At 43.4% G+C, this 72,089-nt stretch overlaps 1 protein-coding gene and 1 long non-coding RNA gene across 2 annotated transcripts; both read left to right on the forward strand.

The window, feature by feature from the left end:
• The first annotated feature begins 6,989 nt into the window (after nt 1-6,989).
• On the forward strand, nt 6,990-34,192 carry LOC128408328 (uncharacterized). The gene is made up of 3 exons (XR_008329037.1): nt 6,990-7,147; nt 32,957-33,076; nt 33,953-34,192. It is a non-coding gene; the product is annotated as an uncharacterized LOC128408328 (long non-coding RNA).
• Nucleotides 34,193-47,289: 13,097 nt separating this feature from the next.
• Nucleotides 47,290-67,062, forward strand: DIO2 (iodothyronine deiodinase 2). The gene is made up of 2 exons (XM_053377885.1): nt 47,290-50,055; nt 65,644-67,062. Exons 1-2 carry the CDS (start codon nt 49,834-49,836, stop codon nt 66,214-66,216), a joined length of 795 nt encoding a protein of 264 aa, XP_053233860.1. The 5' UTR covers nt 47,290-49,833; the 3' UTR covers nt 66,217-67,062.
• The last annotated feature ends 5,027 nt before the right edge of the window (nt 67,063-72,089 follow it).

A 72,089-nucleotide genomic window follows, 5' to 3' on the forward strand; every position in this document is an offset into this window, starting at 1 on the left:
ATTTGGAATACAGAAAAGGGAGGCATGAGGAAGTCGAGGAAGAAAGGTTTAAGAAATTAGGATATGAAATAGTACTTGTTTTCCTTTTTTTTGTTTTATTTTTGTTATTGTTTGTTTATGTATTTGTTGTTGTTATGTATTACGTATTGTTTGTGTGATTATAAAATAAAAATATTATTTAAAAAAATAAATAAATAAAAGTGCTGAATGTTGGGTTCCTTTGGGGCGACCTGTTGATTGAGCATTCACCCTAATCTGCATGCACAAAGCTTATGTGGTTAGACCATGCCTGGTTTTTATCGAGCTTCCATTCTACAGTGGTACCTCGGGTTAAGTACTTAATTCGTTCCAGAGGTCCGTTCTTAACCTGAAACTGTTCTTAACCTGAAGCACCACTTTAGCTAATGGGGCCTCCCGCTGCCGCCGCACCGCCGGAGCACAATTTCTGTTCTCATCCTGAAGCAAAGTTCTTAACCTGAAGCACTATTTCTGGGTTAGCGGAGTCTGTAACCTGAAGCGTATGTAACCTGAGGTACCACTGTACTTTGTTTATGGGGTGGTTATACAACAATGGACATTATCCTGATTTGTTTGTGGAGTGTTTACACCTCGTCTTGTTGATCATTCATACATTGCACACTTTTCAATGCATTTCTCCGTTACTTTCCTAACCACAAAAGGTCTGTTTTGTGGTTTGTTGCACTAGGGTCACACAGCGCTTTAACCGACTTTAATTGGGTTATTGGAAGTTGCAGAATGTAAAAAAAAGTATATATTTCCTACAAAAGAGACACAAAACTTTTGATTCCTGAGAATGATAAGGCTATTGAATATTAAAAGTGCTGGAGAAGGCAGCAGTATTATTTTTTTTATCTTGTGTGTTTATGGGCATTCCCTTTCTACATGTTGCTTTCCTCCTTCAAACCTAAAGTTCTGGTATGTGCTTGAATCCCCCCTGTAAATTACTGACAGTCATGGGGCACTCTTGGAGAAAATTCCAGGTTTAAGACTGAGCAGTTCAACTGAAATTTCAGATAGTAGATTTTGATGTTCCTCAGCAGTATAGGACTGATATGAAATAACTCCTATGAGTCCCCATCTGGAGTCTGTCGTGATACAGCACAATCCACAAGTAAAAACTAGGCCAGTTAGGAGGATGAACTCAGTCACTTCCTTGCACTACGTGACGGGAGAAGCTCAATGCACAACTTGCAACTCTTTGACCTTAGTAAAGCATTTCTATTTCAGTCGATTTTATAAAAGTCTTCCTTGGAACCGAGCTGTAAAACACCTACATCAGATTCAAAGCCCTCAGATTATATCTTTCGCAGGACCAATGGCTCTAATTTTTATTCTAAGTGGCCTGGTTTCTTTACTGTACAGCTTTCAGAAAATGCTGGAGGTAAATCTCTTTATCCTGGCCTTTTACACCCTATTCCTGTGACTGTAATCTGTTTTAACTGTTTTTATTTTGGAATTTTATGTTTTTGTAACTCCTCTGAGACCTGCCAATAAAAGGTGGGTAATTATTGTTTATAATACAGTGGTACCTGTAGAATGGACCTCCAGAACTTAATTCGTTCTGGAGGTCCATTCTTAACCTGAAACTGTTCTTAACCTGAAGCACCACTTTAGCTAATGGGGCCTCCCGCTGCTGCCACTGCACAATTTCTTTTCTTATCCTAAAGCAAAGTTCTTAACCTGAGTTACTATTTCTCGGTTAGCAGAGTCTGTAACCTGAAGCGTCTGTAACCTGAAGCATCTGTAACCTGAGGTACCACTGTAATAATGAAAAAATTAAAATAGGTTGCTTTTTTAATTCATTGGTTAGCTTAAATTATTTGTAACATTTTAAATCAACTGAACAGGGATACTTGATTAATCGGTAACAATTTGTAATATAATAATAATAATAATAATAATAATAATAATAATAATAATGATGATGATTTGTTTGTTGCTTTATCTTGCCCAAGGCAGCCTAAAACAACTTACAAACAAGCAAACAAAACAACCCTACATAGATCTATTTTACACAAATTTATTTACACAGGGAAAGGACAGGTGATAATAATAATAATAATAATAATAATAATAATAATAATAATAATAATAATAATAATAATAATTTATACCCTGCCCACCTGGCTGGGTTTCCCCAGCCACTCTGGGTGGCTCACAACCACATATGAAAACAAGATACAGCATTAAACATTAAAAACTTCCCTAAACAGGGCAGCCTTCAGATGTCTTCTAAAAGTAAGATAGTTGCTTATTTCCTTGACATCTGATAAGAGGGCGTTCCACAGGGCAGACACCACTAATGTGGCCATGAGTACTTAGGAATGTGCACACATTATACAGATACCCCAAAGGACAGATAGAAGTGTGCATTGTGTATTATCTTAAGGCTGAGAACTTTACTTTTTAAGAAAGTGCTATTCAGAACAAAATGTTGATTACAAAACCCACGGGTTTTTGCCTTTCCCTCTCACACAGGGGGGACTTCCTCTCCACCCCTGTGGTGCCTGTCATGATGTATAAACACTCCACCTAAAAACCCGGCATTCTTTTTTCTTCTTCAAAATAATTGTTTTAGTCATATGCAGATTTATTAAACTAGTCCATTAAAACTCATTTGATGAATCAACTAGGATTTCTTTAACTGAGTGACAGCCCTAATTCTCCCCCTCCCCATGTTAATTGTGATCCCTCTGCTGACAACCCCAGTAAAAAACAACAAAAGACAACAACTCAAAACCATAGCAGACAGCGTACATTCCAGATGAACAACAAATTGTGCAATGCACCCAGGAGAATTTTGCAACATACTTGAAGAACCTGTTGTACAGATTGGAAAAATAATACAAATTTCCAATGACAGGCAGAACAAAAAATCCTCAATACTTATTTGATAAATTCTGTGTTATATGGCAAAATACATTCCAGACAGTTCTCTCTGAGAGTAGGATGGCTCATCAACTGATTCAGTTGGAGCTAAGAGTGGTTTTTTTGTTGCATCTGTGGTTCTTAAAATGTTCTATTATCTCAAGGTCTGAGTTACAAATTTTGAATCAGATGAAGTCTGGTTAATATCTCATCCCAAGGGATCAGGAATAACATTCACAGAATGGATCTTATTAGTTCACACATTAACCAGAAATGAAGAAAAAAGTACAATAGACTGGTCTACAAATGCAGAAAACTGAGGGTGGAGATGGGCATACTTCCAGATTGGAGCTCCTAGCACATCATTGCTGCTGTGATGGAAGCTACAAGTGGAATTGAAATTACTTCCCACATTTCCGGGGTGGGTGTGTATTATGTTCTTTTTGTATATACCACCATGTCCTGTCCTAGTGGATATGACATAGCCATGTGGGTGGCAAAGTGTCAATTTACTAGAGCAGTAATTTAAAGTCTTTTTTTTTTAATTTCTGTATTGGATTGCATGGGAAACCAGCCCCCCAAAAGCAGTGTTGAGGGGTAAAGCTCCCCTACCCCTGTCACAAGTGGCTTTAGCAAGATATCTGAGAAAGTCTACCCATCCTGGTTGCTTCAGACCTGTCAGTTGGAACACTTCTTTGCATCCACTATATATGTTGTTCTTCCAAGCATAACCTGTTAATTTGTGCATTAACCAAATCGTCCAAGTTTGCACTCAGTTCCTTACCTCCCTAGGTGTTTTATCCAGAGGGGACCCAAGAAACTGTTCATTGTGCTCTGTACTGTTGCTCTGTTGTTTTACTTTAAGTTCAGAGCATGAGCCATGCCAGAGGGGCAAAGAGGAAATGTTCCATCTTCACTGTCCCTCTGGCATGGCCATTTTACTTAGATCTTTAGCCAGTCAGGTCCTGTATCCACAGCAGTGACTAGAGGAGGAATGACTGCTGGGAGGAGCACAGGGAGAAGGAATGTTGTGGTGCACCTGTAGCAGCAAAACTAGACGCCTTCATCAACCCCACATGCAATAAAACATGTCTTTCCTGTATCTGTCTCTACAGACACAGCAGGTGCTGTATCTCTCCAACAGTTTGACTTTACCTCTGAAGGTGCACTCTTTCATTGTCTCCGGAGACAGGTAGATGCCAACAACATAGCTGTGCTCTCAGATCTTGGGAACGTGTTTCAGCCCCAGGGTTTTAGGATTCCATCACTGCAATAGCTTCTGCCCATGGAACCTTCACACAGCTAGCTTCTGAGATTGTTTGGTATAATTTAATTTTAATGTCCTAAATGAAGCAGACTGTAAATTACGAATTTTAAATTGTTGTTGAAAATCAAAACTATGCTTACAGTTCCCATCTTTACTATTGGCTTACTGTACCACACTGTTGGCTTAGTGTACAATGACTACACATCCACAATTTCCCCCATATTGCATCATTTTGACTTCTAAAACAAGGCCTAATTTAGTTGTGTCATGAATGTATTGTTGCACTTGGGTAAAGGTTGTCAAGCACCTTATAAAACTAATTTGAAAGCTGCAAGAGAAGAGCAAGTATACATATTGCATTCCCTGTGAATGGAAGCAGCTGTCTAAATCATATTTGGATTCAAATTTCACCATCCCATTATCAATTTCATAAATTGAAGCAAGCCACCTTAAATAAACATAACCTTTCACCGTTTATTAAATACACATGGATCCACAGATCCACAGTTAAACAACTGTAATTCAAAACATTAAAAATTAAATAATTCTCTGTGTTTGACAAGTTCTGTTATTTTATTATCAGAAGCATACAAAATGGTTGAAATATCTCCTGGTCGACAAGATACTTAAAACAGCATCATCTCTCCCTGCTGAGAGGATGAGTGGCAATTTAAGGAGCAGTTGTTAAAATATGATACCTCTCTTTAAAGTAGAAGTAGAAAGAATTGTGCACAAAAGCAGCAATGGCAAAACAACAAGAAGGCACACCCCCAAGTCTCTGATACCTGCAGTTCAGTTCTAGGTATATCACAACTGTCTGTGGCACATATTTTGAAGAGAAAGAAAGAGGACACTATGACGGCCATTCAAAGGAAATAAATGCAATTTGTCCCAAATTTTACCCCTGAAAAAGAGGATGTGTCCAGGAAAAAGAGGACACATGGCAACCCTGTCATGTGACATGACAGACAACCTAATTAACCATTTGTCAAAAGCGAACTAAATTGTGTCTTCGGTTTTCAGCTGGGTATAATTTGAGGGAGGTAAACTTTAAAAACAGACCTGAATTTGGGCTGCGCAGGAAATGTTCCAAATCTGTCAAGTCCTTGACATTAAAATTGTGAAAAGGTTCAATTTTGTTCACCGAACCTAGCTGTTATTAGCAAGAATAGAATGGTGGGAAAGAGTGGCAGATTGTCGAAGGTATGAGGTATGCAGCTCTCAATAACATTCTATTAACCTGTTTTTCCTTTCATTGGTCTGAAGTCTTTTGGGAACACCTACTGCTGGGTCCCCTTTCAGGAGACAATATGTACATTCTTGGGATTTGCAGGAGGTGTGTGTAGACAGTTTGTGTGTACAATGACCACATGAGGTGAGTGGAAGTAGGACCACACCTTTTGGCCCTGACCATTCACAAAGGTGCTCAGCATATCTTTGGGCTGGGGGTGGGGGAATCATCTGATAGGAGACTCTGTGAAAAGCAATGCCCTTGATTGCAGATACAATCTACGACCCTGTTTCAGAACTTATATGCATGAAGGAGGAACAGAGGGTGTAAACGCATGTTATCCTGACCCTCACTCTCCACTAGTACAGTGTGAACACCCCTGCCAGGACTGAGCCAGTCCAGAAGCCCCACTGGAATATTTGCCTGGAATGTAGGAACAGGACAGGCCTAGCACATGGTGTCACTGACAGATCACCCAAAGGCACTGACCTCCAACATTCCTCTGAAATGGAAGTATGTGGCTTGGTGGTGACCCACATGCTTTCATCCTGAAGGGCCTGGTCTCATGAGAGCAGCTTTACAAGTATGGAAGACTATGGGGAAAAGGTTTATCATAACCTCCCTGTTCTTTTGTTCAGCCAGAGAGTTCACAGCACTTTCTGTGTCCTCTCTCGGTGTACCTTGAAAGCTCTTCCTGTCATCTTGGTGCTCCTCCACCATGTTTGTCCATCTTTTTTTCATGCTTCCTCTCCCCACTCACTAAACATATTGAGCAACTGAGAGCCTAAGTACCTGTGACATTACTGTTTGATGTACCATAAAAAAACGCAAAGAGCAACCGCTAGAAGGAGGTGGCAATAATGGTCAGATTGCAGCGGGTGGGATGGGGGAGTTGGTGCCAAGGAAGGACTTTATCATAATGCAGGTAAAGGTAAAGGTAAAGGGACCCCTGACCATTAGATCAAATTGTGACCGACTCTGGGGTTGCGGCGCTCATCTCGCTTTACTGGCCGAGGGAGCCGGCTTCCAGCTTCCAGGTCATGTGGCCAGCATGACTAAGCCGCTTCTGGCGAACCAGAGCAGCGCACGGAAACGCCATTTACCTTCCCGCTGGAGCAGTACCTATTTTTCTACTTGCACTTTGACGTGCTTTTGAACTACTAGATTGGCAGGAGCAGGGACCGAGCAACGGGAGCTCACCCCGTTGTGGGGATTCGAACCGTGACCTTCTGATCGGCAAGTCCTAGGCTCTGTAGTTTAAAACACAGCGCCCTCCTAATGCAGGTAGTAGCTTCCAAAGCGTGGTTTTAATCAGGACTGCAGCAGGGGAGGAAAATGGTAAAATAATTATCCACCTCTCAACTTCCAATGGATACTATCTGTAGTTTTAAAAACATGCACATTAAATATAAGCACATATTTAATGGCACACTTGGTTTGTCTCTGATATGCCCAGTTTTTGTCCGAATGGAGGCAGGGCTTTCTTTCCTGTATGTTTCCCTTTCTGAAAAGCTATCTACTTTCAATAGCATTCCATCTCTAATGGCATGGCATGTCCCCCTGTGCTTTCCACTCTCTTGTTGTTCTGCATTGTATCTGCTTGTGCCCTTGAGCTCTCAACCCCCCTGAGTGAGGAATTCCATTCTCTGCCTTCCTCTATTTATTGCAAGGCACTCTGCACGTTGTTCTGGAACTCTATAAATGACAAAAATGCACATAAGAAACTCAACAGATGGGAGGAGATCATCCCAGGAAAGATGGTGAGTAAAATAAACTCTTCCCAGGGCATTGATTTGAGGCAAGCTAAAATAAAATAAAATAACAATAATTTTTAAAATGATGAGGTTCCCGGTAAGAGGCAGGTTAATAAATCTGCCGGGAACTTTTGTTTGAACGGTGAGTAAGCGAAGTCACTTGCTGAGGCAGGTTGGGTCTGGGATTTCATAGAATTTTTCTAAGAACTAAGGGTTTGCCTCCTGGGCAACAGGCGTGCTTGCCAGTCAAAGATCAGAATGTCACGAAAGTTTAATCTGCCATGCTTTACCTCCTGCCTCCCTTCCTATTCCTTTATTACTTCTGGTTAAAAAGAAGGAAATCATGTCTATTGACTGAGGGCTCATGGAATTTCTAGAACAAAGATTAGATTAGGCTGCTGAAATTTCAATGGCCAACATTTTTTTTTTAAAAAAGAACCCGAATGACATCAGCAAAGCTTGGGGGGGGACCCCATAATCTGCTACCGAGAACTTCCATTGGCTGCTGCAAGGTCTGTGTTATTTGACATGACGTATCTCGTTTGGTGGCTTTCCTTCCACACACTGCATCATCAGTCCCTTTCTTGGTATTGGAAATCCCTTCTTTGTGCCCAACAGCATTCTGGTTTAGCAATGCAGCGATCAGCAGTACATTTTACTCAGCTCCCAAGGGGGCAGGGACGAGGGCCAAGGGTATTCAGTGGGAGGAGAAAGAGACTGCAGCTGGGAAAGGGAGATGGAGTTGAGATGGAGGAGTTCAGGGAAAAGGTGAGCAGAAAGCAAGGTGGGTGTATTTTCTTTTCCCAACCACTGAATAATTAACATCACCCAAAACTCAAAATGTGGGAAATCAACGCAAAGAAACAAAGCACACATTGGTGTGGTGTTTAAAACAATGTATTACTTCAGGATCCCAAAGAAATCTCCAATAAATCCAGAGAGCTGCAGTAGGGAACATAGGAATCTGCCTTATGTCTTGCGCTACTGTCTACTAGGCCTGGGCGATATATCAATATATTGCCCAGGACCAGTATGATGGGCAGACCGTGATGGTGATTTCACTCAGCGGTATATCGCTAGCAAAACCACCACCGCTGGTGAGTCCCTCCAGCGCCCAGCACGCCGAGGGAGAAACAAGCTTCAGCCAGTCGCTGGAGGCAGAGGGACTCAGGAGCCATGGCGGTCTCACCAGCGATATACCAGTGATGGTGGAGTGAAACCACCATCGTGGTCTGCCCCTCATCCCAGCGCAGAGGGAGAAGAAGAGAAGAAGAAGAAGAGTTTGGATTTGATATCCCGCCTTTCACTCCCTTTAAGGAGTCTCAAAGCGGCTAACAATCTCCTTTCCCTTCCTCCCCCACAACAAACACTCTGTGAGGTGAGTGGGGCTGAAAGACTTCAAAGAAGTGTGACTGGCCCAAGGTCACCCAGCAGCTGCATGTGGAGGAGCGGAGACGCGAACCCACTTCACCAGATTACAAGACTACCGCTCTTAACCACTACACCACACTGGCTCTCAAGTTGTATACAGCTTGTTCCTCCCTCTGTTTCTTTAAACTGCTTGGCTGAGGAGCACACAGCTGCCCTCACCTCAGTCAAGCAATTTTACGGAGTCCCCGCCCCGCCATAGGCTCCGTTAAACTGCTCCCGATCCCCAGTTGAGGGAGCCCCAATCCTTCTCCTGCCAGCATGCAGGCGGGAGAAGGGTTCAGGCTCCCTCAGCTGGGGAGTGGGAGGTTTATATGCTCCCTGGCTGAGGTGCACAAATAAGCCCCCATCCCTTTGGTATGTGCATATGCATGCCAGTAGGATGGTGTTTTTGCTCAGTCGGGGGTTAAAGCCTTCACACTCCCCGGCTGAGAGGCCGTGCCAGTGAAGGCAAAGGGAGAACTGCTTTCTTTTATAAGTTCTGAATCTTCCAACATTCAACCTCATTGGATGGCCATGAATTCTAGTGTTATTATGTCACAGGGAGAAAAACCTTTCTCTATCCGCTGTCCCCATGCCATGCATAATTATATAAACTTCTGCCACCTCTTATTCACCCTTTCTCTAAACTAAAAAGTCCCCAAATATTGCAACCCTTGATCATTTTGTTTGCCCTTTTCCGAACATTTCCCAACTCCATAATACTTTCTGAGTAGGAGCTACTTTCTGAGTGAGAGTTATTTCCCTTGGTCTGATCCTATACTGCTTTGATACCATCGGCAAGAAAGGACCATACCATTTAGCAGATAATGTGGTTCTTTCTTGCAGATGTTTCTGGAGCACCATGAGGTCAGATGGTGGTTTAGTGTGTCTCGTTGCATATGTATTGGACCTGTGTGATGTGGTACATACAGTAAATGGTCACCAAACCACAAATACAGTTTGCTTCCTTAACCTTCCTTTCTGACTCATTTCCTAGAGAAACAATTGGTTGCTGACGGAAATATATTCCCCACATAACCACTGCTCCTGTGAACTAGAGAGGGGAAGTTGGCCGGTGGTGGTAGGAAGTGCAAGGAAATAATATTTCTGTTGAGAAATGTATGGGAATTCTTGGTTGGATTGGAAGCGGGTTTGAAATCTGAGCTGTAGGCTTCTTTCTATGGGCCAAATGACACTTCAGTTGGGTGGTTTGATCTCACTATGCTTTATTTTCATTAATGAAATGCAGTCACAGTAGGTTGCCAACTGGATCAGAACTGTCATTCCGGGGGGGGGGGAGTGTTTAACCCTTTCCTCCATGGTCATTTTCCCTATCAAAATCCTCCAACACTCAAGGTGCTTTTTGACAAACTGGAGAATGAATGAAATAATTTAGGTGCCTGGGTTCTCCTGGGCGAACTAAAACATGGGGAGGGGGGTTGTTGATTATGGAAATGAAATGCCAAGGTTTTCTTTCCCTCTCTACAACTACTCTGGTCAAATGGTTAGCCCCAAGCCACCTCAGCTGCTGCACGGCACTTTGCAAAAAGAAAACGATGGGAAATCCGGTGATGGGTCTCTCACAGGACATATATTTTGGACCTCCATTATGATAGAAACACTGTTTAATTGCATTAACAAAAACATTGGCTCATAAAAGAGCACTTGCTTGAGGACCTGCTTTCTGGGTTGGTACCTTCCTAACCACTTCTCTTAGTTCCCTCTCTTCTTCCACACAACTGCTTTCATCCTTTCACTTTCTGGTATCACTTGAGAGTCATGAGCAGTCAGCAGCTGGTTCTGAATTCACCAACCCCTCTGCCCCATGCAGTGATCAATTCTTCTGCCTTCAGGCTAGGGCAGGGGGGTTCTTGGCAACATGCCATTGAATGGACCACTCTCGAAGGGCATGTAGCCTGGCACTGACTGCTCTGCCTGGCAGGGGATCCCCAGGAGGGGCCCAAACTTGCCACTGCCACCCAGCCCCCTCGCCATCCCAGTACGCAAGAGTGATACTGCTGCTGGAAGGCCAGTGGTTTATCCAGTGCAGTGCCAAGCAACCTATTGAGTTAGTGCAAGGAGGTCTGCTTGCACAACAAAAAATCCCCCCTCTCCCTGCTGCTGTTGTGTGGTTTTCACAGATGATAAGTGAAGCTCACATCTCAAGTTTTCACCACTGTCTGGCGTGAATTGAAAATTTACCATCGGACAAACCCCAGCGTAAGCCTCTGTGCATCTCCACATCTCAGTGGGGAAGTTTCTGTCAGTAAGAGACTTTGGGCAGCTTGTCAGCTGTTACTGATCTTCTGTGTAAGAAACCATTGAAAAGCTTTGAAGGAAACCCAGAGTTCCTTGAAATGTCATTTGAAAACCATACCCCAGTGATAATAGCATGTGAATGACTTAAAAGAGGGCATTTTGGGTTGGCAAAAGTTGGCTTTAGCTGCACCTATCTGGGTTCTAATATCCCAGTGACTTTCATCTAAGAGGACACTAAACTGCCTTCCCAAGTTGTGCTCTTATGAGCAAGGCACTGTGAATACAAAATGCTTCCTTTATTTTCTGCTCAGTAGAGCTTCCTGTACAGTACAATGAGGTAGAGTTGTTTGCAATAAAGGACTGGTGTTGCATGTCGAGTCCTGTGCCCCGTTCCATTGCTGTCACACACACGTAACTTGCCACATCTCACTGCATTTCATTAACCGTGTTCCTGGAAGTCGTGGCCACTGTGTAAACAGTTAAGCTTTGAGAATACACTCCTTGGTGATGTAATCTGCTTATTTACAACATCTGTCCAGGCATCCCTTGATAACTCAGTTAAAATGGCAATGGTAGTTACATAAGTCAGTTCTGCTCATATACAGATTCTTGGATGATATCACAAAATGCACCAGCCTGTCTTGCAGGGCATAGAAACAGCTTGTACATTTCATAGACCTGCCTTCTTCTCCGGTTTCCCTTGAAAGACTGGCTATATGGGAGACACAGGGTTTAAATGTTTTTCAGACATAAAAACAGCTTATGGGTTTGAAGAGATATGGCAAAGGTTTTCAAGGTTGCACATAATAAGGTACAGAAATGTGGAAATGATTATTTTAAGAGGCAGACCAAACAATGCCATGCTACTGCATGCAACCTTTTGCTGATATTTTATTTTATTTTAAAAGCAGAAGTAGTTTCTGAAGACTGCATAGGTCAGTGATGAGGTAGGTAGATGGTCTCAGGTTCAGTCCTTGGCCTCTCCGAAAAGGGTCTTTGCCTGAGACCTTGGAGAATGCCTGCTAGTCTGAGATAGCAGGAGTGGTCCAGATGAACCCACTACTCAGTATATGGCTACTTGAGAAATCCTTGAAAAAGAGGACAAAGTTTTCAATGTTTTCTGGGGTTCATGGGTACTGCTTAATGTTCCAGCCGCATTTTTCTTTACAGGAAATATGCCATTATAAAATGCTGGCTTTAGCAATTAAAGTAATGTCTATAACTGAGATCCAGGCTTGTTGGAATACCTATTTTCAGTACCCACTGAGAAATGGAAACGTGTTTTCCCCCGAGGAAGGGAAGAATGGTTAACTCAAAGGTCTTTTATATTTTAGGAGAAATAAGTTGATGCGTATTGGGCAATGGAGTCCATCAGTAGAAAGCTGAAACTCATCTGATGCTATCCATGAAATGCCCCAACAATTTTCAGAGCAAAAACACCACCTGATTGCTGCCGCTGACAATGTCTCCATGTAAATGGAAACCAAAGCATTTCAGGCTTCAATGAATTGAAGTGATTTAACTAATAAACTAGAGTTAGGTTTGACAGAACAATGCTGGCAATGATCTGTGAATCAGGCAAGAGCTCCTGAGTAAGGGAGGGGGAAAAATAAAAGAGTTTCATTCATTAGCTATAAGTTATTGTCAGTACCCAAGTCCTGACTGGTAGAAATAACCTCAGCACAATAAGATGCAGTATATTCATTGGAAATAAATTCAGTGCTCTGAGAAGATGAAGTGAATAGGGAAGTTACCTATTGGGAGGAGTCTGTATGACTGATCCAAATCTGGAACTTAATGAGCACCCAGGAGATAATGGAAAAATAAAGAACCCCAAGAAGCATTTGATAAAACTAAGGTTGCAGTCATGCTTTGTATGCAGTTACTTGGTCCATCCACCTGGATGGCACTGGTCAGGTTGTCATCTGGCTTGGAGGGTGGGGAAGACTCATGATTTAAGACGCATTGCTACAATAATGCTACAATATTCATGCATACTTCCCAGGGGTATGGAGTCACATCACATGGTAGCAGCGTCCGTACTTCTGAGTATATGTATGTGAAGGCTCTATGTTCAGGGTGGAACATGAATCCTTGCGGGTGTGAGTTTACTGTGTTCCTGTATGGCCTATGTTAACCTTGTGAATATGTAGGGGACCTGTATCTTTCAGGCGCCTGTGGTGCCGAAATGGTACATCTGATCCCCTAAATAAGAGCAGTGTGGTTGTGAGCATGAGTCTGTGCAGATTATAAATAGCACGGCTCACGAAACTGAAGCAAAAATAATCATTTTTTTTAAAAAAATTGCAATTATTTTTCCAGCTGGAAAAATAGAGGCACGTAGAATGTGCTTGGTAAGGTTGATCAGTTTCAAACGACATCATAAGTCAGCGAAGAACGAACAATAGAACGTCTGAGACTTGTTCAATAATTACCTGCTTATTTACTGTAAGTTTAAGCTCAGAGCGTCACTTAAAGCTTTACATCTCCCGCGCTGCCAAAATACATGCATGACAGAAATAAACTAAAACATCATATCCATCCATCCCTGCAAACTAGCTTTAGCCAAACAAAGACCAAGTTGTATACGGCTTCCATGGGCACACCCAGGAGACTCAATATAGCCATTGTGGGTTTGGCGCATTCACTTCCCCGGTGTATTTCACATTCCCAGCTGGAGCGCATGCTGACACCTCTGGGTAACATCAGCCTCCAGAATGAAGGCATGTGATGCAGTTTTGCTGCAGAAGAAGCTAAGAAGGTCTGGTAAATGGGAGACCACTACAGTGATACCCCGGGTTAAGAAATTAATTCATTCTGGAGGTCCGTTCTTAACCTGAAACTGTTCTTAACCTGAGGTACCACTTTAGCTAATGGGGCCTCCTGCTGCTGCCGCACGATTTATGTTCTCATACTGAAGCAAAGTTCCTAACCTGAGGTACTATTTCTGAGTTAGCAGAGTCTCTAACCTGAAGGACTGTAACCTGAAGCGTCTGTAACCCGAGGTAACACTGTATACGCAAGCCACTCTGCAAGCTGAGTGTAATATTTCTTTGGTAAAAAAAATAAAATCCTATTTTTTTGTATATGTTGTTGCATTCCAGCTCTTTGTTTATTTGTACGTCATTACCTTGGGTGTTTGTGTAACAAAAGAGGATTTTTTTGTGTTCCTTATGGGTTCATCAGCAGCTGGCGCAACAGTCACATTCCTTTCAGTATCACATCATACTTTGTTGCTGTGGATACCGTTGTGATGCTGCAAACAAAGGATTAGAAAACAACATAGTATTCCCTCTCCCTTTGACCAAAGGTTCTGCTTCCGTAACATATTAGCAAGATGAACACATGGCCTCACAGAAAGAGCCTCTGGAGGCTGACCATTCCATAAGGCTTTGCTTTTTTTGTAATTCTGGCTTATCTAAAATTGCTAATGGGACATTGGAGCCCTATTTTCATCAGGTTTTTGGATTTCTGTAGCACTTTGGGGGCACCCATAGAGCTATAATGCTAAAAGGAAGTGATATAACTTTATGTTTCTGGTTGCAGAAGTTAATAGGCAATTGTAAAATCAATCCTTTTGACAGAATCTGAATCAGAACGTTCAGGCATAAGTAAGGTCAACATATTCCTAGTAGTTTTAATTTGAACATCTAGGGCGGGGATCGGCAAGGCTTACCGGGCATGGGCCGGATCACTCCTGCGGAGATCTTCTGTGGGTTGGACCAGTGCAGTGTGACGCTGGAAATCGCTTCTGCGCATGCCCAGATGCCGAAAATCGCACCTGCGCAGAAGCGATTTTCAGCATCTGGGCATGCGCAGAAGTGATTTCCGGAGCCATGGAAAAGAGTCCCCATGCCGCACTGTGCAGCGCATGGGGACTTGCCAAGCAGGCAGCATTGTTCGGTGGTGGCTCATGGGCCAGTTAAGCCAACCTCTGATCTAGGGGAAAGAAGAACCAGTATTTTGTCTGGTGGACAATGCTTGGCCTGAGAAAACCACTGGAGTAAGACCCCAAACCAAATCACACGGTCACAAAACTGCCCTTATTTTCAATCTGTATAGCCACTTTTGCCAATCCAGGTGGAATGTTCAAGCAAACAGATTGAGCATGCACAAGAGAGTGCATGATGATGCCCAGTCCATGAAAATGAACTTGCTTTATTGTGAATTAGTTTGGAATCTTCGTTTGAGCTGGATCATTCAAGGGACAAACAGATTTCATGTTCACTCAGTCCTGCAGCTATTCAGCAGAAACTCAGTTCATAAATATGTCAATTAACCCCAGGGCTAGCAGTAGGACATGCAAAAATGCAACAAGTAGCAAGCCTAGCCACTCGTGCACTTATCTAAAGCAAGCAGGAAATGATGGCAGTGTGGTCCTGGTTTCCAGCCAGGGCTGTGAAAAGCTGATAATATGTCCAGGCCAGATGGGAAATGTCCTTCTTTGCCTCTACCAGGGGGACTCAGAGTAGACCCCCTTAAGATTGTGTTCTTGTTTAGTCGTTTAGTCGTGTCCAACTCTTTGTGACCCCATGGACCAGAGCACGCCAGGCACTTCTGTCTTCCACTGCCTCCCGCAGTTTGGTCAGACTTAAGATTGTAGGCCCATGCAAATTGCACCCCCTGTTCTGGTCTGCTTCCAGTGGGGTGGAATGGGGGTAAGGCAGGATGGAACAGGGTGTGACATGCTTAGCCAATGTGTGCAGGGGCCGGGAATGGAACCACCGTGCAAAATGGTCATTGCCTGTATTCCAAAACTCTGGATGACCCCACTCAGCAGTTTCATGTAGATGCTAAACAGCATGGAGGATAAAATCGAACCCTAAAGAACCACACATTGGAGGTTGCATGGGGCCAAAGAGCACTCCCCAAGCATCACCCTCTGGAAGTGACCATCCAAGTAGGGCTTTATCCACCACAATGCAATGCCACCCACCCCTAACTTGGACAGCCACTCCAGAAGCATGGCATGATCGATGGCATTGAAGGTTGAGGAGAATTAACAGGGGCAACTTTCCCCTGTCTCTCTCCTGACAGAGGTCATCATACAGGATGACGAAAGCAGTTTCTGTGCCCAAACCAAGCCTCAACCCCGATATTGAGCATGCATCAGGCAATCTGATCTGCAAGCTTAAGGTCTCAGTATATTATTAGTGTAGATCACTGAGCCTCTTGGGCTTGCTGATCAGAATATCAGCGGTTCAAATCCCTGCAATGGGGTGAGCTTGCCAGTGCAAAGCATGCCAGTGCAAGTAGATAAATAGGTACTGCTGCGGCGGGAAGGTAAACGGCATTTCCGTGCGCTCTGGCACTGGTCATGGTTCTCCGTGCACCAGTAGCGGTTTAGTTATGCTGGCCACATGACCCAGAAAACTGTCTGTGGATAAACACTGGCTCCCTTGGCCTGAAAGTGAGATGAGCGGCGCAACCCCAGAGTCGCCTTTGACTGGACTTAACCATCCAGGGGTCCTTTACCTTTACTTTTACCTTACCTTTAGAGTAGATCACCCAATGCGGGATCAATATACCCTAGCATTATATAAAACTGTCTAAAGTAGCTGTTGATCTTAAAATGAGAAGAGGCGCAGTATGGGCAAAGGGGTAGGTGTTAGACTGGCCAGGAGGAGGTGCCTCAGTGCTCTGCATCAGACTCTCCTTCCTTGGAGGTTTTTAAGCAGAGGTTGCATGGCCTTCTGTCCTGGATACTTTAGTTAAGATTCCTGCATTGCAGCAGGTTGGACTAGATCATTCTTGGGGTCCCTTCCAACTCTATGATTCTATGATTCTAATGGGCTCCTGAATTGGCAAACCCTTAGCTTGTTGTTGTTGTTTAGTCGTTTAGTCGTGTCCAGCTAGAATGCTGTAAAGGCCACCCCCATGGCAGAACTGCCTTTGCTTATTTTCCTACCAGTGTTGAACATTTGCAAAGCATTTCAGACTTCAGGGAAGAAAAATGGGGGAAAACCAACATCTATAGCTCAGGACAGATCAAAGATTTATTTTCACAAAGGTCAGATTTTCCATGTCAGGTTCATGAACTCTATGAAATAACCTGAGCCTTTGGGATCAAAAGGAGTGAAAGGATGGGAAGATATTGAAAGAACACACTGTCCACAAGATCAAGACCTCTCACTGGGCTCTGGTCTTCTGGCTTTGCCCTGCTGAGCAATCTGAGAATGGGCTTTTGAGCGACATTTAATCAGTTTGACTTACAGGAATGTCACAAAAGAAAGAAAGTTGTTTCTCAAAAGTTGGAAGTCTGAGAAAGGTCAAAGATCTCCTTGTCTAATTGCATGTCAAGTATTTTGGGGTGGGTGGGGAGGGGGTTTTATGCATGGAATTTTGGAAGAAAGCACATAGCACAACAATATCACTAGAAATATTTCTTTTAAAACCCTTATTATAATCATATATCATGGAAGCGCTTATGGAATAACTTGTGTAAAACACTCTTAAGGAAAAGTTCATTCATTTGAAAGCTTGGAGATATGTCACACACACACACACACACACACGTGTGTAACAAACTACAAGACTAACATAAAATCAGTTAATATTCAAAGGAGCTAAAACAAACTCAGTAATTGAGATTGGCTTCCATCATATGCAAAATTATTGCTCCAAAAAGTAAGAAGTAGATTTACAATTGCCCATATATAGCTTTGCACTGTAAAGTTTCCCACAATTTTCATGATCACTGCCACTCATGTGACAAATGTGGTATCCCAGCACACAGTTCTTTCCTTCTATTTGAAATTTAGTGTGACATAGTGGTACTACAGTGTAAAAGGAACATTGAAAATTGGGACAGAAGTGCTAGCATTAAAACTAATAAAGCTAACACAATAAACCGGAATGCAGTCTTTGCATCTCAGTGACCTTTCTAAACACTGAAAGGCAGTTTAAGTATGAGAATGAGGAAAATCACAGAAGCTTCTATTTGTTATTCTTATCATACAGAGAAGTACTCTGGAATGACCCCTTTAGTGTTTGACTCTAGGCCAGCCTTCGCCATCTTAGTGCCCTCCATATTTTGGGACTACAATCCCCATCAGCACGACAGTAGACAAGGATGAAGGGAGTTGTAGTCCAACAACACCTCAAAGGCACCAGGTTGGGGACAGGTAGAATTAGAAGAAGCTGTGTTGGTTGCTTTTTATTTATTCTGAAATTTACATCCTGATAACCAGTTACTCATGGCCTCTCTAGTAGCTTAAATCTGGAGCTTTTTCTAGCAGTGTATACTGCAGACCCTGGGCACCACTTCAGATCCAGGTGAGAAGAAGCTTCTGGTAAGGAAACTAAACCAAATCAAGGGAGAGTTTAAACCCCCCATTGAATTAAAAAAGAAAAATACTGCAAGGGACAACAAGCCTCAGTTAACGAGTCCTCAAATTTTCTTACAGGATAGTGCATTTATTTGTTACCCTGATCTTAGAGAAAGGTATAAAAATGGAAATCCATCCTATTCCAAATAAATCTGAGAATAAATGCTCAGTAAATCATAGTGGAAAATAGCTTTATTTTTGATAAACAATAATACTAGAAATAATGGAAATCTTTAAAAAGGATTCAGCTATTGCGCCCAAGTAAGTCTTAGATCCTTTCATTTATATGCTGATGAATTTATGCCTCACATTTTGATGGGTTATTGGGTGTCAGCAAGAAAAAACCCCTCAACAACCTTCTGTAAGACCTCGTTCAACAGAGTGATGAAGTGCATATTTCCTTGTGCTTTTCTGGGGGAGGAGGAAGGAAGCCACACTTAGCTGCAGAAATCCTGCCTTTCATGTTTGAGACACATTTTAATTTGTGTGAAATAAGGCTACCATGACTAGAGGATATAAGGCAGCTGTTCTATGCCAGAAAAGAGCAAAAACAAAACAAAACACCCAAACAAATTATTGAATTATCTTATTGTACGCAAAGATAGCAAGGGGTGATATCCTAACTCAAAGTTTTCCTGCATGATGTGGCTCGTTTAGGTCCTTTTTGGGGCTGTTTCTGGGGCTGAGACAGTTTTGATTGCATTGAAGGATGACCTACACTGAAAATAAGGGGAATACATCCATCTTGGTTGCTGGACATAGGAACGTAAGAGCTTCATCAGACCAAAGGCCCATCTTATCCCGCATCCAGTTCTCAAAGTAGCCAGATGTCTTTGGGATGCCCACATGCAAGACATAAGACACAAGGTGCCTTTCCCCACATTGATGAGGTGGCTGATGGAGGACACATATCTGTTTTCTGCCCAGTGCATCCATTTTGTGGTCAGTAAAGACACCACATTGTCCGCTTTGTGACTGGCTCCCGCAGCTTTTTTTCAAAATTCCAAATGTGCTCATCTGTGCAACCCTGTCTCTGATTTATATATATAATGCATTGCTATAATATTATCTGTTCAACTATGAAACCTGTTTCACCATTGGAACACCTCTGAGTAAGATTAGTCTCTATGGTCCAGCTTCAGCTATCCAAGCCATAGAAACATACCAATTTTATGCAGCAATTCCAACTTCTTGAGATACCAAACCAATGCTCAGAATTTGTAATGCATACAGTATGATTGTTACTTAAAATCTGTATGCAAATATTACGGGAAGCTGCAAACACAAGTTCTGACACAATGTGCTTCCCTTGACCGAGAAAGGAGGAAAAGAAGACTGAACTCGTGATCCATCATTTGTAAGGAATTTCTGAATGGGACTGCTTATAACTGGTGCCCTTTTTACTGAAGTGTACGTAGTTATATTCTGCCATAAATAAAAGAAACATTATGTCCCATTTGGGCACACTCTTTGCATGCTAAGTGAATATTTGGAGTAAATGATGTGTTTTTTGAAATGAATTTTCCATATTCTCCATCGTTCTGTGCAGAAATGTTCAGGACGTACAGTCGTCCATCAGACTAAGCAGAGAAAGTGGAGCATTATTTCATTCCTCAAATTTCTGAGTGCCCACACATCTTTGGTTCTCGTGACTTCCTTATTGTTCAGTCATTTATATCAAAGATGTTTTAGGCATTCAGGAAGTGTATTATTATGCTTCACTGCAGAATGCTGGATTCTATAACATCTTTCATTCAAAGTGGGTTTCAAAAGAATTTATTGAACACAAAGTTTTTGTTTTTTAAAAATATGGTGTCAGCCACAGCTGTAGTAAAAAGGGGTGGGTTTTTTTAAAAGGATGATATTTATTTACCGTTAAGATTATTTTTAAATCATCTATGCCAGATGCCCAGATTGGACTGCGTATGTGTACCCCTGTGTCGTCCCCCCCCAGAAAAAAACCCCACTGGGTCTGAGATTAAACTGGGGATTGGAGTAATGTGTACATAAGGGCTATGCTTTTTTCTTCTTCTAAAAAAATGTTTAGGGGTACTCTCATTTTCCTACTCATTGAAATTCTGCCTCTCAATGAGGCCAAACCTAGATTCACAAAATGTTTAGGGGTATGCGTCCCCCTGCGTCCCCCCAGAAAAAAGCACTGCATAAGGGCACCAATGTAGCTCCAAAGCACGGGAGCACCATGCCATTTCCCTGTGCAGTTCCTGGGTTGTGCCCAAGACTCTCTCTCCAAATACAGCCTTTTATTTTCCCTCATCTTTGTAATGGCACCTCTTCCACCCAAACCAGCAAAAATGCTCAGAAAGAGGCGGACAAACCAGATTTGCAGATCTATGGTGGAACATTATTATAAAACCATTCATAACCATATCAGGTAAAAGCAAATTTGTCCTGCTATGCTAGCTGCTGGCTTGGAAATAAGGAAAATGTTCTAAGTGGCGCTTAAAAAAAAGAAAGAAAAAGCAAAGCCGTCTATGTTCAAACCAGCCAAAATTGCTCCGGTGGCTTTTTTATTCTGGAGTTTGGCAACCATGACATGATCTTCTTGTTAGAAGACCCAAAATGACTGCAGACATCCTGCTCTGACCAGGGAGATCCGGGACACGCTGGCAGAAGTCTAGGAAAAGTGTATCCTTGCTCTACATAGCTGCGCCTTTCCGGTCAAGCCTTGGCTGTCCTGCTTGAAAGGGATTGCATTGAACAGGTACAATAATAAAGAACAGCTTTCCTTCAGTGGCTCCTCTGCAGGAACCTATGAAATGAGGCGAGCCCAACTAGAAGAGAAGAGAATCTTGTTGCTATTAGGAGCTTTGCAGCAGCCAAAGATAATGCGGTGGCAGTACTAGCAGGAGCTTCACAGACATTGATCAAGCCTTGAACTGGTTATGGCTGTTCATTGTGAGAGGTCTAAGCCAAGCTACAACAGTGCCAAATGAACATGCAAGACATCAGGGCGCATTACACTAGGAAGGTCAATTCCGTTTGTATTGCAAGCTCAGAATAGTTCTCATGGGTTTATTTTACTTTCTCCCTGGATTTGTCAGCGTTATCTTTTGCCAAGCAAAGGCCGTCGTTTCAGAGCTGCTCCTTTGGGCCTGTCACTGACAAAACACTACAAAGACTGATGCAATCACACAGGTCCATTTCATTCTGCTATCTAGTCCCATACTGTTGTCTAGTAATAATGCCATTGCCTTCCATAAAAAGAGAGATAGCGACAGAAAGTATTACAACAGGCTGTGTCCATAATATCTCCCAAACAAATTTGCTCATTGGTTAGTAGGGATATACTGTACTGATTTTGTTTTCTTGTTTTTCTACATTTCCACTGTGATTTTTTTAAATACAAAATTATCAGAATTTTAATGCAAATTCCTCCTACTATGCACATTTTTGTATGCAATATCTGGCCAATGAGCACACTGCTTTCATGGCTGTCTCATTCGGTCATGGATGTGGATAGCATGGGTTTCCATCTTTCTCTTCTGTCCTGGACAAGCCAGAGAAACTCGCTTATGTATGCATCTGTTAAATACAGGAGTAACAAAGTGGATGGGTGTTTCTTTGCAAGCAGCCAAGACCTAGCCAGTCCTCATTCACAAGCCAGGAATGGGGCTTGCTGACACCACTGACTGTTCTATAGCACATACAGTCAATTCATAGGCTCCAGCTGCCCGGCTGAAATCAAACCTTTGTTGTGCAGAAATTTATTATCTTCATCTTACAGATGGAGACACCAAGGGATTATATGATTTGACCATATTCACAAAGTGCAGGACCTGGAGTTTAAAACCTAGATATCCTGAACTCTGCTCCCAAATGAGATGGATAATCTTGCAGAGCAAGAGAGAGACTCTGTTTTCTGTCTTGTGGAGATAGGATATTTATACACTTCAGAGTTACCATCCCACAGAATTAAAAAAAAGCAAGTGTTTTCTTGCTTGGAGACTGCCTAGTTTTACTCCAATTTAGAGCATTTGTTTCTGCAAAATAAATAAATAAATCACACTTGAAATACAGAATAAAGCTACAATCCTTAAAGAATATTTACAGTATCCCTGTTGGTATCTGTTTCAGATTTGGGACTCAGCTACATTAGTGAAGAAAAAAACATTTTATATGAGTTATAACACTGTGATACCATTGCTCTGTGGAGTCTTGTCTTTTGCCAACAGGATTTCCCTTTATGAAGTTTACAGTGTGTTTAACTGAATCACATTTTTTATTTGTCTAGATCCAGCCTCTGATTGAGCTTATGTATATGTTGTTGTTTTAAGCCTATCTATCATCTATCTATCTATCTATCGATCGATCGATCGATCGATCGATCGATCTATCATCTATCATCTCTCTCTCTCTATAGGTTTTTAAACATTGTTTTCATAAATGCACTTGTTTTAATTGTTTTACATATTAAATAATAATAATAATATAAAAATGCACTCACACTTATTTTATATATGTTCGGGGTTATTGCTAAACTAATAGTGTTAGATCCAAACTTAGCCATCCTTAGAGTAGACCCATTGAAATCAAGGGAGATTCAGTCCCTTTTTATTTCAGTGGGTCTACTCCAAGCACGACTTACAGGACCATCCAAACCTTGTCTGGGCAGGTGAAGTGTGGTGGAGCAGAGAAGTCACAGTCTAATCCTCAGCTCCATCCTCAGAACACCCCAGAACATTGGGGGGCTTTCTGAAGGCCCAACTTTGGGAATTTCCACCTGCTCATTTGGAGCTCCATGCCAGCAGAGTGATGGTGTCATCTAAGGTTGCCATACATCCCAGAATTTCTGGAAATATGCCAACCCTATGCCGTCACTTCATGGGTACAGCCAGCAGAGCAGGGTGGAGGGAGATCTTGCGTTGGATTGATGATTAAGCTTGGAGCCATTCATTGACTTCATTTCAATTCAATTATCATTTTTAAAATTATTGTTGTTAATACTACTTCTTCATCTACTACTAATAGCACCACTGATACACAAGCAAAAAAGACAGGTCCCATTTTAACTCTTCCATCAGGAGGACCTAAAAGTGCTTAAGGCTGCGGTACTAGCCTCTCTTTTCATAGCAGTAGGTGCTATGGAACCCAGCAGGGCTTTCTTCTTTTAGACATGCACTTAAGGTTTACCCCTTGTTAAAAGCACTTGAAATATATATTATCTGCCTAATTAGATAAATGATAATGAATGCTGATAAATGATAATGTGTGCTTGGTGATTCTCAAAAGGTCATTGTTAGTTTCTTCCATTTATTTGCATCTCCCTTTACCCCAATCCTGATTAATCCCTTATCTAGGTATCCACTGAGCAAATGTTAACAACGTACAGCATGGCGCTATGCAGGTTTGTTCAAAAGTAAGCCTCTGGGGTTGGGTGACTATACCTGAATTTCAGTTTCTCATTTTCCCAAGCTTAAGTTCAGTTCTTCAGAATTTCCACGTCCGTTTCTGATTCATTTAAAGTCCTCAGGAAAAAATATTCAGCATTTTAGTGCAAATTTTTGCCTAACGTAATAGACACATTTCCCCCTAGTACCACACACTTTTGTGTGTTATTCTAATAGATAAAAGCATTTTTATGTACACTTTATTATGCATATTTTTGTATACACTGCTTGGCTGGAGAACACACTTGTGAACACACGGAGAAGTACAAAATTCAAGGGATGGGTGTGTTTCACCCTTTGCTTGGGGAAGTACAAATGATATAGGTTCACCTTTAAATGCTAACTGAATTGAATGTCTCTCCCATCCCTACAATCCCCACTGTCTTCAATGAAACCTATTCTCTGGTAAGTCTTTTAGGACTGCAACTTGAGGTCCACATGTTCAACACGTGTGCCATCCTTTACTGAATTACACAGCATAGTAAAGGTGAGAGGCACAATGGCTGGCATTTGTTTGTCTATTTTAAAGCACTTGTGGGGGCTGCCTGTCTGGGGGGAGGCAGAGTGTACATTGGCTTTGTTTCATAGACCAGCAGGGAATGCAAGCCAGTGCCATTAGAGCAGCTGCTGTCAATTTTTTAAAGTGTTAATGTAAATGGAAAATGTTTTTGTTAAACGGTCGGGTCACAGTAACATATCCTATAATGAATGTCTCTCAGGAATTAACTATCCCCAGCTGGTAATTCATACAGCTCATGTATACTCTGTACCATTTTTACAGCATGTTCGGTCTTTGCTAAGTGGTTCACAGCCTTTATTGTATTCAATCCGAAAGCAATTCCATGAGATGAGTTACTGTTGGTCCCATTTTATAGATGGGGAACTGAAGCTGGCAGATGGTGACCTGCCAAAGGACAGAGAATGGGGGACAAACTAACCATTATGTGCAAAGCTGTGAAACAAAGTCTTGGTATCTTATTTTATTGTTTGAAAGAAAAATGAAAAGCAGATCTCCCTGCTCATTGCTGAGAGTGGTGGTGGGGGGTTTTGAGCAGAACAGTGCTTGGTACAGAAAGGGTTAAGCTTCACTGCCTTCCTACTGCTACATTCAAAAGAGCACCCTCCTCAGGCTGCTATTCTATATAAAAATGCAGGTCCTCATTACACACATTGAATACAGGGATGTGGGTGGCACTGTAGTTTAAACCACTGAGCCTCTTGGGCTTGCCGATCGGAAGGTCAGCTGTTTGAATCCCCACAATGGGGTGAGCTCCCGTTGCTCTATTCCAGCTCCTGCCAACCTAGCTGTTCAAAAGCATGCCAGTGCAAGTTCTTCTTCTTCTTCTTCTTCTTCTTCTTCTTCTTCTTCTTCTTCTTCTTCTTCTTCTTCTTCTTCTCTTCTTCGGCGATCACTTGTAGCCGAGTAAGATTGTCTTCCATAAACATGGTTTTAACAGTGAGTCCGTAAGTGACTGTGGAGGCCAATTCTGGATCCACACGTCCTTCCACAGTGGGGACATTGGTTTCCGGACGGGAGTTGATCATGGTGTGGATTTGCCAAGTGTGCCTTCCTCTTAGCACGTTTCTCCTTTGCATCCTGAGTTTGAGTGTCTTCAAAGCCCATAACACGTTTGGTAAAGGCTATTCTCCAACTGGAGCACTCATAGGCCAGTGTCTCCCAGTTGTCAGTTGGAAAAAACTACATTTTTTAAGATTTGCCTTGAGACAGTCTTTAAACCTCTTTTGTTGACCACCAGCATTACGCTTTCCATTTTCAAGTCCAGTGCAAGTAGATAAATAGGCACCGCTGTGGTGGAAAGGTAAACAGTGTTTCTGTGTGCTCTGGTTTCCGTCATGGTGTTCTGTTGTGCCAGAAGCTGTTTAGTCATGCTGGCCACGTGACCCGGAAAGCTGTCTGTGGACAAATGACGGCTCCCTCGGCCTGAAAAGCAAGATGAGCACCGCACCCTATAGTTGCCTTTGACTAGACTTAACCATCCAGGGGTCCTTTACCTTTACCTTTTACAGGGCAGGTTTGTAACTGGGGGAGAGACCAACCCTAGAGATTTGCTATCAGCCATTTTAGACAATTCGGAGCTAAAGGAACAGATGGTCTGACTCAGTTTAAGGTCAGCTTCCTGTTGTGCTTGGCCACTGTTAAGAGTCCATTTTCTCAAGAAAAAAACCTTTTGAAATCAGATCTTTTCTAGGAAGGGTGATTTCAGTTCACAGTTGAAGCAAGCACCTTCTACAACATGAGCCATCAGCCATTATTTTTCATGAGCAAATAATCCACCTGCCAATTCAGGCCACTCAAGTTAATCAATATAAAAATGTATAATAGATCAGAGGTATATCTTACACTTATTAACAGATAAATGAGTTGAGGCAGCTTAATGCGCACCAGCCATGAAGGTGTGGCTTAACAACATCCTATAAATGCCAACAGGTATATAAATATTATAAATAAATAACTATAAACACAATCATAATAAATACTTCAATCGGTGTCCAGCTTTTTCATTTAATTAAAACATTTTCCTTATTTTCTTCAATATACTGTTTTTGTTTCTTAACAAATACATGCAATCAATGAGAACAGAATATATGTCATAGTCAGTTTCAAGGACTAAATTCCCCTGAATGCTAACTGACGCTGCACAGGAATTAAGGCTACATCCTTCAGACCATCTTGCATGAGCCCTATTATATTGGGTAAGATTGATTCTAAAGGAGCATTTTCAGGTTTCCAGCTCATACGTTTTCCTTTATAATTATACAGCTTATCTCTTTGTGTGCATCAGGGTTAGCCTTTAAGCAATTCTAATGGTGGCTCTTTGCAAACAGCTCAGAAAGCAACAGGGGCAGCATTTCCACTAAATTCAATGGGCCTTTTAAAACTTCAAGGCCTCTTTCTTTGGCACAGATGATTTCATATTGGTATGCCACTTCAGAGTGGAACAGTGCAACATAATTATTATTATTAAGTCCGTTACTACTTTCTCTATTTCTCTCATAAAGTTTAATGAGGCCGAACATTTAGCCCTTCGGTGCCCAAACAATGCAAAAATATCATTCTGCCTTTTTAAAATCATTTTTTTTAAAAAATAAATAAATAAAATAAACCACTGCAAAGGAGTAATGGTGATGCTGGTGATATTTTATTTCTCTTTGGGCGCCGCAAGTGAGTTCACTGCTAAGCAAACTCTGCCGCTGCCACTGAGATGATTCCCAGACTTAAATTTAGACATGTGGTAAAGATGCTTGCTTGCTGAATTCGGGCTATTTGTGTTGACATTACTAAACAGATCCAATTTTGTGGAGTATCTGCACCAATTTTAACTCTCTCTTTTTTGGTATAAAAATAGAGCCCCTTATAGTTGTTGGTGTTTTTTTTAAAAAAAGTATAACTCTAAGGTTTTATTTTGTGTGAGTTAGTGTACTTAACTCCTGAATCATAACCAGGTGCTAAACCATTGAGTCTCATCTTGACTTACACACCTTTGAGCCTCAAAATGTATTGAAATGTTAGACATTTTAAGGCAAACTTTAGGAAGAAGATAAATAGAGAACAATGGGATCTCTGACCAGGTAGGAAAACATCAGCTTTCAAACTCAAATTATATGTTGAGTTGGCATCTGTCTGTCTTGGGAGACAATGGAAGGATGCGCCTTTGGGGGTGAGGTCAAACTATTGGCTGGTTGCAGCACCTGCTGTGGCTATAGAGACTGATGTGGGAGAGACATGTCTCATTGCAGATGGGGCAGATGAAGGCATCTGGTTGTGCTGCTGCAGATGAACCATGGCTTTTCTTTTCTCTGCGTTCCTCCCAGTGGTCATTCCTCCTCTGGTCACTGCTACGGATACACAACTTGACTTCCTGTTGCCAGGCACTACGGTCGTCTGCAAGGGACTTCCACATGGCAAGGGTGATGTTGCCGGCCTTCATGTCATGTTTGCAGACATCTCAGGGTTACAGGTGACACCAGAATTGGGCTACCACTAGCTGTATTACAGATGGATTCTCCCCAACCTGATTAAAGAACCAATAATCCAGACTCCAAAGCTTTTTGTTTGTTTCGTAAGTGAATACAGCATTCATTCTTTCAAACGTTGTGCTTTTTTCAACCATCCTGAGATTGCATTCAGCTGATTTTAGAGAACTTTAGCAAGATGTACAGAGTCTGGGCACTGGGAAATAATGGCTTGCTGCCTAGACAACTTAACAGTAATGCATTCCTATCATTAAACTATGTAACTGGAGTGATATTAATTAGTGAAACCCACATCATCATAATTTCATTTAAGAATATTTGCTACCACAGGTTAATGATGCTTGAGATTCTGAGGGCTGTTTTTGACGTTACTTGTTAATGGAGCAGGCAGCTTCTATGATTAAATGAACACTTTCCACTGAAAAAAATATGACAATAATATTTGCTGCCTGTTTAGGATATTTATCTGTAACATAGACTTCTTTACGCATACAAAATCTATGGGTTTTGTGATATCCCTAGTGGAAGCCTTTTAAAAATTGTTTATAGATTTTTGTTTGAGATTTTTACAATAAAAGACCTCCTGCCTTTCTCATTTATATTTTTGGTGACATGGGAGATTTGGTAATATATACTATATAGAAAAAAGAAGAATGGTTATAAAGGAAAAATAGTGGGAAGAAAAAAAGAAACAAAAAGAAAAGCAAAACACAGTATAGTTCATGATGGGAAGTACTAGAGGGAGATACACATCTTTTTAGTCTATCCAGATTTCTAAGAAATTCTGCCAAATGTGATGCAATTTCTCTCACCCCTCTTTTCATGTAAAGCATTTGTTTCGAAGGGGGACACGGGTGGTGCTGTTGGTTAAACCACAGAGCCTAGGACTTGCCAATCAGAAGGTCGGCGGTTCAAATCCCCGCAACGGGGTGAGCTCCATTGCTCGGTCCCTGCTCCTACCAACCTAGCAGTTCGAAAGCACTTCAAAGAGTAAGTAGATAAATAGGTACTGCTCCGGCGGGAAGGTAAACAGCGTTTCCGTGTGCTGCTCTGGTTCGCCAGAAGCTGCTTAGTCATGCTGGCCACATGACCTGGAAGCTGTACGCCGGCTCCTTTGGCCAGTAAAGCGAGATGAGCACCACAACCCCAGAGTCAATCACGACTGGACCTAATGGTCAGGGGTCCCTTTACCTTTACTTATTTGTTTATAAGCTGTGAGGCCTAGGAGGTTTTTTACCCATTGGTCGCCATGAGGAATCTAGAGGCTTTTCTGTTTTCTCCAACTCCCATCAGCCTCATTCAGCATTGCCAATGGCCATGGGAATCCAACAGCATCTGGAGGACACCTGATTGGGGAAATCAGTGTTTGACTAGGAGGGTGCTCTGTGAACCCAGGCTCTCTACTGGATAGACATGTCCTATTTTAAAATTAGGTGTTTTATAGCAGCACGGAGAAATGGAATATGATAGGATTTGTTTAAGATCATATTAATTCTTCTTGTTACTTCTTTCCAGAAATATGCAATGGCAACATAGTCCCAAAAGAGGTGGGAGAAATTATTCTGTAGTGCTCTGATTCTCCAGCAGTTAGCATTGGTTTGGATGCCTAAGTGGAAGAGCCATTCAGAGGTCTAGTGTACTCCTTGGAGTATTTCTTGTTGGAAGAGCCTCAAATGAAGATTTAAGATGAAGGTGCCACAATCACAGCAAGCATAGAATCATAGACTTGGAAGGGACACAAGCATTATCTAGTCCAACCCCCTACAATGCAGAAAACTTGCGACATGATGGTTTAATTTTGACTTAAGCTCCTTATTCCATATGTGTGTGTGTGTGTGTGTGTGTGTGTGTGTGTGTGTATATATATATATATATATATGGAATGATGGTCAGCCTCCTAGAAGGACCAACTGCTGGTGCAATTCGTATTGCAAGTGGTTGTCCATGCAGTCTCCCATCCCACCTACCATTCATACCAGAGGTGAAGATTTCTTTTTATGCTGCCCTGGTACACACACTGATGGGAGGATAATAGTGCTTCATATTACAGCTTTTTTATTTTATTTTTTATTATTATTATTATTATTATTATTATTATTATTATTATTATTAAATTGTCCTCCCTTCTCTATGCAATTTCTTCTTCTTTCCTCATGTTTTCTCATAAAAAGTGTGCAGAAAGAGAAAATGATGGTAAGACAATTGGCCAGGCATGCCTTTCCACCAGGGCATAACAATTGAAAACCAAAGGAATGTACGCAAACAGTTCTCCACATGACAAAACGTGCCTTGACATGTACCACTTCAAGCTGCAAGAGTAGAAAATGCACAGTCAAATTCCCAGCAATAAAGGGTGGGGGGAAATCCCTACCCATAGCAAACTAGGGTATCAGGAAGGCTACAGTTGTGCACTTGACTTCTTTCTGACTTTCCAAGTTTTCAACGTATGTGCAGGGAGGTCTGCTGGTTTGATTTTAATAGATGGGAGAACATTCACTACCTGCAGTCCCAAGTAGTAATGGCCAGGAATATTTTCTGCTCTCTGCCTCAAGAAAGGTGTTTTGTTTTTTAGTCTAGGGCTCTCTCAAGGATTCTGTGCTGTTGGTCTCAAGCCTGCGTTTGTGGCCAGACAGAAGCAGCATACCCTCCAACATTTCTCCAATGAAAATAGGGATGTCCCAGTCCATAATGATAATTTTACTATTTATACTCCACACATCTTACTGGGTTGCCCCAGTCACTCTGGACAGCTTCCAACATATTAAAAACAACAACATTAAACATTTTAAAAAACTTCCCTATGGAGGATTGCCTTCAGACAGCTTTGGAGTCAGATAACTCCATACGCTCCAACATTTATTCAATGAAAATAGAGACATCCTAAGGAAAAGCGGGACATTCCAGGATCAAATCAGAAACTGGGACGGCTTCTCTAAATCAGGGTTGTCCCTGGAAAATAGGAACACTTGGAAGGTCTGAAGGAATTGACAGACCAATTTACAGTGGTACCTCGGGTTACATACGCTTCAGGTTACAGACTCTGCTAACCCAGAAATATTACCTCAGGTTAAGAACTTTGCTTCAGGATGAGAACAGAAATCGTGCTCCAGCAGCAGGAGGCCCCATTAGCTAAAGTGGTGCTTCAGGTTAAGAACAGTTTCAGGTTAAGAACAGACCTCCGGAACGAATTAAGTACTTAACCTGAGGTACCAATGTATTGGATGTAAATGTAATAGTGATTTTACTTGGAAGTAACTAATAGTTAAAATAAGAAACTATATCCTAAGGCACTACAACTCCCATCAGCCTCAGCCAGCACATTGCTGAGGCTGATGGGAGTTGTAGTCCAAAAATATGGAGAGCACCAAGGTTGGGAAGGCTATCCAAAGAAACCGAGGCTGGGTGTCAACTTGTAGCGGAATGGAAAAGGAATCAGGTAAACTGGTAGAATAGACTACAATTTTTTAGTCTTGAAGGTGGAAGCTACCATTTTTAAAGCTCCCCAGTAAGAAAACCCTCTGCCAGTAAAAAACCAAGCCTGGGAGAGAGCAAGAGTGTGCTGGCTTTCTATTTGCAGGGGAACAGGGTTTGTGTTTTTTTTAATGTAGGGGGATGTCTGAAGTAATGGAATCTGTTCTACTTCCTTGGCCTTCTAGCACCTCCTTCTGTGCAGACGAAGCCAAGGGACTTGGGAGCCTCAACTCTTGGCCTGCTTCTGAGTGCACCACAGAATAGCCTTCCTCATTCCATTTAAAAATAAAAATAAAAAGCACCCAGCAACTTCCTTTACCAGAATCAAATAATAATAATTATTCCACTAAAGGGTAGAGGCTTTTCTTTGAGGGAATGTGTAATACTAGCTGGGTAAGGAGATGTAAAGCAAACATGTTGGTCGGACCTCACTAGCAGAAAAGGAAAACAAACGTTCTTGAGGGTTTGCTCATTTTGATTATTGATAGGAACTGTCAAGCAGAAGCTCTCAACAAGCTGCTCATATTGTCTATACAATTATTTTATTTTGCCTGAAGGGCAACTCATTTATTCATCCAGTGTGTGTGTGTACGCACACACGTTTTTGTTATCTGGCAAGAGACTTGTTCAACTCTAAACATTTAAATATGTTCGAGGAAAAGAAAAGATACACAGTGAAGTAAGAATCTTTCTTCAAGGTCATGCTTGCTCACATTTAGGGCCTAACTAGATGTAAAGTAAGGTGTGCAGGAAGCTGGCATATGCCAAGTCTGATCTCCATCTAGCTCAGTACTGTCGACACGGATTGGCAATGTCTCTCCAAGGTTTCAGGCATATCCTGAAGATGCCAGGGACTGAATCCAGAATTTCTTTTTTATTACAGCAGGCTAATATGGCTACTCTTCTTGAAAGCAGGTGAAGTAATTCCTTTCAGATTTTAACATGTATGCACGCATACATACATACACAAGGCAGGATTATATGTGTTGTTCTAAGACATCTGGGGTGTGTGTGTGTGGAGGCTTCTTTTATCCAAGCCATACAACTAGGAAAAATGTTTAAAAACAAAAAAGGAGTGTTTTTTAAGCAACATATTTCCCATTTCAGTTCTTCTGAAATTATATAGAAAGGTGGGGTGGGGATGGTGGAAAGAGAAAGGAGGAAAGAAACAGGAACAAACGGGAATGGAAGAATTGTGGGCTTCTCATTCTGCAAGCGGCCCCACAGCCACAGATTGCCCATCTATACTATATAGAAAACATAACCATATATATTTCAACAGGCAACATACTTTGCCGCACAAAAAAGCCTCATCTGAATGCCTGAGGGCTTTGGTAATCGAATTGGGAAGTAGGTAATATTGACAAGAGTGTTGCCTTCCATTGTGATAGTTGTTGTGAGCTCAGCTACCTATTGTCTCTGAGCTACCATACTCAACCTGTTCTAGGATGTAGCCAATGCTAGTCCTACTCATAGTAGACCTATTAAATATAATGGACATGGCTAAATTAAGTTTTTTAATTTCAGTGGCTCTACTCTTGAGCATATCTTATTTGGATACAATTCAGCGTCACAAATATTAACACTCGGAGCTCTTCAGCTTCTATGGAATGTGATTGTCTTAAATGAAGGCTGCAAGAGGCCAACAGGACACATGAGGGATAATATATTCAGCCCTCTTCCCTTCAGCATTTAGAGCACATCCAGCCAATAGGGGTTGCCTGATGAATTTTTAACCACTTCTTTCAACATATGTCTTGGATTTTGTTGCATTCTTGATTTTATCTCAGGAATGTTTCCCATCAATAATTATGAACCAACCTTCCTGTTTCTTCTTCTTTCTCTTCAGAGAAACTGCTTTTTTATATTGGGTTGGGCAGGCAAGGTGGTTAGCTTTTGTTCCAAAATCAGGTCTGACTCATCCAGGTGTGTTTCATTGCCAGGTTTGTTCACTTGATTACTTCCCGGGAGAAACGTGGTTCTTTTGCACGTATCGCTGAGGATCATCACTGAGAGCGATGCAGGGAGCTTTGCAGCCTCTCATCCGCCACTAACACTTGCAGGTTAGTTTCTTTTGCTTTCTTGATGGGAGAACGTAGCAATCGTGGAAAGAGCTAGCACAACAGATTCATAAAACCCACTGAAGACGGACAGCAACAGTTATGAGCATGGTGCTGATAATACACCATATAACACCTGTTCTGAAAGATCTACATTGGCTCCCAGTACGTTTCCAAGCACAATTCAAAGTGTTGGTGCTGACCTTTAAAGCCCTACATGGCCTCAACCCAGTATACCTGAAGAAGCGTCTCCACCCCCAACGTTTGGCCCGGACACTGAGGTCCAGTTCCAAGCGCCTTCTGGTGGTTCCAGGAAGTGAGGTTACAGGCAACTAGACAGAGGGCCTTCTTGGTAGTGGCACCCGCCCTGTGGAACGCCCTCCCATCAGATGTCAAAGAAATAAACAACTATCTTGACTTTTAGAAGACATCTGAAGGCAGCCCTGTTTGGGGAAGTTTTTAATGTTCGAAGTTTTATTGTATTTTTAATATTTTGTTGGGAGCTGCCCAGAGTGGCTGGGGAAAGCAAGCCAGATGGGCAGGGTATAAATAAATAAATAAATAAATAAATAAATAAATAAATAAATAAGCAAGCCAAGGTTGCAGGTGCAATCCTCATATAGGACAGCTGCATATTCCTGCATTGCAGGGGGTTGGACTATATGGTCCTCAGTGTCCTTTCCAAATCTATGATTCAGTGAGGCTAGGACAGCACTGAAGTACAATCGTTCTTCATATGCTCCAACCTTTCTTGCAGAATAATGTGGTTTATCTGCAAAAGTGACAGCGTACAGTTTTGCAGCTAAGATTCTCCAGAATAAGATATCACATGAAAAAGCATCTCAACCCCACCCCTTTCCCCTTGTTCCTTCTGTACAGAGCTTTCATCATTTGCTGTGGAACAACAGCAGGAGAGGGCTGCTGTGCTCCTATCTTCCCTGTGAGTTCCCCCAAGGCAACTGGTTGGTCACTGTTGGGAAAGAAGGTTGGACTAGATGGGCCTTTGGTCTGATCCAGCAGGACTCTTCTTCTGTTTTTCTAGGGTTGTTCTTTTGGCTGAATGAGCGCTAGTGCTAGAGGCTGCTTTTTCTAGCCCTGTGCCAAACACATATTTGGCAAGATGCTGCAAATCTCAAACCAGAGATGGAATCCAGGTGGAATCTACACATGTTAAAAAAACTTTGTTCAAAATGCTTTTTAAAAAAATCATTTTGAAAAATGCATTGAATTTGCTACAGCTCACAATTGTATATTGCACTTTACAACACATTCAAAACGTTTTATTTGCAGCTGTATAGCTGAGTCCCCTGGCAGAGGGATGTAGGTGCCTTACTCTTTGCACAGGTGGTCTGACAGAAAGAGAGGAGGATCTGCTGGTCTTTCTCTTCTGTGCTTCAGTTCCACTACTGTAGGTGGTCAAAGGGTGGTATTGCGGCTGCCTGCTTTGCTGGAGCTGTGCGAAAGAAAGAGCCCATTGGTTCCACTTGATGCTATAAAGTCTCTGGCTGTAGCCTGGTTCCTCATTCTAAGTATTGCTCATGTCCTGAGTAGCCTTCAGGTTGCCTTTCTGCAGCAATTGATCCCATCTTGGCTACCAGCTTGCTTTTGTCAGGCAGGTAGCCCCTGACAGTTGTTTCCCCCATTTGTGCTGTAACATTCACCCCAAACGTTCTCAGTAGCATTCTTTTTTTTTAGTTTTTTTTTAATAAAATATTTATTGAGATTTTACCAAAAAACAAAGGTTTACAGAATAAAAAGAGCATATAAAAAGAAAGAAATAAGAAAAAACATACAAAAATACGTAAAAAAGAAAAAAGGAAAAAAGGAAAATAAAAATGCAAAATGCAAAAAGCGAATAGGTAAGAAAAAATTAAAAACAAATCCATTTTTTTTTGTATCTTTAAACTCATTTGCTTGTTTCCTTGACCTTCTCACACCTCCCCTTTTTGTATTCCTATTTACATAATCAAATCAGCAAATCCTTACCCTCTTTCATTTATCTTAACTCTATATCTTAACATATTATAGCTCTATATTTTCATCCATTATCAATCCATTTTTGCATATTCTTATTAACTTTGTTGCTAATGCCACTTATTTTCAATCCAACATCATTTTAACATTCATTAATTTTACAGTGTTTCTGCAGATAGTCTTTAAATTTCTTCCAATCTTCTTCCACCAACTCTTCTCCCAGGTCTCGGATTCTGCCAGTCATTTCCGCCAATTCCATATAGTCCATCACCTTCATCTGCCACTCTTCCAGGGTGGGTAAATCTTGTGTCTTCCAATACTTTGCAATAAGTATTCTTGCTGCTGTTGTTGCATACATGAAGAAAGTTCTATCCTTCTTTGGCACCAATTGGCTGACTATGCCCAGGAGAAAGGCCTCTTTTCACTTATCCAGATAGCTCATTTTTTGAAGTGCATGTCTAGATGAAAAATTGAGGCCCATGAGTACCTGAAAAAAATACTCTGCAAATTTTGCAAAAACAACAAACAAACAACCCAGTCCAATGCCAGGGTGTGACCTTGCAAACCTAATGATCTGCTAGGAACATGGAAACTGCTATTAAGGGGAGAAATCTTCAGAAGTATTAGAAAGGTATGTTCTCTAGGCATGGGCATTTAGCTGTGCAAAGCCATAATACAACTAGGTTTTAGATACTGGCAGGTGAGTGTCAGAGGCAAGGAAAATGACATTGTGCCATCTTAAGTCAATGTAGGCCATGAGGCAACTTATCTGTCAAACATAATAACAAAATGCTCCAGATCTAAGCCTCTGCATGTCAGGATAGAAAACAAATCAATCCACAGAAAGGATAGCATTGCTCAACAGCAGGAAGGCTCTAAATATGAGATGGTTAGGACTGGGACTCTAGGAAGCTGCCTTATACCTGGCCAGTCTATCTGCAAATCCTCAGGCCAGAATTGTCTGCTCCAGGGATGAGAAACCTCATTGCTGAACTACAGCTCCCATTGTCCCAGACTATTGGTAGTTCAGGGCAATTAATGTTGTAGTCCGAAAACCTCTGGAGGACCACAGGTTCCTGATCACTGGCTTCCTCTGGCTCTCCAGGACCTTGGACTGGTATTCGCCATCACCCATTAACTCATCCCTTTTAGTTGCAGATGCCAGGGACTGAGCCTGGGACCTTCTGCATGCAGCACATGTGTCACTGAAATACAGTCCTTCTAAACAGAGACGGCATGAACATGTTCCCATGATTCAGTTGCCTGAAAGGCTCCTGCTGCTCACATCTTCCTGTTATAGAACTAAAGATTCATACTTACTGTGTGTATGAAACACATGGGGAAGGTCTTTCACATGATGATGTTGCTTATGTCCATAGAAGAGGTCCATAGAAGCAATGCTTCCTTGGCAGAATCTCACTGCACTTGAAAAGTTACAGAACAAGATTATTACAGATTATTTAGGACGGGTGGCTAACCTGGTGTCCTCCAGGTTAGTTGTTCCTGGACTACAATTCCCATCATACTTGACCCTCAGCCAGGCTGGTTGGGGCTCATGGGAATTGGAGAGTGCAACTTAAATTGTGTAACTAATGTCTCAGTGACTGGATAAGGTGACCTGCCAAAATATCTCCCTCAAACAGGCCAAGAGTCCACACGAATCAGATGTGAAAATTGTAATGAAAATCTGCCTTGCCCGTGCATTTCCCTTCAAGATAGCCAATTTCTCTACTTCTCCAACATGTCCAAGTGGAGAGGTCACATCTCCCCTCAAATAAACAAACTGAGGAAAGCTTGCCTTCTAGCTAGGCAGCTGGAGAACTTTGACAGTAGTTAACATTTTGACAGTTCCCCCTCTCCCAAAGCATTAAGCTCACTTCCCTGAAGCTTTTTCATCCTTGCAACTGGCTGACCCAGAGGCCTGTCCCTCAAAGTGATCTCCACACAAAAGATTATGGATATTGAAATGTTCCCTGTATTCCTTTGTCCCTTATCCTACAACCAACTCCGAGGCAGCCAATGTTAGAGATAACCATAAGAGTAACTTTTGCTATGTTAGATTGCCTTGTATAGGGTTAGAGAGGTCAGCATTCTGGCCTAGTGTTTTTTTCTTCTTCCCTTTTTGATTGTGCCTACTCACTGTTCTCTCTCATTTTCCTTTCTTTCTTTAGCACTTCACTTAAATAGGCTGTTTAATTGTAGTTTGGGGCTGTTTATCCACCCCCCACCTTACTTAGACCTTGTGAGCTATGTTATTGCTCCAAAGTGCCTGGGAGATTAGGAGGACTGATGGGCTGAAATGACTAGGCATGATTTCAGCTAGCAATCCTCTTGCTCCTATAATTGGGTGGTGGCAAGAAGAGAGAAGTGGGATGGTTCATCCATTGATGGTGAGGTACCCTACAGGCATGCGGGTGGCTCTGTGGTCTAAAACACAGAGCCTAGGACTTGCCGATCAGAAGGTCGGCAGTTTGAATCCCCGCAACGGGGTGAGCTCCTGTTGCTGAGTCCCTGCTCCTGCCAACTAGCAGTTCGAAAGCACGTCAAAGTGCAAGTAGATAAATAGGTACTGTCAGGGAACTGCCATCTGAGACGCAGGAGGTGAAAGGGCTCACGGAGGGTGAGAGAGACCATTCAGCTGAGGAGGGGACCAGCAGGGGGAGAAGTGGAGTTCCAAGGGAAAGTGAGTCGGAGGGAGGGCTCAGAGACACTTCAAGCGAAAACAGTGGGGAGGTTTCAGGACCTCCTGTAGGGACACCCACTCCTCGCCGGAAACTGTCACGCCGAGAGTCCAGAAGACGCGTTTCCGTTAAGGAGCTTTTATGCTGGAAGAAGTTCCGTAAACGCCCACTGTCCGATTCAACGAGCGACTGATGGAGCCATGCTTAAGGCGCTCTGTCACAGACAGAGGTTTGTGGGCTTAGCCAAACTCTGAGGGACTAGGATTTTACGCACAAGCAGCTCACCATCCCATCACAGCAATCGGACAGTCCCTGAAAGCAGCTTGTGCAGAGAGGCATCATGAGCAACCCAGCCGGAGCCGGGGGAGCAGGAGGAGCTGGAGAGGGTCCAAGCCTGGAAGAAAGGTACAGGGTGTTGGAAGTCCAGCTAGCACTGCAAACGGCGAGGCTAGAAGAAAGGAGGGCGCAGGATGCAGAAAAGGCAAAAGGCGCTACACTAGCAAGAAAGATGCCAGGATTGGTGCAGAAGTTTGGGGGGGACCCCAGGAACTACCAAGCCTTTAGGACAGAGATGCAGTATGCTCTCGAACTGCAGTTTAACGACTTTCCCGACGAGGCATCGCGAGTGGCGTTTGTGATTGGCCATCTCGAAGGGGGGGCGAGAGACTGGGTTAGACCCCTGATGGCAGGGAATAGTGAAATGCTGAAGGACACGAGGAAGTTTTTTCGCGCCATGGATTTGATGTTTTCCAGTGAGATTGAACAGGGACTGGTGCGCAGACAATTGATGGCTTGCAAACAGGGGAGCCGATCGGTTCGTGAGTACTGGACTGAGTTTACAATGTTGATACATAAATTGGGATGGGACCTATCGGCGGAACCCATTCAAATGCTCTTTGAAGAAGGGCTTTCTTCGGCGGTGAAAGACGAACTTTCCCGGGCGCCCAGGGCGGAGTCTATGGACCAGCTGACCAAATCAGCGCTGACCATTGGAGCGCGCCAGGAGGCAAGAGCCTTGGAGAAGCGGGAGGGGAAAGGAGAGCGTTGGAGGGATTTCCGCATTCCAGAGATTCCAGAGCCAAGTTTCCCGCCAGGAGAGCCGATGGAAGTTGGAACAGCGCGCGCGCGCGCAGTTTCAAATCCCAGTGAAGGGAGGAAGAAGGAGGGAAAGAGCGCCAAGAAATGTTATCTCTGCCAGCAGCCAGGTCACTTTGCCAGAGTCTGCCCGCAAAGAAAGGAATGGCAAGGGATGGCAGGAGCTGTTGGGGGGAAGGAGGAGGGAGTCCAGGAGCCAGTAAAAGCCAACGCCTGGCTGCCACCGTCAGGGCACTGCAGCCAGGCCAAGGAGCAGTAAAAGTGCCCACTCCGGAACCTCCAAGACCAGCCCTAGTAATAGAGGTGTTGCTAGAGCTGGCAAACGGATACCCACTAAAGACAAAGGCGCTGTTGGACTCAGGCAGCTCCTGTAATTTTATGAGTAAGGAGTTTGCAGCTGAACACCAGATACAGACACTCCCTTTAAGCAACCCCCTGCAGGTGACCACGATCGATGGGAGGGAGCTGTTGGGAGGAGAAGTTAGCCTACAGACCGTCCCAATGGTTATGAGGGTGGCCAGGCACACCGAAAGGATAGCGTTTAATGTGGCCACCCTGGGAGGGGCTCCCGTCATTTTGGGAATGAGCTGGCTAGCGTTGCATGACCCGCTAGTGGGCTGGCATCAGAGAGTGGTCTCCTTTGGGTCAGCACATTGCCTGGAACACTGCAGAGAGGGAAAGGTGGCAGAAGGGGCAAAAGCCTTTCTAGCAGGGACGGAAGTGGCGGACAAAGGGAAGGTGCCCAAACAATACGCTGACCTAAGCAAGGTCTTCAGCGAAAGGGAAGCAGATAAACTACCACCGCATAGAGACTTTGACTGCCAAATTAACCTGGTCCCTGGGGCCCAGCTCCCCGTGGGCAAGCTGTACGCCATGTCAGACAGGGAAATGCAGGAGTTAAGGGAGTTTATTGATAAAAACCTGAAGAGGGGCTTCATCAGAGAGTCCAGAGCGGTGGGGGGGAGCCCAGTGTTTTTTGTGGACAAAAAAAACACGGATAAACCCAGGCTTGTAGTGGACTACCGGCGGCTAAATGCCGTGTCAGAACCAGTGACTTTCCCCATGCCCAGGATTGATGACATTTTGACCAGGGTGAGGAAGGGAAAGATATTCACAAAACTGGACCTGAGAGGGGCATACAACCTGATACGAATAAAGAAAGGGGATGAATGGAAAACCACCATGTTCACCCCTTTGGGGGCTTTTGAATATCTCGTTATGCCATTCGGATTGCAATCAGGCTCCGCCTGTTTTCAATCGCTCATGAACCATGTCCTGGGACCTTTGCTCTACAAGAATTGCGTGGCCTTCCTCGATGACGTGCTGATATATTCAGAGAATGAGGAGCAGCATGTAAAGGATGTCAGGGAAGTGCTGAGCCAGCTACAAGCAAACCAGCTGTGGGTGAAATTGGAGAAGTGTCAGTTTCACACCAAGGAGGTGGAATTCCTGGGGTACCGCTTATCAGACAAGGGATTAGCCATGGATCCAGGCAAGGTCCAGGCGGTGCTGGAATGGAAGACACCGAAAACGAAAAAGGATGTGCAAAGGTTCTTAGGGTTTGGGAACTTTTACCGTAAATTCATCAAGAACTTTGCCCACTTAACGGCTCCCATCACGGACTGTCTAAGCAGCAAGAAGAAATTCGTTTGGACGGCGGAGGCGGAGCAAGCATTTGAGGAATTGAAAAGGGCATTCGCTTCGGAAGAACAGCTCCTGCATGTGGATTTACAAAAACCCATGAGAGTGGAAACTGATGCCTCAGACCAGGCGGTGGGGGCGGTGCTGCTTCAGCCAGGGAGCAATAAGTCGGAATGGAGACCGTGTGCCTTCTTTTCGCGTAAGCTGAACAAATCCGAGAGGAACTACACCGTATATGACCGTGAACTACTCGCCATTCACGAAGCGTTCCGGAGATGGAGACACTTACTAATTGGCGCACAGCATAAGGTGCAAGTGTGTACGGACCACAAGAATTTGGAGTATTGGAGAACGGCACGAGTGCTCAACCAACGACAAGTGAGATGGGCCCAGGAGTTCTCCAAATTCCATTTTGAAATCTGCTATGTGCCAGGTCCAGAAAACATCAGAGCGGACGCTCTCTCTCGCAAACCTGAATATTTGGAGGGGGAGGGAGCGCCTGAAGAGAGACATATTATCCCAGAGGACCACTGGGTGTGTGGGGCGGCCTGGGTGGGGCAAAGAGAACTGGTAGAGGGAACGGTAAATGATGAATACGCCCAGGATAAGCTCAGAGGTTTAAGGAGAGAGGGAGAAGACCCCGGAGGTTTTGAAGAAAGAAACTGGGCATTGTATTACAAAGGGGCACTATATATACCCGAAGGAGAATTGAGGGGGAGAGTACTCAAACAGCTGCACGACAATCCCACAGCGGGGCATTTTGGGCAACACAAGACCATGTGGTTGGTGACCAGGGAGTTTTGGTGGCCCAAGGTGAGGGAGGATGTACGGGAGTATGTGAGAAGGTGTGACCAATGCCAGAGAGCCAAAGGAGAAAGGCGGGCACCAGCGGGGTTATTAGAACCGTTACCCACACCAGAACGACCGTGGGAGGCGGTATCGATAGATTTTATGACTGATCTGCCTAAATCCCAGGGGAAAACCGCCATACTAGTCGTAGTAGACCTGTTAACTAAGATGGGTCACTTTGTAGCTTGCTCACATGCAGTCACGGCGGAAGAGACAGCGAAATTGTTTGTAGAACATATTTTTAGGCTGCATGGCGCCCCCTTGAGGGTGGTCTCCGACAGAGGGAAACAGTTCACGTCCAGATTCTGGAGGAAACTTATGAGCTTGTTGCACGTAGAGGTCAACTTTTCGACTGCCAGGCACCCTGAGACCAATGGGCAGGCGGAGAGGGCAAACGGTATCCTTCAACAATACCTGAGGTGTTATGTCAATGACAGAGAGAACGATTGGGTCGAAAAGTTGGCGCTAGCGGAATTTGCTTACAATAATGCAGAGAATGTGTCCACCGGGATGAGCCCCTTTTTGGCTAATTATGGGTGCCACCCCAGGGCGTTTCCAGGGGGAGGAGGGGAGAGATGGAGTGTCCCGGCCGCTGAACATTTTGTAGAAGAAATGGAAGCGATCCATCGTCAACTCCAACTCAACTTAGAAAGGGCCAAAGAAGAATATAAGAGGCAGGCAGACAAGAGCAGAAGGGAAGGTGAAACCATTAGGGTGGGGAGTCAGGTCTGGCTATCAACCCAAGGGTTGCCGTTCAAGGGGGGTTGCAAGAAATTGAGACCCAAAAGATTGGGACCATTTGAGGTCATCCAACAGGTCAACCCAGTGGCTTTCAGACTCCGGTTACCGAACCACATGAAACTACACCCAGTATTCCACAGGTCATTACTGTCACCATATAGGGGGGAAGGTGAAGGGGTATCCACACGGGGGCCAGCCATAGAAGAAAGGGAAAGCAGCAACCATGTGGCGGAAATCATCGACTCCAGGTGGAAGGGTAATCAGGTGGAGTATTTGGTCGTGTGGGAAGGGGAACCGGAGTCGGAAAACACCTGGGTGACGGCAGAGGAGGTCCGTGACGAGATCTTGATCGAAACGTTCCACCAAAGGTTCCCCAGGAAACCTCAGCCAGTAGCGAGGTTCCGGAGGGAGTACTTTGGCACCACCGACGATGAGGAGGAACTGGAAGGATTCAGGGAATCGGAGTTGGAAGGAGGAACAGACTCCGATGAGGAGGAGTACTTGGAAACCGGAAACAGCAAGAGGTGGAGGGAAGTGTTCGAAACTTCGGAAGATGAGGGAGGTTCCTTCAGGGGTTTTGCTCCCTCGCCTCCCGCAGAGGAGGGGAGGGAAGGGGGTGAAGGGGGCCCTGGAGGGGAGGTGGATGTCAGGGAACTGCCATCTGAGACGCAGGAGGTGAAAGGGCTCACGGAGGGTGAGAGAGACCATTCAGCTGAGGAGGGGACCAGCAGGGGGAGAAGTGGAGTTCCAAGGGAAAGTGAGTCGGAGGGAGGGCTCAGAGACACTTCAAGCGAAAACAGTGGGGAGGTTTCAGGACCTCCTGTAGGGACACCCACTCCTCGCCGGAAACTGTCACGCCGAGAGTCCAGAAGACGCGTTTCCGTTAAGGAGCTTTTATGCTGGAAGAAGTTCCGTAAACGCCCACTGTCCGATTCAACGAGCGACTGATGGAGCCATGCTTAAGGCGCTCCGTCACAGACAGAGGTTTGTGGACTTAGCCAAACTCTGAGGGACTAGGATTTTACGCACAAGCAGCTCACCATCCCATCACAGGTACCACTCCAGCGGGAAGGTAAACGCTGTTTCCGTGCACGGCTCTGGTTTGCCAGAAGCGGCTCAGTCATGCTGGCCACATGTCCTGGAAGCTGTACGCCGGCTCCCTCGGCCAGTAAAGTGAGATGAGCGCCGCAACCCCAGAGTCATCCGCGACTGGACCTAACGGTCAGGAGTCCCTATACCTTTACCTTTTACCCTACAAAGCTGGTGCAGGAGTGCGGCTTTGCAGTCCACAAAAAATGGTTGACAACACGCTATAGGTGTGTGTTCTTAATGGATACTGGCAGGCTTTTGCCTAAGCGCTAAGAAGACATCAACAGCCTCCAGCATGTGCTGAGAGTTGCTCCAGCTGAGTGTTGTTTCGGCACATGTATGTGAATTGCAGCGGAGTTGATCGATGTTTCCTTAAGGGAAAATTATGCCAAATGCTTGAGGTGAGTAATTGTCTGGGTCGATCCCAAGAAACATCAGTGGTATGCTAATGATTGGCATTAGGCAGCCTACTTGCAATTCTCTGTTCCTCGCCAAAGGTATCAAGGAAACACAGATGAACAAATTCCATTACATGATCTTTGACAATACCATAGGCACCTGTATATTTGAACTCCAGCAGTATCTTAGACTCCTGTGTGTTCACTTGTTTATTTGAGTTTTTAACCTGCACCATCCTGAAGTCTCTGGTTGGGTAGCAATGCTAAAACAACATTGCTCCAAAACCAGTAAATAAAATTCCCACGAGAGAGACTGAAGCACTAAATTGATTTGAAATGGTTGCATATCTGCTTAACCCTTGCTATTAAAAGATAGTCCAAACATGAGCATGCTTCCAGAAAATGTCTTCTGGGAAACAGAGTTCTTCAACTATAGGACAGCCAACTTCTGAGGACACCTCTTGATACTTTCACAATTTGTTTGACACATTGGCCAATAAGATCTTGGCTGAGTTTAAAGATTTGAGGATGGATGTAAGGGAGGAGAAGGTTGGCTTCAAGGTTTGTCAAACTCAAGGTGGATTTTTCATCTCCTGAAACATTTCCTCCAAATAGGCAGAAATTCAATGTCTGCAGAATCTCCCCATCACTGTATCTCCTTGCTGGGGAAAAACTGGCACTGCATTTTTGCATGTCCCAAATAGAGGTAAAAGGCAGTGGAGGTGGAGGGAAATGGCAACACTAGTGTCCAATCATTTAAGGTTTTGTACATAAAAGCTATATCCTAATTAAACCCAAGTAACATGATGTAATGTGCTCTTGGTGATCCACTCAGCCAGGTTAGGATTGCCATGACTGCACCCCCCCACACACATTAGTGTTTCTCTCATTCATCTGAAATAACTAGATGATGAAGTCCACCCTGCTCTGCTATTGTTGCTAGTTGCTATCTTTTTAATAGCCCTGCTGCTCTGCTTTTAACAGCAGCCTGTCGCCTAGAAATTTGGTAGGGAACCTTCACTTGCCAATTTTATTTTATTTTATTGCTGTGTCATACTGTTGTTAAATGCACAGGAGCTGGGCTGACATGCACAAAAAAATTGGCAAGCTTATACCCTCTCCATGTAGTCAGTTTATCCATGGACTCAGAACAATTCAGTTCACCTAAGCATCTGATTTTAAGAGTGTTATGCATATCTGTCAGGCTGTTCACAGGCACATGCAAGTTCAACCAAGATATGGCATACAAGTGAAACTGGTGACATTGTTGCAGGGGCTCCCTGGGGCCAATAAGATAAGCCAGACAATCTTCATGTTGAATGAACTGGTTTTGCAAAGGCCTCGGAGCACAACTGCAAGGTCTTGTTCAGCAAGAAGAAGATAGGAGCGATGTAATAATAAGAAGGGCCCCAAAGCCTCTTGGTTGTTCCTTCCTGAGATTATCACAGGGTGAGCAAGTCCCTTTCCCAAAGGCGCATGAATAATCCTCTCTGCTGGCCTCCTATTCACACCCGCTTTCAGTGTCACGTCTGACCTCTACTGGAGGGAGCATGTCATTGTTGGCCTTGGAGCTTCCAGTGTGCTGATGGTGCTTGCCAGTTGTCCCATCTGCGGCTGCCCTTCTGAACAGAGTTCTGATGCAAAGTCACCCAAATATTGCAGAGGCCAGTAGGAGTAATACGTAAGCACTATATGACAAGCAGGCAACTGAGGCCCACCACAAGGGAGGCAGAGAGAATGTCCTTAAGAAATATTTTGTAGAAATTGGTTGGGAGGTGTAAGATTAATGTGATTTCTGTTGGGATCAACTCTGTTCCTAAGAGAAAAGTTTCCTTAAAAAAAGAAAACCCCACCAGGATATATATATATATATATATATATATATATATATATATATATATATGTAAGCCATATAATAAGCCCCATGAGCTCTCAAAGCCGTGTGGTGGTGGTGGTGGTTTTTTTGCAAATGATACAATTCTAATATAAAACAAATAGTCCAGGAGAAAGAATTGGATAGAACTCCCCATTGATCCAAGCTCTTTCCAGAAAGGTTATTTAAATAATAATAATAATAATAATTAAGTTGCCTTCTAAAGGACATGATCAACAAAGTCAGATGGGCTTCCACAGGAAAAGCACTTAGAGAAAGGATACACCTAGGAAAAATGCTCAGTATCTCATCACTGCCAGTGGAGTAGTTAGATCGTTTTAGACTCTGGACTTAATAGTCTTATGGGGAACTCATCTTTAGATGGAAATGCTCCAAAATGTGGTAAGACAGCCTTGCTCTCTTTGGGACCCTCTTGCTGGGTGGGTTGCTGGACTTTTGCCCCAAACTCTCAACAACCCCACTGACTGGCACCTGCCAAACCTCTTAACAGCACTGGCATACAATGCAGGGACCCCCTCACTTGACGAGCTTAAGGCATATGCCACAATGGCAGGAATCATTCTTTCCTTCAGCAAACTGCACCCTACAGTTTTCCCAGAACTGAACATGGGTACTCTGTATTTCTCAATTCTGTATTAAAACTTTGCAGAACAACACTTAAGAGAACATGGTGTACCTGGCTGAAGGAACAGCTTGTACAACATATCTCTTCCTCAGTTGGTTTGCTGCCTCTCCCAGAGGTGGGGGGGGGAGGGGGAGTCATTGTGTCTCTCTAAATGGACTAGACACTATTTCAGAGATCTGGATCTCTCAAGTATCTCAGATATCTCACAGGTTTTGGACTTGCTGAGGGCCTTTTCCCCTTCACAAAAGGCCTTTATGTGTTGTACACGTGTAGATTATAATGTGTGATGGCCCTGCATAGACCTAGCATCAGCACTCAGCCTGGGCAGGCACTAGTCGAGGGCCCCAGAGGTTTTGAAGGGCTCCTCACCATTCACTGCATTTACTGCTGGGCCCCAAGATGCTCTTCAGCAGCTCTCATCCACATGGCTGCCCATCATTTTAGGTCACTCAAAAGGTAGTGCCCCAGCCCATCAATCTGTGACATTTACTGATTACATAGCTGTATGGGCCAGGGCCCGGCATTTTGGTTAACCTAACCTTGACGGTGCACATGATAAAAGTTCCAGTTCAAAAGTTCTACTTCTCATCCACTTCTGATAGGTGTTTGTGTCCAAAGACCTGGTAGATGACAATGAGTGACACCATCTCAAAGCAACAGATGCAATGCTGGTCCTTCTCTGGCTGGGGGGACTTTTGCAGGGCGAGGCCCTGTCATTTACACCATGCATGCACATAACTTGCTGTAGTTATGTACAGTCATCACACATGACGGTCTGTGTGCAGATAAATTGGTGGGCGTGCCCACACTTGGAAACCATGACGCACGGTTGGCAACTAAGTCTGCCATGTCAGTGTCTTCTGGTCTCTTGTCTTAAAAATAGGAACTATAGTGATACATTTGATAGGAATGTTGTGAGGAAAGACTATACAAATAATATGTTTCAGCCAATTCCCAAATTCCAGCTCTTAGTTGCATTCCTCTCTGGGGGTGGGGAAAACCCCACAACCCTTTGCAAAAGCAAAGGAAGGGGTGAAGCTATGCCGTTGATGGCGAGCTAAACGTTGTGGGCCACTATAAATGGCTGGCAAACTGGGGCATAATGGAAAGGAGGCAATCAAGTTTATTCCCTCCCCTAGCAATCTCCCCCATAGTGCACCCTTTTGTAGTCCTATGTAAGCAAATGGCTGGCATTCACTGCTGTGGGTCCCTGAAATGCACACACACATTCAGCCTATGACAATGATGCCATTGTCCCAGCTCGGTCTTTATATGTCATATACTACCATATGAATTTGGGGTGGGGCACTGCAGAACAGAAGATGCTTGCTTCTCACTGCTAACCCCCACCCTCCCATGTAGGACAAAGTCAAAGGGATGCAATTGGCAAGACTTCAGGGGAAGTGGGAAACCCATTCTTTCAAGTAAAGATGGGGTAGCCAGGGGAAGATTTGGACTGCAGTTGGGGGCATCATTAAACTGAAGTCAAACCCTGTATCCCACCCTTACACTTACACTTCAGTTGTGCCCTCTCCCCAGTATTGCTGCATGCACTCTTGTTAGTTGTTTCTTGCATGTGCCAATTCATCTATTCTAGGTTGCTCCAGAGGGAACAACTAGGAGGTATTGCTGGAGGTATTTAAACAGAGGCTCAAGGAGGTGGTGGTTACGTTTTGCACTGAGCGAGGGGAAACAGTAGATTCCCAACTCTGTGATTCCATGGTTTGTACCCAATGTAGTGCTAAGTTACCTATTGGTATACTTGTTGCACTGGCAGAACATTGTTGCACAAGGAAAACCGTAAGCACTGAAGATTAAGTACTCTCAGCTTCCCTAGCCATTGGCTGTGCTGGTTAGAGGACACCACGTTGGCTGTGATTGCCTTCCTTGAACATGTTGGGATTCATGTTGATGGAAGACAGAAACCTCATACCAAAAGCATTAATAATTTTGCTAACTATCCCAAACAGAGGAAAAGAACTTAACACCAGAAAACATTTTGCATGCAGGGAGAGGCCCAGTTTGATCTGATAGGGCATGCAGTTCTTCTTGTCTCAGATTCCTTGGTTCTGGGGAACAGTGATCTGTCTTCCTGGGGCAGTTTGCCATCAGCCTAGATTGCTGGCACAGCTGTAACTATCAGTGCCATTCACTAGAGTCAGATACATTTTCTGTCCCTACACCTTTCTTATATGAAAATGGGAGGCTATCTCAATCTTTCAGAGGAAATGGTTCTCCCTTTGAAGAAAAGCAATGCATCCTTTGTAATGTGTGAAATAGATCCCTATGAACAAATGCAATCCTCTGTAACTTTATAATTGGAATGTATGAGGCACTCTGCTTTAAATCAGCTCCAAATTCAGTACAATACATTTTCATTGATGAACTTCAGTTTTACATAAAAGGTCAGTTAAAGCCTTACTCTTCTTCCCACCACCACCTCCCCACCTCTTTTAATTCTCTTCCACATCAGCAGATGAAGTCAGACCTGGGTGTTCCTTGTGTTTCCTTAAATACCAAGAAGAAGACAAAAGATATTTAAAATTGCTCAGGCTTTTGTACTTGATGGTTGTGGGAGGGAAACATACCAAAACATGCCCTTTTCTAAGATGCATCAGCTTTTACACCTTCCTGGAAAATACAAAAGGGTATAATAATATTTATTTTTTTAAAAAAAAACCTCTAAGAAAGGGGGGGCACCCTTCTAAACAATAGAAGACCTTGTTATGGTGTCACTTTCCACGTCATATGAAAATATTTTTCCAAAGTTTGAAAGCATTTGTAAAAGAAAAAAGCACCACAAGTATCTAGAGATTTCCCCCTCTCCTTTATATATAAAAAAACAAAAACCCAACAAAGCAAAGTTCTTCCCTCCCCACTCCCTTCTCTTTCCTTAAAAGAGAGAGAGGGAAAAAAGAGTTTAGAAAATTTCACTTTTCTATTCACTGCAGTTCTGGCCAAAGTAAAGCCCTCTTTTTACATTGACGTCAAGATCTTTACTAAGATTAGGGTTTCATTTCTCTATTGCAGCAATTAGCCAGGGAATGTATAAAAGGCTTGAGGGAAGCCGGCTAGAACTCCAGAGGGAAAGCACTTTGTACCACAGGCAGATAGTGAGAGGGAGAGAGAAAGAAGAGTGTGGCAGGAGAGAGAGAGAGAGAGAGAGAGAGAGAGAGAGAGAGAGAGAGAGAGAGAGAGAGAGAGAGAGAGAGGCAGGGGAGAGAGAGAGAAGAGAGCAGAAAGTTTGTGTACAAAGATTTCTTCCCACCCACCCCTCTTCCACCAAACGAAAAAAAGTATTGTTTCACCTGAGAGCTTTGGTGATAAAAGGAATGAGAGAGCGAGAGTGCTAGAGCTGCTCAGCGCTTTTCAATACCTCAGAGTTAGAGGAAAGTTAGCAGTTTGCTCAGCTTCAGTTTTAGAACTGCAAGCAATTGGCAGCGCAGCTGTCTCTCCCTGTAGCGGACTGAAAAGGGGCTACTGGCTAAGGAGAAACAACAACACAAAGTTTGACTTAGGAGTTTCTGAAAAATTAAAAGCAGCTCAGGGTGGAAAAGATTTTCATACTGGCGTTTTGAGTTAATGTTTTTCTTCCTTCCTTCCTTTCATTAAGCCCGTGCTCTGCTGCACTGAGGCAACTCTACGAGAAGAGACAGGGCACCATGAGTTTTTAAGGAGCACTTTGTTTTTTGTTTTAATTATTATTGTTAATGAGAGCACAGGGCATGACGAGGGAACTCAAGGGAAGCCTCTGAAGAGCAGCAGCAAGCAAGATGGGTCTCTTAAGTGTGGACCTGTTGATCACCCTTCAAATCCTGCCGGTTTTTTTCTCCAACTGCCTCTTCCTTGCACTCTATGACTCGGTGGTCCTCCTAAAGCACATGGTGCTTCTTCTGAGCCGCTCCAAGGCTGCACGTTGCGAGTGGCGAAGGATGCTCACGTCGGAGGGGCTGCGCTGCGTCTGGAACAGCTTCCTACTAGATGCCTACAAACAGGTGAGTTGGCGGACACTGAGTGGAAGGCAAAATTTTCTGGTGGGGACATTTGTCTCCGCTGCAGATAGAAAGGCAGCTTGGGATAAAGTTTACTGCAAGAGCACAAGGAAGATTTGAGGCACATGGTCTGAGTCATTTATCACAGAAAGTAACAGAGTCAGGATTTGAACTCTGATTCGAATCCTGCCTCCTGGTTTGCAGCTTAACTTATTCAAATGCGTGGTTCCATGAAGACTTTTTCGGGTGGGAGCAAAGGACAGGGGTAAGTTTTAGGCAGGGAGATCCACTCCATTCAAACTATATGGGTTTCATTACAGTGTATGAACATGTATAATAGGAAGTGCATCTGCGATGCCCACTTCTGGACCAGCATTGTATTAACTCTTTTAAGAGTTTTAACTGCTAATGATAACGTGTTGTTGGTTCATTTTTCACTGAAGCACAGAAAGAATCTTCCTAATGTTAAATATATACATGCAATAAATGGTGAATTCCTACATGTCTCTCCTTTGAGTGTAATAATAGAATCTGTGTGGGTGTAAATATGTGCAGGACTGTAGACTGAATAAGCAAGCATATAATCACTATATCCCACTTTCACAGCTATCAAAATTAGCCAGGCCACCAGCCTTATGCTTGGCACGTCCTGTTGATTTCCAGTGTCTAGGCAGATTTGAAACTAAATATATCATTCTGCATGCCAAAACCAGACAGGTATCTATGTTTGCCATTTTGCAGATGGGAAAAGTGAGGTGGGAAAAGGTAATAATGTCAGTCACAAAGCTGCCATGCAAACTCCCACGTGAGAAAGACCCTCTGCATTCAGCAAAGGGATATGGCACAGTCTGCAGAGCAGTTAGTGAGTAGGAGGCCTTCAGTAATAAATGGGTAGTAAACTTACCGGGTGATCCACAAAGAGCTTCCTCAGCAGGAACTCCCTGTGTTGACTTCAGCAACCTCTTGTTGGGGCATGTGACAACTGGGTCAATAGACTGAGCAACATAATAGAAATGAAAATCGTGCTGCTTTACTTACTCACCAGGTTTTCATTTAACAGCCTGGTGCTTCCCCAGTTATCATTTATAGGATTACCCCTAGTTATGGTACTGGGAAATGTTGTGCTTTTATTGGCGTAAGTAGCAAAAGAGAAGCATTAAGCTAAGCTCTCAATGAAAACAGAATGAAAACTAATGAAAACAGAAGTCCCTCTCTTTACATTCTGGACATTAATAAACAAATAACATGCAAATATGCCCATCTTTCATAAGCTAAACTGAATTATCTACTGTATTGTATAACAAAGGAGCTTACACTATGAATCTTGGAAGTCCGTCTCTTTTCATTACAGTATGTAAGAATATGCTTGATTTCCATTCATGTCAAGGACAGTGACAGCATCTTCCCTAGGAAAGGGCACTATCTTGTGACAACTACCTGGAAATTGAAGGGTCGTAGCTCAGTATTAGAGCATCTGCTTTGCATGGAAAAGGTCCTAAGTTCAGCTCCTGGCATCTCTAGACAGGGGCTGGGAAAGAATCATTGCCCAAAAGGCTGGAGAGTTGCTGCTAGTCAGTGTAGACAATATGGAGCTATGCGGACCAATGATCTAACTCAGTATAAGCCTGCTTCCTATGTTCCTAATTGGTTATTCAGGGTAATATTGCAATCTAGCCATTCTTATGGCGTGTGCATATTTCTGAGTGATGCTTTGCACCATGGAGAGCTCCCATGGTTAAATCAGGAGTAATGTGGCGGGTTAGGCACCCAGGGACAATAATATTCACATTCAATATATCCCTCATGATTCTTGAATAGAAGAGTTCATGGGACACTCTGCAGATATCCCCGGGTCCTCCAGAAACACTTCTAATTGCATCTATAGAATATGCTTATAGTTGACCCAATGCTTTCAAAATACACTCCTGCTTAGAATTTAAGTGATACCTTGAAGTCTGAGCACCACAGACTAAAATTTTTGAAATTATTATTTATTAAACTGCATGCCACAAAACCTCTTTGGCGTTGTTTAAATTGTGACCATCTACTCTGGTGTGTGCTGGAGCAACACTTTGTCTGCCAGGTTGCAGCCCTGCAAAGGTGAAAACAGGTGTAAAGATTTGAAAGCGGACCAAAGTAACACAATGGCTTTAACACAGGGGTGGGAAACCTGCAGCTCCCATTATTTCTGACCGTTGCCCATGCTGGCTTGGGCTGGTGGAGTCCAACAATATCTGGAGGAAATCTCTGGTGACACTTATTATATCAACAGATGGTATGGTATGGCTCTTGGCTGAGTTTATCTTAAGACAGTGGCAGAAAAGGGGCATACATTCTCTGGTGTCCTTTCCCCAGTCCGCCAAGTGTTCTTGCTGACACTGTGGGCAAAGGGTCTCAGTAGCTCCAGGGGGAGGGCACTGGAACAGTGATGTACATACATAGTCCTATCCAGCCTTATCGGTGGGGTTAATGCCTCGCCATGTTCACAGCAGTGGTCACAGAGGAAACAGACTCCAACCCAGAGTCTACTCCCTGACTGGCTAGGAAGAGCATAGGGAGCTGTCTTATACTGAGTCAGGCCAATATTAGTAGCAGGTTTTCAGGGTTTCAGACGGGACCTTTCTCACCCTACCTGGAGATGCAAAGGATTGAACTGTGGACTGCCTGCCTGTAAAGCAGATGCTGTGGCACAGAGCTATGGTCCTCCTCATTAGCTTCCCTAAATTTTCAGTCCCCCTGTGGAGCAGGGCTTCCTCAAATGAGCAGGTGCCCAGCTGCCACGGCAATCCTTCAGAGATAATGATGGCAGTGAGAGAGCAGGTGTTCCTCAGAGTCCTTCTGTCCACCAGGTGTTCTTGCCGTTATACACTGTTAAGCACCTGTAAGTTAGTGCAGCCTTCCCCAACCTGATGCCTTCCAGATATTTTGGACTGCGACTCCTGTCAGTCTCAGCCAGCACCTCTTGTGAAGAGGATCTGCTCGCCTGCAGTGGCCAAGAACTGTAAAACCCTCCCTGTAAAACACTCCAGAAACATACTTCTCATACATAACTGACTTTGATATGCAGGGACAGCCTGCAGATGCTCTGTGCATTCCATCTTGAAAATGTAAATACTCCCGGATCAATAAGAAGTTAGGCCACTGCTCCTTACCCCTGCTTTGTATCCTTTGACAGCAAGAGCGTATCTAAAGCAGACCTGGAGAATATAACTCTCGTAAGAGTTCAGAGGCAGTAGTTGTGAATGGTCCTTTGAATGTTGAAGGTCATGCAAGATTCTGTAAGATTCTTTAGGGGAGAGCAGAATGCTAAGGTCTCCACCACAAAGAATGAGAGAGGAAGTGTGCAAGGTTATAACTCCCACAGAAAGAGAGAGTATAAAAAGAGCATATTCCAGAACAGTTGATTAAGTCAGCTGCTATCTCTTCCCTGTAGCCTTGAGCAATACGTAGAAAAGAGGCTTGGATCTCATTTCCATGAATAGTGTTTCCAGGTTCCACACACTGCACTGCTAGGATGTCTGAGCACCACCACACTGCCCCACCATATAATGTAATGAAGAATGCAACAACAGCAGCAACAACAACACATTTTGCAGAGGAGTTTGCGGAAGGCCAGAATGTGATGTAGGGTCACAGGGTGGCATGAGGAAAAGAAACTGTGTGGAAGGCCAGACAATAGGGTGTTGCGGGAGAAAAAAAAGCCCTCCCCTCCTTTTGCTAAGCTTGCTTTCAATTAACATCACATTAACTAGTACAACTTCCAGATGTGAGATGTAATTTGCGCATTTGTCTTTTTCCCCCTTTTGTAATGTACCACTGCTGGCGGCAGAAGCAGACACCTCAGTACAACTGTGTTGTTAGGAAGCTGGCTTTTAGGGCAATAACCATTAGCAACAATGCTAAATGCAAAGCTGGATGTTGAAAAGCATTATTTAATGGGCTTATTCAATATATGGGTAATTTGTTGCTAAAGCTGGCATGGGCAGATTCTGTTTCATTAGAGAGAGAGATTTTGATGATTCTCTAATGTTTGCTCATTTCCCCCCTCTTTTGTATATTTTTTACCCAGCTTTTAGTAGGTTTCTACATACTTGGTGAACTTTGCTTTCCGATTTGAACACCTGCCAGATTCAGCATGGATTTTCCCCCTTCTTTTTGCCGTACTGTTCCCTCCTTATCGTTTGAATTGCAGCCCCCAGGAGGCAAGCACACCCTGCGTTGCACAGAGAGGTTCTTTATAACAAGGTTAATTATCATAATGAGGGTTAATGGAGCCAGTGTTTAAGGCTGGGTATCTTTACATTTTAGAGGAAGAGTTCAAAGACAGGGCTTGTTTTTGAGAATACCTTGTGCTTTCAACTCAAAAAGGGTTCTGTAATGTTGCTGGATGCTGCTAGGATGAAAAAGGCATCTGTATTCCATCACATATTTAGAGAGTGATGTGACTGCTGGGAAAACAGGATGATGAAAACCCCTGATTGTATACGTGCAGGATATGCACAATATTCCTATGCTATATAGGTCGTCCGGATGAGTGCCAATATAGACTTTGTGGCAGGCGATGCCACCATGTTTGATCTATACACAATAACGCATATGTTTATAAGTAACGCGGGCAACCCACCAGTCACAGGGGGGAAACAAGATCTTTCCCTGTAGAACAGGTCATGCTTCAGCACTGTGTGGAACCTGTTTTTATGAAACCCAGAAAAAAGGAAGAAAGAAATAACCAACGGCAAAATAATTTTCAAGCGGCCTAAGCTGTGGAGGCTGGTACCCATTGAGACTGGTAGGGTGGTAGGCAGAGAGACCCAGAGGGACAAAGCCAACTAAGTCAAGTTTCAGAATCCTAGAATCAAAGAGTTGGAAGGGTCACCGTGGATCTTCTGGCTCAGCCCCTTGCAATGCAGGAATATGCACCCATACGGGGATCAAACCCGTAACCTTGCCGTGATCAGCTCCACGCTCTAACCAACCGAGCTGTTGTAGAGGTTCTACTCCTTGCTGAGTTCTGTGCAGAGGTGGAAACTGACAGGCAATGACACCCCCTGAACTGATTGCAAGTGAGAAGTCCAGGTTGGCTAAGGGCAGCCTGAAATTGGTGGAACAGTACCAACCTTCACATTACATTACATCACAGCTCAAGAAGCAGCTCAAATATAAGCACCTGAAGTTTGTGGCACTAGATAGATAGATAGATAGGTAAATGCAAAGGGACCCCTGACCATTAGGTCCAGTTGCGGATGACTCTGGGGTTGCAGCGCTCATCTCACTTTACTGGCCGAGGGAGCCGGTGAAAAGCTTCCAGGTCATGTGTCCAGCATGACTAAGCTGCTTCTGGGGAACCAGAGCAGCACAAGGAAATGCCATTTACCTTCCCGCCGGAGCGGTTCCTATTTATCTACTTGTACTTTGACGTGCTTTCGAACTGCTAGGTTGGCAGGAGCAGGGACTGAACAACGGGAGCTCACCCTGTTGCGGGGATTCGAACCGCTGACCTTCTGATCGGCAAGCCCTAGGCTCTGTGTTTTAGACCACAGTGCCACCCGCATCCCCACAGCGCCACCCATGTCCCAGATATATTAGACTCCAGTGGAAACCCAGAAACTCAGTCTCTCCAGGGTGTTTACTCTGTTTTTAATCTCTGTGACTGTGCAAGGAGCCCAGAGACGCATGGAGGACACAGTGGGCTTTAGTTTCATTGCCATCTCCAGACCAATGCAGGGGAATGGGCTGCATGAAGTCCTACAGACAGCTCTCTTTGTTCCGGCTTGCCATGTTTTTTGGAAATGTTGATAAGAGTCTCTAAGACTGAAGTTAGGGTGGAACCATAAGAAAACAAGATCAAAGGCCAGCATCCTGTTTCCCACAGTGGCCAACCAGCCGCCTCTGTTAAGCCCACAAGCAAGACATGAGAATAGCAGGTCTCTCCTGCTGCTGTTCCACTACAGCTGGTAATTCAGATTCATAGGAATTTAGGATGCTGCCTCATCCCAAGTCGGACCACTGGTTCATCTAGCTCAGTATTGTCTAAAGCAGGAATGGGGAATTTTAGGCCTGGGGGCCAAATGAAGGCCTTGAGGCCTCTCTTTTGGCCCTCAGGAGTCTCCCTAGGCCACAGTCCTAACCAACCCAGCCATGTTGCTTACTTGGATTGCTATGCTACAGAAAACTCAAGGGTTTATGTACAACTACCTAGAATCATAGAATCATAGAGTTGGAAGAGACCACAAGGGCCATCGAGTCCAACCCCCTGCCAAGCAGGAAACAATCTCTCGATCTGCAATCTCTCGATCTGCAATCCAACTCAGCAATAAACCATGGGTTTTCCTGGGGGGAAATGGCAGGGCAAACAAGGTGGGGACGAGCTCTGTGTCACTGCAACTTGTTTATTTAGCCCACGTGTATCCAGGTTAAGTGGCAGCTGCTGCACTTTCCCCATGTGTTTGCGCCCTCAAAGCAGAATGGACTTTGACAGCAGCATTCAACAAGACCTGGCTATGGACAGTGTTGTCATGGGCTAATTTTCTTGTGCAAAGCAGAGATGGGGAACTTGTGGACTTCTGGATGCTGCTGAACACCAACTCCCATCAGCCCCAGCCAGTGTGACCAGTAGTCAGCAATGATGGGAGCAGTAGTCCAATAACAACTGGTTTGCCATCCCTGATCGAAAGGTTTTGGTTAAGGTCTACCAGGAGTCAAGCCAGCCATTTTCTTCCATCCTAATCTATCCAAGCATTTCCTTTAGTCTTTCAACTGATATCTATCTGTCCATCTATCTATCCATCTATCTGTCTGTCTCAAGCTTCTGTTCTGTTCTTTGCCTTTGATCTGGGAGAATTAATATCAGTTTTGCTGCCCCAGTTTGTGCATAAGAACAACTCCTTGGTTGCACACTTGTTCCTAGAATGAAGCAGCTACAAACCTTCCCAGAATGTAATCCCAATATGACTTCTATTAATATGAGCAGCAGTGTTGTGTAGCATCACGGCAGAGGCAATATATTTACAAAGGCAGACAAATCAGTGTGTGGAATAATGGATAGGCTTCTTTCTGACTTTTGTCTATTTGACACACCAGTGGGAGAGTAAACTATTTTGGCAGGCTTTTAGGGCAGTGGAACAAGGCCTCTTAGCCTAAGCCCATCTGCTTTCATCATCTTTGTTTACTTTGGCCTGGAGTTCAAGGAAGTGCTTTTCTTTGTATTTCATAGCAGTGAGAGTATCTTATGAAAGAAGCTCTCTATTAAAAAAACATTGTCCAATAGTTCTAGGTCTAAAATAGTCTTACTGGATGTTTATTAAGAAATAGTGAGTAGTTTTCTCCCAAGCTGACATTAAGAGTGCTCTGCTTATAACAGCCTAGAAGGCAGATAATTGATCTCAGTAGATTATTCAGGCGCAAACATTTACAAACTATTTTTTAAAAAGCAAGACCACAAATTGTTTCCTATGTACTTAGGGAAGGATGAACTTCCTAACTCTAGGTTTAGGCCTGGGAATGTGTTCATTCCTGTGACTGCCCCCAAATCCACAGAAGTTGAAAGGAAAGGATAACATCATGCACTTGAGGGAACGAGTTCTTTTCCTGTTGAGGATATATGTACATGACCCAAGATCTTTCACAATATCTTGAGCTTCTTTGATATTGTTCCTGACAAATGTAGCATTGTTCCCCAAGATTGTTAGGGAAGTCCTTGGCAGTGCCTGCTCTGATTCTTTCCTCATTGAAGTCTACGCATCAAGGCCTACTTCAGCTGCAAGATGAAACGAGCAGTTGACACAAGTGCTCCCAAGCATCCTCTCTGGGTTAGTGGAACCCAAGTGTTTCCTTGGTATTCTGGGGAGCTTTGGGCTATGGAGCAAGTTCGGACAAAGACTAGAGTGCAAGTGGTGCAAGCCTTGCTCCAAAGCTGATCCAACACGGATTTCGTGCCCGTGTGGCAATGCAGGCTGTGAGGAAGGTTTGCTTTTCAGTTAGCATTGTATCTTCTAGTAGCTGGTTGGCAGTGTTATTTTGGATGGGCCAAAGGTAACTTACTCCCACTGTGGTGGAGGGACCTATGGAGCATTTGAAGACCTACTGTGACCAACTGGCTTCACATTTTGACCACGTGCAGCCGAGTGGGTTTGACTGTTTGGGTTCAGGAGGTAATCCTTCACCATGTTAGAGGATACTCCCTTGAAAGACAAAATGGAATGGATTGGAATAAGTATTTCCCAGTTGCAAATGTCTGCTTCTTGGGGAAAGTGGTGAAGTGAGTTGTGATGGCGCAACTGTAAGCATTCTTGAATGACTCGGATTATTTGGATTAGTTCCAAGCTGAGTTCAGACCTGGCCACAGGACCTAGTTGGCTTTGGTCACCTTGGCAGACAACCTTCACTGAGAGTGGGGCAAGGGGAGTGCAATCTTACTCCTGCTACTTGACGTCTCTGCAGATTTCAATACCATTGACCATGATATCCTCCTGGACCAGCTTTGTGAAATGGGAATGGGGGGCACTATGCTACAGTGATCCCAGCACATATGGGACCGAGTCCAGAAAGCAGCAATGGGAGAGTGCTTTGGGGCACCTGGCAGTTCCACTGTGGACTGCTTCAGGATACTATTTTATTCCCAGTGCTATTTAATATCTACATGAAGCTTCAGTCATTAGTTTGGGGGCAAGGTGCCGTAAGTGCAGTGATGGCGCTCAGCATCATTTCACCATAAAGTCTGAATCAGGAGAGGGCGTGCAGGACCTGGACTGGTGGCTGGATGTAGTGGTGAGATGAGGGCAAATAAGCTGAACTTGAATCCTGGCAAGATGGAGGCACTGTGGGTTAGTGTCAGAGGAATTGCTCAGTTGCCTGGATGGGATTGCACTCTCTCTCAAAGGGACAAGTATACAAAGTGAGGTGCTTCTGGACACAGCTCTGTTACCAGAGGCTCAGATAGCCTCAGTGGCTAGAAGCATCTTTAACCAGCTGTGATTAGTGAGACAGCTAAGGCAATTCCTGGACCAGGAGAGCTTGACCACTGGTGACTTCCAAGATTGGATTACTGCAATGCACTCTAGGTAGGGCTTCTCTTGCACTCCATCGAGAAAGTGCAGCTACTGCAGAATGCTGCAACATAGTTGTGAGACCCTTTGATCAGAGACGCCTTTGATCAGAGATTTGCAGTGGTTGCCAATTTTTTACTATTGGTATATAATGCCCTTAATGGCTTGGAGCCAGTTTTCTTGCCTTACCTCATAGGTGTCCACTCAACCGCTTAAGTCTGCAGAACTGGCCCTATCACAGGTGCCACACATTACTTGGTCCACACTTGTAAGAATTTTTTCTTTTCGTATTGCAGCACCTACACTTTCAGAACTCTACCTATTGACATCAGGCAGGCTCCTTCACTATTCTTTTCAACGCCTGCTTAAAACCTTTTTGTTTAGACAGTTTTCCAGAGACATACATGTTGACATGTTTTAATCTCCTTTTAGTTTTCTGCTTTGTTCAATTGTTTTTAAAATGTTTTAATTCTTGTTTTAACTAGTTTTTATTCATATTTTTAATATTTCTTGTAAACCTCTTACAATCAGGTGGTTTCTTGTAAACCTGTTACAATCAGGTGGTATCTTTGTGTGTATGTGTTGTTGTTTTTTAAAAAAAACTCTGCTAAGAAGCCAGCAGATATATCCAGGCCCATTGTTCTCCTTTAAGAAATATTTTGCTCATTCAGGTGAAACAGGAAAATATTAGGAAAATAGATGATTCAGGACTCTGATAGTGGGGTGATGAGGAAAGATGATAGTTGGCAACTAGTAAGCAGGTGGCACTTGTATACCCTCCAACATTTATCCGATAGAAATAGGGACATCCCATTCCATAATGATAATATTACTATTTATACCCCATACATATTACTGGGTTGCCACAGCCACTTAGCGTGGCTTCCAACATATATAAAAACATAATAAAGCATTAAGCATTTTTTAAAAAAACTTCCCTATACAGGAATGCCTTCAGAAGGCTCAGGGGTTGCATAATTCCATAACTTCCAACTTTTCTCCAATAAAAATAGGGACATCCTACCATACCCTCCAATATTTCTCCAATGAAAATAGGGATGTCCTAAGGCAAAGCGGGACATTCTGGGATCAAATCAGAAACCGAGATGGCTTCTCTAAATCAGGGATGTCCCTGGAAAATAGGGATACTTGGAGGGTCTGCACTTGGGTGAGTGGGGGAAGATTCTCCCTGGCTACTTACAGTTGCTATTTTTTAATGGGTATGATTTTACACATATGCATCTTGCATGGCCTCTGAGCAACTTACCATAACTTTGGATTCTGTAGAGGAAAAAACAATAGTAGCTTTGGAACTGTCCTCTTTCCAGTGGCTGATGACAGTTTGGATGAATCACACTATAAAATGACAGGTTCCTAAGGGCTTGGATGCCTGTGAATGGAACAAAATCAAAGAGAAGGTCTTCAAAAGTATTTGAGAGCTCAAGGGGATTCTCTCCATAGCCCTAATACATCATGTCTATGTTTGAACAGCCAGCACCACAGCCTGCTAATTATCCAACAATGTCTATCTTCTGTAAGGACTTAACTTAGCTCAGAACTCAGAAGTCTCTAATGCTGTGCTTTAAAAACATTAGTGTACAGATTCTGAAAAGCCTTATTATATTATCCCCTGAAAATAAGTGCGAAAAAGTGTCTAAATGTTCTGATGCTTTGTCCATGGGGCGTAAAATGAACAATGTTACTACAGTGGTAAGTTCTATTTCTGGTTAGCGGCTTATGAAAGGGCCTCTTTTTCCCCTACCTCTTCCACCTCATTTTTCAATCTGCATGCAAGAGCAACATTAATCATGCCCTTGCTACTCGGTGCAGCTTTAAAGTGAGATCCCTTGAGTCTGGGCAGTTAGCTAAAAATGCAGATTGAACCTTATGCACAAACAGACGTTCATCTTGTCCAGTATTTTCTTTCTGCAGAAGTAGCCAGCCTGCTACTTCTGGTCTGCGGGTGCTCAGAAGCAGGACATCGTGGTCATATAGGCAAGGTTGTGCTCGTATTGTCTGACAACCCATAAAATACTTTGTGGGAAAGGCCATGGCTCAATACAATGCTTTGTATGCAGAAGGCCTGAGGTTCAATCCCCAGCAACTCCAGGGAGGGCTGGGGAAAAATGCTAAACCCTACACTGCCAGTCCATGTTGAGAGTGTTGAGTTAGATGGGCCAATGGCCTGACATCATAGAAGGCAGTTTTCAGTGTTCCTATAGTGCTGCTAAATGTGGAGGCTTCATTTTAGCTTATACAACCCCTACAGCTATTGACATAATGCAATGGGCCTGGATAGCTCAGTGGGTTAAAGCATGGTACTGATAATGCCAAGGTTGCAGGTTTGATCCCTGTATGGGACAGCTGCCTATTCCAGCATTGCAGGGGGTTGGACTAGACAATTCTCAGGGTCTCTTCCAACACTGGAATTCTGTGACATCAATGAATTTGTTGTTGTTGTTGATTAGTCGTGTCTGACTCTTCGTGACCCCATGGACCAGAGCACGGCAGGCACTCCTGTCTTCCACTGCCTCCCACAGTCTGGTCAAACTCATGCTGGTAGCTTCGAGAACACTGTCCAACCATCTCGTCCTCTGTCGTCCCCTTCTCCTTGTGCCCTCAATCTTTCCCAACATCAGGGTCTTTTCCAGGAAGTCTTCTCTTCTCATGAGGTGGCCAAAGTATTGGAGCCTCAGCTTCATGATCTGTCCTTTCAGTGAGCACTCAGGGCTGATTTCCTTCAGAATGGATAGGTTTGATCTTCTTGCAGTCCATGGGACTCTCAAGAATCTCCTCCAGCACCATAATTCAAAAAGATCAATTCTTTGGCGATCAGCCTTCTTGATGGTCCAGCTCTCACTTCCATACATCACTACAGGGAAAACCATAGCTTTAACTATATGGAATGAATATAATATAGTGCAACTGACTTTCGGGGTTGGTGTGTTGTGCGACAAGTACACAGAGTGCAATGAGATTGAGTGTTGGGGGGGGGGGAGGCTCGGTTATTTTCATTGTACACAGGTTGTATATTGACAATAAAGGTATTATTAAACTATGTCTAATCTTTCTAGAAGCCATTTGAAGCATTGTCTCACGTTGCAGCAATGAATTGCATAACAGTGTATTACATGCCCTTTTATGCAACTTGAGCCAACAGTCTGTCGATTTCGTTGGACAATCCTGTGTGAGAGAGAGAGGGAGGGAGGGAGGGGAGAATCATTTCACTTGCTACTTTTGAGGTCAGAAGATTAAATGCCTTGAGATAGATCAACTTCCAAGCTTCCCTGTGGAGGAGAAGTAGATGAAGCAGAGAACCATAGCCCAGTTTCCGCATCATCCACCAGTGAGGCACACAGAGTAGCTGGCTGGTGTAGCTGACAGAAGTCCATGATTATAGGAACTCTGGAGCCTGAGCTATTGCGTGTGAGTAAAATTCTCTGGGTCGGTTCCTCAGAACGGCTCCCTTGCCTGCCTTTGTCTGTCATTTCAAAAGAGGTTTGGCAGAGCAATAATTTTTATTTCCCCCCCGTTTTTATTTTATTTTGGATGACATTTCATTGTGGTGTGGTGTGGGTATCTTTCCAAGAGCTAATTCCGCACACCCCCCTCTCAATAACGAATAACAACAACAAAGAAACAAAGGAGCCCCACGAAGCGGGTGATCAGTGAGGATGTCAATCCCATTCCTGAGCCTGCTGGAATAAAGAGGCCCTTTGGGAATGTAAGAGCTTCATCAGGACCAATTAGCAGGACATGCTGCTGGTTGTGTCTGAGCATTAACTACTGGGCAGGGTTGGGGGTGGTGGTTCGGAGTGGCTTAACGCTAGCACGGAACAAGGCACCGACCTAATTACTCCTCCGCTAGAGCAGAGGAGGCCTTGTGAATGTCTGCTTGGCAAGACTTTCTCATTAAGGACCAAAATCTCCAAACAGACGCAAGGACTCCTGGTAGGGGGGAAAACATTAACACGATAGGTAACCTGTGGCCGAGAGAGTTCCTTTGTTGCTGTGGGAAATGCAGTGATGCTAGCCACACCAGAGGGTTGCTTGGGTACTTTCCAGATATGTGATGACGTGAAACCAGCTATTATTTTGCTTCCAAAGTCAACCTTCATCCCTTTCGTTTGTAAGTTACTGCGGCTGGGAGGGAGGCACAGAGGGCACCCTTCCTTTGTTGGGACATAATTAAACCAATGCCCTTGGCAGCAAAGCGGTTTTGGTGCTTGAAAGACCAAATGATAACAACGCCCTACAGAACTAGGTCCTTCTGCCTCCCCCTCCCCGCCCTCTCCTACCCAGGTTTCAAGGATCTATTCATTTTAAGAATAGCATGGAGAGTGGAGGATTCAAAATTAAGACACTATTGCTTTCCTTTTTACTCTTTGGATAAAGCAAACATCACCCCCCCCAGCCCCTGTTCACATTACAGCTGCAGGAGAAGCTTGGTTTTTTTCCTGCATTGGAGCAACCGACAAAAAGCGCATCGTGTATGGGACAGCAAATGTACACGTATTATGGGCTGCAATTGCTTGATGTTAGTGGGACTTGCTTCTGAACAAACATGCGTAAGATTGGGCTGTTAGGCAAGTATTCTGTTCCAGCCATTCATTGAATCCATCCATCCATCCATCCATTCTCTTTTATATCTATATATGTTTATTCCAGTGATTTGATGGGATGTATGTACCGGTATATCTTCACACTTCAGAAATTCTCTTTGAAATTCCATATTTTACTTTGTCACAATTGGTTGACTAAATTGCAAGGCTTTGCTTCATGAATCTTGAGGAACGTGTACAATAATCATGCCATCAAAGGGGTTTTTTATTTCAGGCTTTGTATGCAAACATTTATTGCCTTACAGCACAATCCTAGCCAAGCTTCCCAGGGGCTTCTGGTTGGCCACTGTAAAAATATGAGGTTGAAATTAGATGGGCCTTTCATCCTGCAAACCCAAACTTATGTTCTTATATCTACTCAGAAGTAACTCCTACTAAATTCAGTGGAGCTTGCTCCCTTAGGATTGCCGCTTTAGTCATAACAGCTATGTCTGGGTCTTGAAATAAATCTCATGTAACAAATGAAAAGACTCCCATTGTTACTTAAACCCTTTAGACTACTGTATGTATTCCATGTGCTCGTAGGATTGCAGTGCAATTTAAAGTTATGGGATCCATTTCGGACTACTTAGCATTCGTTTTAAAACAGTTTTCTAGCCCCGTATGAACCAAGCTGGACCATGTGATCATCATCTGAAGCCCTTCTTCATGTGCCTCCTCCATGAGAGGCTGGGGGGGGGTAGCAACATGAGAATGGGCCTTTTCTGTGGTGGCTCCCCACTTGTGAAATGCTCTCCCCAGGGAGGTTCACATGGCGCCTTCATTACATATCTTTAGGCGCCAGGCCTTTGGCTAATTAAACAACCTTTGGCCTTTTAAACTGGGGGCGGGGTTTGTTTGTTACTGTTATGTATTTTTGTGTTTTTATATAATAATAGTAATAATAATAATAATAATAATAGACGCTCAGAAACCATTGTGGGTGCACAGTTTGGCTTCTAGTAGCTACAAATAGGCATTAATTACGGAACATTGTTCTTTGCTCCTCTCCTATGGCTATTGTCAAAGGCAGTCTTCCCTAACTTTGGAAGTTGGAACATATTGTTGGACTACAGCCGCTATTAGCTCTCACCATTGGCCTTCCTTGCATTCTCTTTTCTTCCATTTCCCCAAAGTCTGTTGAAAGTAACCATATATTCGAAGATGTGGAGTCATTGAACATAAGCAAATATCTGTACAGTTCTTTCATTACTATCTATCATCTATCTATCTATCTATCTATCTATCATCTATCTATCTATCATCTATCTATCTATCATCTATCTATCTACACAATGTAATATTGTAGGCGTGCTATTGCCTGGTAGTTTTTCTGCCACAGAACTGTTAAATTATCACTACAGCAATAGAGCAAGTATATATACAATAATTCAAAACCAAAAGAGGGGGGCGAAATAACAGGAGAGTTATTATATCAGGAGGACCATTCCATGCAATATAGGAATTGGGCCTTTAGTGTTGTGGAGCTGAACCTTTGGAATTGCCTCTCATCTAATATTAGTTAAGGGCTGTATCTGTTGTATCTTCTTCTTCTTCTTCTTCTTCTTCTTCTTCTTCTTCTTCTTCTTCTTCTACATTTCTTATAAACCACCCATCTGACTGGGTTGCCCCAGCCACTCTGGGCAGCTTCCAACAAAAATACAGCATCAAACATTAAAAGCTTCCAGAAGCAGGGCTGCCTCAGATGTCTACGAAAATTATTGCTTGTTGTTAGTTGCTCTGGATTCCTTGGGGAGGGCGGGAGATAAAATTCATCACCATCAATCATTTGGTGAAAGCAAACAGGGTTTCCAGTAGCATTTCATGTGACAAACATAATCTTATTTGAGCAGTTGGCTGCTATTGGTTGAGCAACAGTGAACACAAAAAGCAAATGGCAGCAAACAATAGTAACTCACTACCTCTTTCTTTGTTTTCAATACTAGGTGAAACTGGGTGGAGAAGCACCTAACTCCAACGTGATTCACATACCCAATGGTACCAGTGACAGCAGCAGCAGCAGATGGAAAAGCTCTGGTGGGAAGTACGGCACTGAGTGCCACCTATTAGACTTTGCCAAATCGGAGCGCCCGCTGGTGGTCAACTTCGGCTCGGCCACCTGACCCCCCTTCACAAACCAGCTGTCGGCCTTTGGCAAGCTGGTGGAAGAGTTCTCCAGTGTGGCTGACTTCCTGTTGGTCTACATTGATGAGGCTCACCCATCAGACGGCTGGGCTGCTCCTGGTATCTCCTCCTCATTTGACGTCAAGAAACATAGGAACCAAGAAGACAGGTGTGCAGCTGCTCACCAGCTTTTGAAGCGTTTCTCCTTGCCGCCTCAGTGTCAGATAGTGGCAGACTGCATGGACAACAATGCAAACGTGGCCTACGGGGTCTCCTTTGAGCGTGTGTGTATTGTACAAAGACAAAAAATTGCCTACCTAGGGGGCAAGGGCCCCTTTTTCTACAACCTCCAAGAAGTTCGACTTTGGTTGGAGCAGAACTTCAGGAAAAGATGAAATGTCCAGACTTACTAGAGGAAAATACGTTGCACATAGTGCCCCTTTAAAGCAATGCAAAAGGGAAAGAAATTGCACCCTGTTTTGGATAGGCTTTTTTTTTTTTTTTTTTTGGCCTGTTACTGAACAGCAGGCCAAATCATATGGCCAGATTAACACAACAGACCATGAAAGCAAAACGAAACCCGAATTCCCCATCATCTTCCCAAAAGGGAGCTGAGAGAAGCGTTCTGTTTGGGACAGAAAGACTGGTGAGATGAGATTCCTGTGCCGTGAGCAGGTGATCTTTGTGTTGAGGTGTTTGGTGCAGAAGGAACCAAAAGCATCGCTTCTAGAACAGTTCGTTGAAAAGGCTATGCCATCATTTGAAGGGGTATCTCTTTGCCCTCCCGTTTTTGTCCTGCTGAATTCAAATGTAGCAAAATTAGAAATTTGAGGCTTGCAAGTGCCATGAAATAGAACTATTCCTTTTTGATAGAGAGGGTACGGCTTTATAGATACTGCGAGTTCCAGCATCTGCTACAAACTGGCTAGTCAGTTGACCTCTTTTTTTGCTGAAAGTATTGGTGTTCACAACTAGAAATCTCTCTTTGCAGTATTGTACAGCTGCAATTCAGAAAGCTTTTAATCTAAACAGATGATTTGATGCTAGCTGGTTTCCATGCTTTTGAAACAAAGAGATTCAGCTTATACCTTCATGCATAAGCCCTGCACTGTGGTCTTCAAATCTTAAGGAGACTTAAAGATTTCACAGCACCACCCAGCATGAAAAACACACATGTCTATTTTAAAATCATAGGCTATATCTCAAAATCTAACTTCGTGATAATGTTGTGGCAAAGCAGATCACTTCAGACAACCCAGTTCCACTGGATTCCCACCACTTAGAGGCAGCAATGGGATGGTGGGACGACATGTTAGTTTGGATTCACCCCTGGGTTATTTTGCCTTGCCAAAGCCAACTTACATAATGAAAATGTACATTGTGTAAGATAAGGCGATAGTCCTACCATGCCTGAGCTTGAATGCATCCAAGATAGCTGACTCATGTCATCTTGTGTGAGAAAAATCTGCTAAGATAACTCACTTGGGTCTCAGATCATCAAAGACAAAGTGTTCTTACCATGTCAGCATAGATCTTGTATTCTCATCAGATGAAGAATTTAGGGAACAGTCACATGGCAACATTTTTTAATATGCAGTTCCACTTGACCACACCCAGTTGGGAGGTCAGAAAATGTTGCCCTCTGGGATCCCACCAATGAAAATTCTGCAGCCTCTGCTGAGTCCGCACCAGACGATTCAGCTGTGTAGACCAGCACAGGCAAAAGAACACTATCAGGGACAGCATGTGCTGATACTGTGTGTCTGATCTCATCATAAGGAGCCACATAAATGTGCCCTTAGGATTGCTATGTGCTTAACATTATGCCTGCACTCAGATAATCTCTGAACAGGGAGAAGCTCATGTGCTCTGTGCTGTCAGATTACCTCCATGTAGGAAAAATATTGTGTTGTAATCTTTAGAAAGAGAGTGAGGGAAGAAAAGTAAAGCAGGAGTAAGGCAAGAAAGAAAACACAGGCCAGGAACTTTGTTGTGGGAGAGTCATTACGACATTTCAGACATTGGGACCATTTGTGAATTCCTGCACCTGGGCTTTCTTGGACTGGGTGTATGTGTGTTCACAACCTCGTAAGGCCACATCCTAGAAGCAGCCTTCGTTTAACACTAACTTTGGATGCATGGAACTGAAAAAAATTATTAATCAGTGTACTTGCTTGCTTTTCTGAAGAGAAACAGCAGCCACGGGTGCAGCTGCAACAACAACAGTATAGTTAGGATTAGAAGTTACTGTGTGTTTAGTAGGTGCTCTTTTAAAAAATAATTTATTGCATTTAGAAGCCATGATGCAGATGGTGTATTTTTGTGTGCGGGTGAAAAGGAAAGGGGATAGGGAGGGAGATACACACCACTTTACCTCATTGGTATTGAAACTTTGTCCATTAGTTAAATGTGGTTGCGTCGATATTGCCTTCCCTTTTGTTCTAGAAGTTTGCAATTAGTTTTTAATCAGATTAGTTCGGTGAAGTTAGTTCCGCATGAAAGAGGTTTCACCCTCAGGGCTGATGAATTGCAGAGCTGCAGAGGGCCAGCTGCCTTTGCCCAGCTTCATTTTCTAAGGAGCTTCCTTGGAAAATTCATGTCAGCCGCATAGGTACTACTTTCCTTCCCCTTCCCCTCCACCACCATTTCAAGCATGATGAAGAATAGAAATACAATAGTTGGTATGAGCTTTTCAGGAGTGGTTTTGAAAGTGACACTGAGCACAAGCTACCTTAAAAAAAACACACAAAAAAACCAGGGGAAGTAAAGCAATTTACATCAGTGGTGGAAACCATTCACCAATACCCAGAAGTGTTCCTTCCCCACCTCTTCATTTATGTTGCCTCCTTATTTGTAGATTCAGCCTATCTTTATGTTTTGATGTTGGCCAGTCCAGCTCATGCACATGGCATTTTTAGAACGTGCTTCTCTCCACTGCAGGTATGCAAACTTGACAGTGTGGTATGAATGCTATTTCCCCCTCCCCTCCCCATGTCCTCTTTCATTCCTTTCCTCCCTTATGCAGACGCACAGCACTTGGCCACACAAATACCAAGAGAGGGTTTTGGAGAAACTGACAGGATGAACGAAGTGTGGAAAGCTGGCAGTTGGAAGACGTAGGGAAGGGGTGTGCTCTTGGGGTCGAGGGTATTGCACAGGTGTAAGGGCTTGAGGGGGGAAGTAAAGAGGGACAGGGTTAGGGAAGGTGGGCTTCTTTAGCTCGGGGTGAAGAAGATACTACTGCAAAGAAGGGGGAGGGAGATAGACACAGGAACAATGGTCAATATGGAAGGAATGCAGGTCTTTCCCAGCCTATTGACAGGTACATGAGACAGTGGGATTGTCCACACTTCTGCATGTCTCATGCACAAAATGGTGGTGTTCTGCTCAACGCATTCCTTTTTCCCGAGGAAAATCAGTCTTTCGTGCTAAATCGATGCAAACATCAATCCAGAGAAAACCCAATTTGCCATTTGCTCTGATTGAGCACTAAAGAGCAGTTTTCCCCAGGGGAAAGCAGCGGTACAAGAGGAAGTATGGATGATCCCCCATTTCTTAGCTGATTCTTCTTAAAAACAACAACAACAACGAAGAACTAAATATTAGTACAAAGCCTGATTTTACCCTTGTGAAGAATAGAAGCAATTATCAGATTAACTGTGTGTTCTCAACTATATTTAATCAGAAGTAAGTCCTACTGATTTCAATTGACTTACTGTCCAGTGACTGCATGTGGGATTGCCACCTAATTCATTTTATTCAGTATCCTGTTTCAAATAGTTGTCAGGTTTTATTATAGAGGCAAATTCAAAAATCCAATTTATGGCTTTTTCCAGAACAATTTAGTAGTGACTGTTAACGCTTATCTTTTAAAACCACAATGGAGACACAGTTAAGCACTTTAAGCACTGTGTTAAAGAGGTGCTGTGCTAAACAGGTTTGCCTGGAAGTGAAAACCAATAGGTTCGAAGGGCCTGAATCGCCCAAGCCTACACATGGTAATGCCAAAGTAAGATCAAATGTGTTCAATGGGCCTCACAAGTCAATGCGCATAGGCTTGCAGCTGCACCTCTGGATATAATCAATGACTTATGAATTCAAGAAGTTCATTTAGTGGGCTATACAATTCCAAATAATTTATTTGATCACGTTCAAATTTGCTGTCCTGTCATTTCACAGAATGTTCCTTTCTCTCACAGTATTAAGGAAAATGAGGCATTTGGTTCCATTATTGTTTCCTTACGCAACCACAACCTTTTTGCTTTATTTTATTTTTTAAGTCCCTCTATGTTTTTGATCATTTTTATCCTATTTTGTTTTTTTGGCAAATGCTCTATTTTCATGTTGGTGAACATAAAACACAAGTCACTATTCTGGATGGTGACAGAAGTTGGTTTGCATATTTATGCTCTTTATATTCATTCTTCAGGCTTTTTTTTTTTTTAAAAAAAAAATTTAAAAATTGTCAAAAATTCTAATTCCTTTTCATTTATATGCCTTGGATAAAAAGACCAACCAAAGTGTTTTCTTGACAGTTGGAACATACCTTAAACTCAGAATAGGGATTGTGAGTGACTAAACTATAATACATTTACATATCTAAAGTCACTGCTATTTTGCATGGCTATTTTCTTCCTTTTGGTTTTCCATTATTCTGAGATTTCTTCTTATGTGTGAAATGCTTGTTATTCATAGATGTCTGTTCCTCACACAGTGAGGATTAGGAAACGGACATATGTCAAAGGAAAATCCACCAGCTTTCTTTCTTTCCAAACAACACAGATTTCTGACTCTGTTCATAAACTTAATTATGCCCATCAGCTCAACACAATAATCATGACAGTGTTACCTTCTTAAAAAAACTCCACCAGAAAACAGGAGACCAAAAACCCAGAGGAAAATACTTTTTTTCCCCCAAAAACAACAAGGAGAAGACTTTTGTGGCTTCAGTCTTGTTAGGGATATGATTTTGCTATTGTTCTTAAAAGGGAAAAAAATAGATTTAAGGTTTTAGATTTTGTGAGCAGCCTCTCACCATTACTGATAAAAATATTGTAGATGTTAGGCCACCCACTGAAAATACCAGCACCTACTCTTCAACCAGCAGGACTTAAAAACATAAAATTAGACTATTAGGCTTCAGGTATAATAATGAAAATGTTTGTAAAAGGATATGTTCTGATATTAATTGCCCAAATACAATACAATACTGGCTTTTGTTGGAAGCAGGATACTGATATATAGATGGATTTGTCACTTTTCAATTCATGATGCTCCCAAGTTACAAGAACCCACCAAAAGGTCTATGTGCCACTCTGTACCACCAGTAGGATGTAATTCCTGCGTATGTATTATAAATCATGTTTGTCTCTGATAGTAGTTTGCACAGCCATGTTCCAGATGGGGAATTAGGCAGAAGCAGTGAGTTGACATCTTAAGGAATAAGATAACAGATGGAACCCTACCACAGAATACACTGAGCTGGATCAAAGTAAACAAGCCAGTGTGGTTAACTAGTCCTAAAATTCGCAAAAGGAAGAACATAGTGTTAGATCTAACTTGCAGCATGGGAAGCCAATCCCTTTATGCCTCACATCTTGAATTTATGTGTGGACTTGTGAAGAAAAGGGGCCTTACACAACCATCACATAAGAAAAGCAGTCTCGTGCTTCTCTTTTACAGATGCAAATCACATGTCAGTGAATCAAACCCAGTGCTGTTTTTCAGTATATACTCTAGGGTGATTGAGAAAGCTTAAGGTGAGCTCACTTAAATGAAGGGGACTAAGGCTGAGTATTCGGTTGAGATCATAATTGGTATTCTTTGTGTGGCCTTTCGTGTTGCTGGATGTTGGATTTAGATCTTTACAACCTGCATTCAATAATATAACCAAAGCAATAAAAGATGTATCAGGCAGGGAATACTGGCCAGTTATATTCAACTCCACACCATGTCAGTTCAGGACTCATATTGACCAAACTTTGGCTGGACCTAAGACTTGGTTTGCAAGGATGGGAGAAGAGGGTGAAGCAGAGATGTTGGTGTCTCCATGAAGATCACTGACAAAAGAGTGTCTCACTCAGTTGGTGTTCGGATGCTTTTGCACTTGCATTTCTCTTTGCCTCTCTGTTTCTGCCTTCAGAAGTAGGGATGTATTTGATATCCATTTAATATGAGTCCTGAGTCAACATAGTGAGGAAATCACTTGTTTGTGTGTATGCATGTATCCTTGTTTAGATGTCACAAATACACTCTGTAGAAGAATCAG

This window comes from Podarcis raffonei, chromosome 1, assembly GCF_027172205.1.
Source record: "Podarcis raffonei isolate rPodRaf1 chromosome 1, rPodRaf1.pri, whole genome shotgun sequence".
In the NCBI taxonomy this organism is placed as follows: Eukaryota; Metazoa; Chordata; class Lepidosauria; order Squamata; family Lacertidae; genus Podarcis; species Podarcis raffonei.